The sequence below is a fragment of the Phacochoerus africanus genome, chromosome 16 (assembly GCF_016906955.1).
Source record: "Phacochoerus africanus isolate WHEZ1 chromosome 16, ROS_Pafr_v1, whole genome shotgun sequence".
NCBI lineage: Eukaryota > Metazoa > Chordata > Mammalia > Artiodactyla > Suidae > Phacochoerus > Phacochoerus africanus.
Genome location: NC_062559.1, coordinates 31,949,651 through 32,021,739, shown reverse-complemented (window position 1 = coordinate 32,021,739; position 72,089 = coordinate 31,949,651). Strand labels below are relative to the sequence as shown.

At 34.6% G+C, this 72,089-nt stretch overlaps 1 protein-coding gene across 1 annotated transcript; it reads right to left on the bottom strand.

The window, feature by feature from the left end:
* Positions 1-19,141: 19,141 nt before the first annotated feature.
* On the bottom strand, positions 19,142-57,902 carry PPP1R3A (protein phosphatase 1 regulatory subunit 3A). The gene is made up of 4 exons (XM_047763677.1): positions 57,084-57,902; positions 24,043-24,101; positions 23,822-23,946; positions 19,142-21,915 (listed from the first exon to the last, which is right to left on the bottom strand). The coding sequence occupies exons 1-4, from the start codon at positions 57,872-57,874 to the stop codon at positions 19,600-19,602; spliced, it is 3,291 nt and encodes a 1,096-aa protein (XP_047619633.1). The 5' UTR covers positions 57,875-57,902; the 3' UTR covers positions 19,142-19,599.
* Between the last annotated feature and the right edge of the window lie 14,187 nt (positions 57,903-72,089).

The window sequence follows — 72,089 nt, the reverse complement described above, 5'->3', positions numbered from 1 at the left end:
GGGAATGTTCTGGTAGTCTCTATCTGAAGCCATTAAATGAGATTAAAACTCCCTATCATGGTTGACAAGATGTTGCCTGATCTTAACTCAATTTTTTTATCCTATTACCCAACACACTCCATACCACCACACCAGCCTCCTTGTAGTTAGTTCCTCAACAAGAACAAGTTCTTTCCCTTCCTGGATCCTTTATGTACACTGTTCCCATTGCTCTTCCGTGGCTGCTCCTTCTGTTTCCAGGTCTCAGCTCGAATTTGGAACACTTCTTCTTGGATCCCTTTCTTGCATACTCTTTTAATTTAGACTCCATCCATTTCATCCTCTAACCTTCTATACTGTTTACTTCCTTAAGAGCACCTTACATCTTTATTATTTATTTGTTTACCTGTTATTACCAGTTCCCCCTCTAGACCATAAGTTCTGTGAATGCAGAGAATATGTCTGTTTTTGTTGACCATAGTACACCCCATTTCTATCTCATTGCCTGGCACATATTAGGTGTTTTTCAAATATTTATGGAAAAAATAAATAGACATTCAGTGCTTGGTTTCCTTGTGAACCCCTGGTGTATTTTTGATACTATATGTATTTTTGTTAATCTGTTTACTACTATATGAAAGAAGTCAAAGAAATACCAAGATATTGGATGTTCTGCTTTTGCTTTTTGTTGCGTGGCTAGGTGACACAGGAATTTTATAGTTGATTGTTAGCTTTTAAAGACAGTGTTTGACCATACCCCTCCATCATTATATTCTAAGAGTAACAAAAATCATCCTTCTTCTGCCTGTGACTTACATTTTACGTGGGGTAATTGGAAACATAAATCAAAAATAAACTCCAAAACACATACTTTAAAAAAGATGTCTTGGAGTTCCCATCATGGCTCAGTGGAAATAAATCTGACTGGTATCTATGAGGACACAGGTTCAATCCCTCACCTCACTTAGTGAGTTAAGGATCCATCTTTGCTGTGAGCTGTGGTGTAGGTTGCAGATGAGGCTTGGATCTGGCATTGCTGCAGCTGTGGCTGTGGCCAACAGCTGCATCACTGATTCAACCCCTAGCCTAGGAATCTCCATATGCTGTGGGTGTGGCTCTAAAAAAAAAAAGACAGAAAAAAAAACACCTTAAGTCTAAAAAAAGAAAAGAAAAGAATGTCTTTATCTTTTCTGAAAATAATATAAGAAATCAGATGAAAAAATATGTATTCTATAAAAATTCTTCATACCTTTCATAGGCTGCTGGGGAATTTCAGTGTTGATATTAGTACTCCAAATAATGACTCAGTTTATATATATGAAGTGGTTGAATCGACGTCTACTGTCTTTATTACCATCAGTTAGAGTATCAAACTACATTTGTTTAAATGGTTAATGTGACAGATTATTCTTTTAAAAAGCCCCCCTGCTTATTTCTGGCTAGTTTTCATACCTCTTCAGAATTCAGCCCATAATGACATATTAAGTAAGTATTCCCTACATGTTAAATGAGTGATCACTGAATGTATGCTATTAGGTTGAGAACTGAAGTTATGTAGTGGTTTTGTGACCTTTCCTAAATCTGACCTTCACCCTGTGCAGGAAGAGGTACTTTGGGGATGTTTTCCAGCTTTGCCACTTATTTCCACTTACCCATCTTTTTTCTGTAATGTGTGAATAATATTATTCACTTCATTGGCAATTCTTCAGACTGCATGTGTAGTACTTTGTATCACAAGCACACAGTTTATTGAATCTAATTATCAGGCAGGCCAATAAACCAGATGACCATGATCTCTTCCAAGTCCTTAATCCAGTAACAAAACAGCTCCTTAAAGGCCCTATCTGTACAAGTTTCTCTAGAAACTATGGTTATATGCAAAACATAAATGAGTTCAATAATAGCTAATAAAATCCAAAAATGTGCTTGATTTATTCCTAAGATTATAAAATCTCCAATGTCAACTAGAAAATAATAATAATAAGTCTCATGGGAAGTTACTGATAAATGTTATACTTTGGCATTATCTAGCTGCTTTCAGAAATGCAGTGGTATCTTTTGTCCAATTAGTGTACTTTTTTCTTTCATTTTACCTGTAGGGGTCACTGGTGTCACAGGACAGTCTTCCTCTCTGTTTAGGTTTTGATGGGTAATTACCTGCTGACAGGTAATACGTTATAGGAATAAGGTAATATATTCTTACAATTTACTATTCAGTAAGGAATTCATTAACATAAAGATTATGACCTAGAATATACCCTTGGGAAACTTTTATGTTGATATGCTTTTATTTGGAAGGTGAGTCACTATGTTTGCTAGTGAAAAATAGTTGACAGAAACTTCATTTTTAACTTACTTCTTATTACATATATCTGTGGGGTTCAGTCAAATGACAATGAACCAAGAAAGAAAAGAAGTGAGTCATTTATTTAAAATATATTAAATGGATATATCCTTGAATGTCATGAGATATGATTGTCATAAGAAAAATGAATTATGTAAACCTAGTTAATAGAACTAGAACATTTTATTGGATATGCTACTAAATTCTAAATTGTAGCCTTTGTTTCATTCAGATTGTTAATATATTAGAGGATACGAGAGATGCTTTCCATGAATTATTTAGTTGAGATGGTGACAGTAAACCTTTGCAATTCATAATCTAAAACATATTCAAATTTTGTATTTAAATAGGTAATTCTTATGTACATGGTATTTACCTAAGTATCAAATGTTGATTTTTAGATAACAAGATTCTAGTAGATGAAAATGGCCCTGTTAGACATGTTATTGATTATGTTTCTTCTCTTTGAGCAAATGTTAATATATGGAAGTTAGAGACAAATTGGACTAAATCCAATCTTCTTCCTTTTCTAGAACAACAACAAAAAATGAAGTCAGCCAGAGATACTTTAAATGTAGAAAGTCTCGATGCAACTCCCAACCAGGGAGATGTGTCATTCACAGGCAATTCTACCTCAGCTGTGTTGGTCAGAGAACAGTGCAAGGAATTCATTGTTGTTATGTTTGTTTTGTGTAGGGGGAAATAATAAATGTGATGAAAGAGTAAAGCATGTTTAGTAATTTTCCACTAAAGTTTTAACTGGCGATACAATCAATTCAAAGAGTTTATTTTTATGAACTTGATTTGATTTTTTTTTTCTTCAAAGCCCAAATCGGCAGTGAGACCATTCTAAATCTTTCAGAAAATTGCCTAATTCTATAATGGTTAGGGCTGGGCCCACTAGGTTTTTTGCAAAATTAAAATAGGATTTTAAGAGTTAATTTTTTAATTCCTTGGAAATTTCTTCATAACCTTTCTCTGTTTCACAATGAAAGGCAAACACTATCTTGAAGTGATGCAAGTGAATTAATTCTGAGAAAAAAATGTATTTGTACTAGAACTGCAAATGTTTGACAGAAATTGGAAAGTGGCTCTTAAAGAAATTCTTAGCAGGAGAGCCATAATTAGTTCTAAGATTTACTTCTAGTGGTTTCTCAGGCAAATAGGCCTTTGTTTGCTATAGCATCTTAAAGTATCTAGGGGACATTAGGGCTTCAAATATAAAGGGATATTGTGTTTTACTCTAGTCCAAAGAGCGATATGAAAATATGGTCACAATGTAAAAGTCACAACAAAAGTTCCCAAATAGAAGCCATTTAACTTGAGATCAGCTCTCCTTACTTGGAATAGATAATATATTTAGACTTTTCATAATCCTAAAAATAATCTTTGTATAATTGTTTCTTACTCTGTGGATTTTTAGAAAAATATCCTTTTCCACCCTTTCTTGTGGTGGGTCTTCTGGTTTGGGAGGTAAGATATAGAAATACACACAATAAAAATTAATATCAATTTTTTAATATACATAAGCAGTGATGGTAAAATAAATCATCCTTTTAATTTTACTTATAAAATTTGTTCTAAAAGCTGGATTTGGCAAATGTTTCAACTCACTCGTAAAGGATCACAATCAAAGTATAGAACTTCATATTGCTATTGATTCATTAAATAAGTAAAAATTATATGAGACTACAATGTATACTAATCAATATAAACTAATCTATTTTTCATGTATAAAAGTTCTCTCAGTGAACTTAAGAAGAAATGCAAATCATATAAAAATAATAATAATATAGTATTATGTACTAAATGTATTGAAATAGTAAATAAAAATAAGAATTTACTAAGAGAAGATATTCATATCTATAAGCTGCCACCATGAACAAAAATTACATGTGAGGTATTTAGATACAAAGTCAGGCACAGAAAGTCCATGACTTCTAGAATCTGATGATCACATACTTGTCAATTCAGCTCCCTTATTCTGTAGATGAGGAAATAGAGGATCAAAATAGTAAGCAACTTAGCCAGTACACACACAAAATTAATGACAGACTGCACTGTTAGAATATGAAGGTGGAATGAAACGATGGCAGCAAGGCTGAGCTGTTTTTTTATGTCTCTAGTAATAACCCTGCCCTCCCTTCCTCCACTCTGTGCCTATTACTAAAATGTGTTCCAAAAGTGCCTTTGAACTGTCACTGATTTGTTTAAAGACATCTTCAAGGCTCTGTGAAATACAAACTTAGACTGCTTTCCTGCCTTTCCTCTCCTTGCTCTTCCTTCCTTTATGCCAAGTAAATATAAGCCAATCTACTCTCCAAACACATTCTGAACATTTCTAAAACATCATGCCTTTGTGCACATGGTCCTTTCACCCTGTAAGCCTTCTCTCTTAAGTCTTCAACTGCAAGCATATCCATCCTATGTTCTGCTCAAAAATCACCTCTGGGCTTTTCATTAATTTCTTCCATTGAAATTAATTTCCCCCATACTTAGCCTATCATAACTCTGGGGTATATATCTATTGCTCCCCCAAAGCTGAAAGTTCTTTGAGAACTGAGACCTTCAATTTAGTATATTTGCATCATCTGCAATACATTGAATAGCTTACACATAGAAGAAGCATTGACAGAGCAGTTCATTAGTAATAACAATAAACATAATTAAATTAGTTAACACTTCTTAGGCACTTACCAAGTGGTGGCAGGTACTAACCTAAGTGCTGTAGATGAAGTCAGAATTTGAAACCAGACAACTGACCCCAGGATCTTTGTTTTTAGCAATGTGGGCTCTGGATTCAGCTACTCTGCAATGAATCCTGATTCTACCACTTAATATAGCTGAGTGATCTTTATGTGCCTCAGGGCCTTATCTATAAAATGAAAATATTAATAGTGTCTAACTCATAGGTTTTTAAATAGATTAAATTAGATAATTCATGTTAAATATTTAGAGTGGTGCCAAACACATAGCAGTGCTGATTAGGAGTTAGCTCTATTTATTATAGTTTGTTCCATGTATTTGTTGAGTTAGATTAATTCAACCCTCTTGGGTAAAACACTTCTTACTTTCTCACTTCCTGTCAAAATCCAATTCAAGCTTTAAGAACCTACCCATGAGCCAGATCCTCTGTGAATCATTCCCAATGCCACTAAGATTATTATTTTCACAGAGTTGTATACTTGTAATTTTATACAGCAGCTAACTCTAACATCTGTTACTTTAGGAAATAGTTATGTTCAGCTATAGTTGCAATAATGTGAGAAATAGAGTTAACTTTTTCTCATGATAAAAAAATGGTTGTCTAAACGTTTGTGTTTTGAATTCAATCTCTCTACTCACTTGTCTAAATTATTTTCGAAACTATTACTGTGGTAAGTAGGATACTTCGAAAGACCTGTGAGGAAATATACAAAACATAGTTCTTAGTCATAACTACAGCAGAATTCTAATTTATAAATTGGAAGGAAAAACATCTCTGAAATCCCCAGGTAGTGTTAACATATCAAAGATGAAGTGTTTACTCAATGTGCTAATAAAATCCCAATTTAATTCAACCTTTTCCTATACAGGAATTGTTTTGGTATCTGAGGAACCATACTCAATTTTCTTTTGATGAGGTAATCCATAAAGATATATTTTCCTATAATGAAAAGTAAATATATACCAGGCATTTTCCCTGAACAAGATGAAAAGGATTTTACAATTGTCAGAACTTGATAGCTTGTTAGGTCAGCCATACTCCATGATGATGTCGTTCCAGAGAGTGAAACAAATAACCAGCAGTGAGGTTGCAGTGAGGTATTTTGATGTTTCTGAAATTGGTCATGCCTTTTGAAACTAAAACATATCAGTAGTCTAAGTCAGTCATTGATTAATATGGTTTTTAGCACTGAAATGACCTTTTACCTATTTTCTCTAGTTATTTAATATTAGGAATTATGTCATATTTTAGTAAGACCATACTTTAGTGGGCCCATAGAAAATGCTAATCTGCCTTGACCCAGTCCTAAATTTCATGATATTGTGTGTATGTATGTATGTTTGTATATATATATATATGTGTGTGTGTGTGTGTGTGTGTATAAATATATATATAATGTCTGAGATCATCTTGACACGTAAAATACTCATAGTGGCAAAGAAAGAAAGAAGAAAGGGGAGAGTGGGATGTAAAATGAAAGTGGAAAAGATAGAGCCTAAAAATTCAAAAGCTGAGTTTCCTTTCAGGTTTCTTTTGCACAGGCCGCTTTCAATTTCCCTGCTACACGTTTGAGGAATATGAGAAAATAATGTCAATTACTTCAAATTCATGTACCAGGATTTCATGACAAAGGGGATTTGATTCTACCAATCATCTGGACATACACTTTTCAAGCCCTGGGAAATCCTTGGTTCACAATGAAACAGGTATTTTATCAAATGTGTAAGACCCTCTAGTAATAGATAATTTCCTTCCCTTTCAAACACAATGATTTTCAAATATAAGCTCTACATATTTTGAAATCCATAAAAGAGTATGTAGTGGTATGATTTATGGATACATCATAAATATTTGAGAAGTTAATTTCACACATAATCTCTGGTCTAATTCTAAATTCTTACTAATTTTAGGATACTCTTAGTCCCCATCAAAGAGAATAACAGACAACACACTCAACCACTATCTCTTACAGCTGTTAAAATTGGCATTAATCAATTAAGGCTTCTAAACAAAGCCTTTCTTTGGAGTAAACTGGGCTATAAGTAATCTTAAATACACAACACTAAAACACATATAATATCTTCCTTCTCCCTTTAACATGCTTTTTAGCTAATATGCAGGGCTGAATTTTTCTCCCTCCTAAGTCCCACTCCTGCCATTTCCTAAGACATGACACAAATAAGATTGGAATGACTAAAAACAACATTTGATAATGTGACTCAAGGCATGTTCACAGTTTGAAGCAATGGATTGTTCATGAACAAATGCAGACTAAAGCCTAAAATGTAAATTTAACAAGCTCTAGGCCTAAGGAGAATACAGACATATCCTCGCTGCTAAGAACTGAACAAAACAACCAACTTAGCAATTGACCGAATCATCAATATTTCTATTTATCCCTACAGTACAGAAGCCCCCAATTCTGGAGATGTTATTAGGTTCGGATGTGAGGGTCAAAAAGCCAGATGAAGACTAATGACAAACAGTGTTGAGATGGAGAAAGAAACTCTGAGAAAGAGAGAGACAATTAACTTATAAACAAAAATTCTAAAACACATGAAGAAAGCTATTCTTCTATACAAGAATTGACACATTCACTTCAAACTAATGGAATATTCCAATAAAGGCTTTAAATGTCAGAGTTCCCATTGTGGCTCAGTGGTGATGAACTTGACTAGTATCCATAAGAACACAAGTTCAATCCCTGGCCTTGCTCAGTGGGTTAAGGATCTGGCGTTGCTACAAGCTGCAGTGTAGGTTGGAGATGGGGCTCAGATCTGGCATTGCTGTGGCTGTGGCACAGGGCAGCAGCTATAGCTCTGATTCAACCCCTAGCCTGCGAACTTCCATATGCTGTGGGTGCAGCCCTAAAAAGACCAAAAAATAAATCAATAAATAAAAGATTTTAAATGTCTATATATAAGATATTTCAACTGATAAATGGATGATACCATTTTTTGAAAATGGCAAGGAATTTTTTAAAAATTGAAGTATAGTTTATTTACAGTATTGTGTTAGCTTTAGATGTTCATAATTTTTTTAAAGAAGAAAAAATTAAAAATGGCTAGGTATGAAAAAGAACAAATTCTGTATACTTAAATAAAGATCATGGTATTTGAAACTTGAGAAATAACCCCATATTAGCAAAGTAGAAGAGAGAATTAATGAATTGGAAGGATAATTCAAGAAATTTATGAAGAATTCAGAATAGAGAACAAAGAAAAATATAAAATAGAAATTCAAAATAACATGGTAAAAATAAGTCCAAATGTATTAGCTAATCAAAATACCATAACTGACTCAAATTCCTCTATTAAAAGACAGATTCCAAGTTGAGGTTTTTGTTTTGTTTTGTTTTTTTGTGTTTTGTTTTTTTTACTATATAGCTATAAATTCCTGGCAAGAAGATATGATAAAGTTATGGGAAAATCTGTGTTATGTGAATATCAACCATAAGAAAGCTATACAGTAGTATTATTACCCGATGGCATGTAATTTAAGGCAAAATATTAATAAGGATATCATGTATAATAATTAATGAAAATCCACTAAGAAATGATAATAACGATGAGCTTATTTGCAACTAAGAACCAGGCGTCTTAAGTCTTTAAAGCAAAACTGGGACAATTACAAGAATAAATGGATACTTTGATAATATTAGAAGAGATCTCAAATAGTGAGGGTCAAAGCAGACTGGATATTAGTTAGAATATGGTTTGGAACAACAAACTTATGAAGCATGACCCAATAAGCATATAAATAACTCTACACCCCCCAAAATGTTACATAGAATAATAATTACTTTGACAATGTAGTAGATCACAAAGTGTTATCACATTTCAAATAATTGGCAGCCAGCCGTCTTCTATGACAATAGTCTAATGTAATTTGCACCAATTATAAAAGATCATAATGAATAAATAAATGTCCTGTTAAATAACTCATGTGTTAAATTACAGTGGAAAATAGGAAATAAAAGGGAATAAAAATATTTTAGACATTTATATATATGTATATGTTTTTGAGATGTAAATAATTTTCTCGAAATCCAATGCAGTTAAAATATTTGGTTTATTTTATAATATTATACAAACCTCTAAATAGAAAGGATAAAAAGAATGTGATATATATTAACCTCAAGAAGATAAGAAAAAGCAATAGAAGTTAAATTAAAAATAGAAGTTAAATTAAAAATAATCTAGTGGTACTAATGATAGAATTCGGCAAGATGCATCTAAGAACATATAAAAATCAATAGTGTTCTTATATATTATTGGTATAATGACCAAAATGTCAAACTAATAACTAGTAGAAATAATGAGAGAGTTCAGCAAACTAGTTAAATGTGAAAATAACCTAGTGCTACACAGTATCAATAATTTCCCAAAAGAAAATATAATAAGAGGATCCGGCGTTGCCGTGAGCTGTGGTGTAGGTCGCAGATGCGGCTCGGATCCCTCGTTGCTGTGACTCCGGTGTAGGCGGTTGGCTACAGCTCCAATTTGACCCCTAGCCTGGGAACCTCCATATGCCCTGGGAGCAGCCCAAGAAAAGGCAAAAAGACAAAAAAAGAAAAAAAAGAAAAGAAAAAGAAAATATAATAAGAAAAATTTATCTCACAATAGTAACAAAATCCATAAGGTACCTAGGAGTATATCTAACCATAAATGTTCAGTGTATGTATGGAGAATATTATAAATTATAATCAAAGGAACAACAAATGAATAAGAAGTATACTAGTCTCATGGATGGAAAGACTCAATAATGTTAAATATCAATTCTCAAATTCGTGTACACATTCAGAACAATTCCATTAAAAAATCAAGTTTTTCATAAAACTTGATAAGCTGATCCTACAATTCATATGGAACAGCAAGGGGCCAAGAGTTATAGAGGTTTTTTTTTCATTTTTTAAAGTTTCATTGACATGTAGTTGATTTACAAGGTGGTGGTAATTTCTGCTGTGTAAGAGTTATGGAATTTTAAAAAAGAATGCATGGGAACTTGCTTCACCTGATATCAAGATCTACTGTAAATCTATGGAAATTAAGACCATGTTGATCTACAAAAGGAAAAATAGAGGCAGAAATTTATCCATAAATATATGAGAATTGGCACTTTAGAGCTACACATTACAAATCCCATATTCTCACTTACCCTTCAAGAACCTAGAAGTATTCCCTTTACAGGGAGTCCTCTATCACATTCCCACTATTGCCCTCTGCCACCAGTTACTGGGGTATAATGGATTGCATCTAGAACAAACATCTGAATAAATTTCCCTCTTCTAGGAGTTTGGAACTAAGATCCAAAAAACTAACCAGTTAATTTTTAGACATATATGATCAGGATGCAAGACTAACATTGGAGAGTTATATTTTAGGGACCATGTATCTTGAAGAGTAAGTTAAAAGAGAAAATCCACTGGCAAAAGCAGAAAAATGAAGTGATCGCAGAAAAAGGAAAAAAAAAAGAGAAAGATGGGAAAACAGGAAAGTCAGGAGTTATTCCATTTCTTGATTGCTTTCCATGTCCTGGCTTTTGTCCCTACTCATGCCTATTTTCACATCTAGTCTTAGAGTAGTGATCCTCTTTCCTTATATGTCTTTGTGTGTGTTTGTGTGTGTGTGTGTGTGTGTGTGTGTGTATGTGTTTTGTTTTGTTTTTCTTTAACTACTTTGAGGAGATTTGGTTATTTCCAATCAAAGAGCTTTGAGTCATGCATATTGAATATTATCAAATTTTCTCAACTATGTCTGATAATGTCTGATTTTATGAAATACTATGGGCTCTACACCATGATAGAACAGCTTTATAAAACATAAAATTGACCCCAGTGATATTTTAAAAATAAACCAAGAGATACATATAATAAAGACCAGTATTCAAAAACTGTTCCTCTATGCGTTGTGTAGGAGGCTGGATTGAAGTCAGTAAAGGCACAGTTTCAGGCTTTTTGGGCAACTAAGCTAATCTTTTGCCATTCATTCAGTATGAACATAGTTTATGTTCTTAAATGATAGTAGTTATTCTTTGGATAAAGTTCCAGTGCACATATCCCTTAAGCCAAGGTGAAGGAAATGCTGATCCATTGTGATCCAGTGTCAGCACAGTATGAAGGGAGGCGAAAAGGAAGTTCATTGCAGTGGCCAACACTAGATGGAATGACACTGGTTCTGCCTTAAAATATCTCTGTCTTTTATTGAATATCTTGAATCATTGGTTTATATGTTAATTTGGCTCATGCCATGATTGTTAAGTGCCAATAATGTGATCTAGTTTATTTCCAAAAAAAATTTTTGTTCCTCCTACGCATGATGGACAGCATGTTTACTCACTCATAATACATCTTCCAGCAACTTATACCATGTAATTTTGAGTAACATCCAGTGGCCTTTTTTGTTTGTAAAAGAAATGTTTACAAAGTTTCTTCTATCTTATTCCACTTTGGCTATGGAATTATGATGTCCTGAGCCCTCTGAATAGGTTATAGCCTGCAGTATCAGGTTCCACAATATTATGGTTATCCAGTGTCAATAATGTAAATGACTTCTTTCTGAAGGATTTTGACCAATGCATTCTTTTTAAAATGTCCCTGTTTAAAAAAAAAAAAATCATTGCCCTTTACAATTCAGATTCTAAATACTGAATCTACAAAATTGTCCTTCTTTACCTAGGATGACCAAGGACTGGTACATCTTAATTATATTCTACAACCCTAAGTACAAGAATTCTGCCTGTAGCTTAAAGTTGGGATTCTTCTTGGAAACTGCCCCCTTTTATTCTTGTAATGCAAAGCGACGTATACATACTGGCCAGGATATTTTCTTGGACTTTTAGGCTGACCTTATCATTTTCATCCCAAATGTGTTACTTTTGAAAGTGAGAGGAGGGCTATTAATAATTATACTGGGACATCAGGCATAAATAAACACTATGCCAGTCACATTAGGATATTTCCTCATTGTAGTTACTATGTTTGTAAAACACAATTGGTGTGGCTCTGGCGTAGGCCAGTGGCTACAGCTCCGATTCGACCCCTAGCCTGGGAACCTCCATATGCTGCGGAAGCGGCCCAAAGAAATAGCAAAAAGACAAAAAAAAAAAAAGAATAGATTTACAAGGAGATCCTGCTGAATAGCATTGAGAACTTTGTCTAGATACTCATGTTGAAACAGAAGAAAGGCTGGGGGAAAAATGTAATTGTAATGTATACATGTAAGGATAACCTGACCCCCTTGCTGTACAGTGGGAAAAAAAATACATATATATATATATATATATACATGCCATTGGGAAAAAAAAAAAACACAATTGGAATGAGGCATTTGGTAAGTTTTATTGTGATTTACTTGATTCCTAAAATTAGAGTGGTAAAAGGATAGCACGTTTCTGAAATATAAGAAGTAAAGTTCTTATAGGACCAAGCAGTCCTTACTTTGTGCCTAGGTCTCGCCTCTCTTATTGAACTGGTCACAAGATATTGCAGTTATTGGCTCATGTCTCTATCTCCTTTGCTATACTCAAGCTAGGCAAAATCTGGGACTAGTGTAATGCTTGTGGCCTGAGAGGATGGCAATGTGTATTTTTTGAGGTCATTTGCATAAATTGAAAATAACAGAATATTTTTAGGGACTTTATTTTTTTAGGACCATTAATAAAGATAGGATTATCTGTGTAAGAGATATGGTTATATTAATGTAATGTATTTATATACTAGTATAGGACCGTGCAGAATACTAATAATATAACTACAATTCATAAAATAACTTGATATATCTGGATTGAAGGAACAATATGGCACAATATTTAAGAGGATCAACTCTGGAGAAAGACTACTAGAGTCTGAATCTACACTAGCCTGTGACCTTGGAAAAACAAGCTTCTGTGTATCTGTTTCTATCTGTAAAATGGGGAAGTCATAGTACTTCTGTCATGAAGTCATAAAACAGAAATAAGTTATTTCACATAAGGGGCATAAACAGTGCCCAAATATTGTAAACACTCAAGAATTGGTTATTATGTTATTGTCATAATAATGAAAATATTATTATAACTACTCATATTATTATTAAAGATTGAATCTTACATGCATAGATCAACAAAGATAAATATGTAGATGTTATACTCAAAGATTCAGGCTACAGCTGGTTTCCTTACTTATTCATGTAATAAAAAAATCAACATGTTGCTCTTAGATGAAATTCTAATTTAAGGGTGGGAGTAAAATCAGGAAGGCCAAAAAATGCACATGGGAGAAGACAACTAACCTATATTGATGTCTGTATGCCTCATCCCAAATATTAGAGACTATGAAATAAATATGAAGGACATTTGTAATCTCTTCTTATTTTCCTTACCAAGTTTTAAAGAGTGGAAATGTATTTAAAATATTTCCAAAAAAAATATTTCCACTCATATCTATAAGGTAGGAAATAAATTATCTTTTCTTTAACCTTATTCTCCTTATATGCATAATGAAAAATGACAGTTGAATTTGCCAAAGATTATTGGGAATTGTCATTGGGAAAAATCACTTAATGTGTGGTAATAAAATATCAATATTATTTTTAGAATATTTGTATAAAGTTGATTTAAATGTCATATTTCCATAAATGCCTCACACTAAAAATTTTATAAACTGTACATTAAAGGCCACCTATATAGTATTATTAAAATAGGTTATGGATTGTTTAAAATGTTTACAAAGAGAATTTCTAACTTCACATAATGATTTTTAAGGATTCTCCCTCTGCTGTTTGCTATTATGTTTTATAGAGTGTGTCTTTAGGAAATTTTAAATGTTTCCTCTCAGAACCAAGTCAACCAATACATGATATTGATGAATTCTACAATAGAGTAGACATGTATCTGGCATTTCTTTAAATATTAAGAGACAAATTGCTAATGGTCTTAAGCTGTTATTATATGTCATGCTATATACATGCTATATATATTTCCAGGCTAGGTACTGCTTTCCTTTAGATTCTGTCCCTAAACAGTTATATCTTTGTGTTACAATTTTAGTTTCATATCTAAATATAATAGAATGAATGTCTTCAAAGACAGGATAAATCTTTTACATATCGTATATATATATAACTACATCTTGTGTTAGTAGACTGTTTGCTGCCATTACTCTCACTTATCAGATGTCAGAATACATGTATGTATATGTATAAATATGTATGTGGGTGCCTGTGTATATGTGCGTGTTTGAGTATATGTCACTAATCTCATATGCTAATCAGGCAAATATTTCCTTTTAAAAAATTCAGTTGCTATCGTTGCTAGTTGTTCTGTTTGCTTACTCTAAAAGTTGACATGCTGAACAGGTGTGAAACTGAAAGATCAGCCATTTTCAAAGGGCATGGCAGCAGTTGGGAATATTGAGTTTCTTACACTTTATACCTTGTGATGCTTGTTGATTTTTAAGCTACTAAACTTCCTTACCTGAAAATATGTCTTGTTCTATTAATTTTCACATTATCCAGTGAATTATGGTATGTATTATTATTCTTTTAATATATAATCTGTATATTATTTCCCATGAGATAGAATGAATGGGATTTTTCCTGTGCTAGGGAAAGTTAATAAATATAGAAAATTTATTTTTTAAGGGGAATGGAGAGGAAGGATTTTTTCTCTTTTTCCCACATCCCAGATCCACTGTATCATTCTGTCTTGTAGCTACATTCTTTTTGCCTTTTTCTCCATTGTCTTTGATATTTTATGAAAAAATTCTAGCATTGCTTTAAGTTTATGCATTCTAAAATCAGACCTCAGAATACTTTATCCATGTTTCAGGGAAAGGATAAGAGGAGATATCGCTGCAAATCAATTCTATCCACAGGTATTGACCGAGATTTCCTCCAAACTACACCTTATGAGTCGTGGGAGGAAAGAAGCCATGTTCCTGTCCTGAACAAGCGGACAGTTCAGTTAGGATAATTAGTCAAATACTCAGTGCATGCAAGACGATTAGTGTCATAAGAGATCTGAAAAATTGGAGAGATCTTACCAACTGAAATAGTAGGAGATTTCAAAAGGATGGGGACTAAAGCTGTACATAGAAAAATGTACCGAGTTGGATAGGAATAGAGAAGGGAAAGATAACTAAAAGTGACTTCTTAACAGAGGGACGTACCTGAGCAGTCATAGAACAGATGAGCATGACCTTTTCTAGGGAAATCATGACTTGCTTGACTGACAGAGGACTTGAAGCAAAGCAGTGGGAATGAAGGGGCCGTGGTTCAGATGGGGCAATAAGAAGGACGAAGCATTGATTCCAATCAAGATCAGTAGTTTAATTAGTCATTGAAATACGCTGCAGAATCAGATCTTGGCATCATCTCAGGCAAATAATGATTTCTCTGTAGTCCATTGTTGATTTACACATGGTATTCTTTATTATCATGAATATAAAGAGTTAAATATATTAGGAAAAACTTGGGGAATTCTTCCTTAAATTTTCACATAACCATTGTTTCATATTTGAAAACGAAGGTAATGTGTACGCACCTAACAGATATCAAAAAGACACAAAATAAAAATTCTGAAGTTTTTAAAGAGTTGTTTGTTTAATAAGTTTTTAACATGCTACAATAATGGCATTTCTTGTAAAACATGTTCAAAGCTGGGTTGAAAATCCAAGTGAAAATTTTATTAGCTATTTAAAGAGGTTTGGGTAAAACTATGAAAACATTGTGTTAATGACCAAATCTATTTTTAAAAGATGAAAAGGAACTTATGTAGCCATGAGCTTTATTATGATTTTTTTTTCTGAAAATTGAATAAAATTAAACAAATTAATCAAATAAATAAAAGTATCTTTTTAAGCTGTTGTCTTCATATAGGAGTACAATTGTGGAAATGCTGGAAGAATATTCCTTTTGTACCTTGTAACAGAATCAAATGATCCTAATTCTCAGTTCCACAGAATTGGAAGGACTTAAATAAAAGATAGGACTTAAATAACAAACCACAATCTTTATTGCATAGTTCACTTTCTATATTTACTCAGTGAAATTTTGAAAGGTCAGAGATCATGTTAACAAAAATAAGTAGGTGAACTGGCCCTGGGGATAACAGCTCTCCTACTTGTATCTTTACTAGTTTTCCTGCTAGTTTTTTTGTTTTGCTTTGTTTGCTTATTTTGCAAAAATTTAAATGTAAAAATTGAGCCTAATAAAGAAAACAACAGGTCTGGTGATATAAAATAATATTCATGACTGAAAAAACTTATGAAAGTATCATGAATGCTATTTGGGAAAATATTTTCTTTGATTCCCCAAATTTGATCTGGATATTTTTAAGTTTTCCATTTAACCAGTAGACTGGTTTAAGATGACAAATAAAAGAGGATCCTGTTTCTCTCATAAAAATAGTGACAGACTATATATATAAATAAATATATATATAAATATACATATGTATGTGTAAATATATGTTCCTAGGAAAAATTTACTATCAAAATATTGGGGCTTAGTAGGAAAACACAATTGCATTAAACTAATGTTCTTGAATGTTGAGAGGTGAATGTCATCTTGAATCATTTCCTCTTATATTGAAAAATCTATAACATATTGGCAGCTTGTACAGATGTGATTTTTTTTTGTCTTTTTGCCTTTTCTAGGGCCACACCCATGGCATATGGAGATTCCCTGGCTAGGAGTCTAATTGGAGCTATAGCCGCCGGCCTACGCCAGAGCCATAGCAATGCGGGATCTGTGACCTACACCACAGCTCCTGGCAACGCCGGATCCTTAACCCACTGAGCGAGGCCAGGGATTGAACCCACAACCTTATGGTTCCTAGTTGGATTTGTTACACTGAGCCACAGTGGGAACTCCAGATGTGATTTTTTTTTTTATGATAGTTGATTTTACTACCTACAGTTGCTTGACTTGCCAATTAATTTTTTAGAACTTTGTTTCTAAAAGTCAGGAGCCCAGTAAGATAAAAGGTGATGATTATTATTTCACATTTCTTAACCACTATGGAAGCAGATATGCAGTATTTTTTATTTATTATCATGCCACACCCTCTTTTGGCCCTTAACCAATATTTGAGGAGACACAATGAAGGTAGCTATGATGATCCTTGTCATGATGATTCACAGTCAAATCTTTATTAACCAGGTTCTTCCTGGGATTCACTTTGCTTATTCAATATAGCGATGTGAACAAAGCAGGCTGCAAACATCTACCTTTCCACCTAGCAGTTCATACATTCTTATGACTTTATTTCAAATTCTTCATAAGTAATGTTTGGAAAGTCAATTAATTACCAATTGTATCTTCTTTGCATGCAGAAAAGTGTACAATGAAGTCTTTTAAACCCATTGAAACTTCTATTATCACATTACAAATATGTATGAGAAGGTTTAATAAGTTAATGTTGCCAAAAAATCAAATAAAGGAGATAAAGAAGTTACATTCTTTTATGTATAAGGGAATAATTACAGTTCAGGCACCTGTGTTCATAAAAAATATAGTGTTCTTTGCATTAATAAGATATGGCATATTGACTGAAACTCTTAAAGGTAGAATGCAGAAACCAAGCCATTAGGAACTGAGGAAATGCTAACTATAACTTCATTGTGATCTAGACATGTCAACAAAATTATCAAGATAGAAATTTCAGAGATAATATTCTAGGTCCAGTCTACAGTATCCCACTTGTATTTAATGAAAATATGCTTTCTCAAACAATCAAATATTTGCCCCGAGTTCTACTTCAAGGTGTTTGTGTTTGTTCAACTAAAAAGTTAAAGTCAAGCATTCAGTTTCAGTGGGACTTGAGACAAGCATGCAATTAGGGGATTTGGAAACAGTTGTGTAACTACTGAAAATTAAAGAAATCATTTACTACCACTGGTAGTAAAGGAAATCATTTACTACCAGTTTAAATGCTTCATTCTCATTTTGTCTTCCCAGAAATGCATGTTTCTTGGAAGTGTGGGATGATAGGTGCAAACGTTACTCAATGAATTCACCTTTACAGATTAATAAACAGGTTACTTTTCACTCTGAAGATCAATGTTACATTCTCTATGAAAGTAATTCCTATAAAAAAGAAAGCCTTCAAATGACCTCCCTCAGTGTGACTCTCTTCCCAAGTCCTGGCCAAGTCGAAAGCATCATGCTATATATAATGCCTCCTCCCTGAGGACTAGCCATTCAGGGTATCAAAGGAAGTGCTCTGCCATAGAACAGAGCAGAAAGTTTTGCATATGTTAGTCATTCGACAAATCATTGTTCAAATCAATTGTATAAGAATGTTTGCATTGCCTTTATGTGACTAAAATAACTAGTTCCATTATTTCACATACGTAGCCATAGATAATAATAGCAACCAAAGTCACTGCTGTAACTGGGTATTCATTTCTCCCTTAGTAGATTCCATATTTGCCTATTTGTCTGCTTAAAAATTTGATTTATCATTTAGCAACCTGATAATTATATAGTAAATATCACTAATGATTAGTTGCTTGTTTTCTAAATGCACCTAAGGGAATAATTCATTGCTTTATAATGAGAAAAGTTAAAAAATTTAAAGACAAAAAAATACTGCCAAGTAGAATAGTTCATTTAGAAATCTTTTTTAATTATTGTTATAATTTAATGCTTTATGCTTTATAGGTACAAATTCATTCTGAAGTAATGTTTGTAGAACTTTCAACTTAAATTTCCAACTTTGAATAATAGTTGATGTTGAAATTATTCAGCTGTGTTATACAGTCTCCCTTTAAAAGAGAAAAGCAATGCTTAAAGACAAGCCATACACAAAATTTTGTATAACTGAAAGATCATCCCTTGATTGTTTCAGTCTTTTGCAAATTTGGTTTGCAAATGCCTTGACTTTGCAGGTATGCAGGAGTTAAAATGTGTATATGCGTATTAAGTGTTATTCAGGCAAAGGATGTGTTTCTTCAAACTACATCTATGCATCTCAATATGTATAGATATTGTTCTTAAAAATATGAAATAGAAATTGAAAGATTTGATTTATCAAAATGTGCTGATAAATGACACAGTGGTAAATGCAAATTTCATGGTCAGTATTAAAATACCAAAAAAGTCCTCTGCCATTGTCCACGTTTTATCTATTTTTAAAAACCGTAGATGGAAAAATACTCTCAGGGAAAAAAATGAAGCTTTACTGCAAAAGAAATGAATGCAAGAAATGGCACTTTAAATAGTGAAGCGACGTGAAGCATTGAAACTTCATAGCCTGCTAAGGAGCAACAGCTGTACCTAATTTCAACTTGACGTGCTTCAGATCTCATATTCATATAGGTATTTAATGATCCAAACATAATGGTCCTATATAGAATAATTACTTATATGAAGGAGCAAACTTCATACGCATTCCTTTTTAAATGATCCTTCAAGAGAAAAACTGCACTGGCTGTTTGAACAATGAATAGTCTCGTTCACCAATCCAAATGTTTGAGGCTAAATAGCTTATCTTTTAAGAGAGAATAATAATAGTGCTGAGGTTACTTCTTTTTGACAGACTCTTTTTGTCTTCCCCCTTCCCAGGATAGCCAGTGCAGTGAAAAAAGTTAGAATGCCCAGCCGATCATTAAGTCGTACTGATAGACAGTTACGAGAAATATCAGAAACAAAAGAAAATAAGGTATTTTAGAGTTGATGTATTTCGAAAGCAGAGATTCACTGCTTTGAGCCTGACTTTCCTGGGCAGGGAGACTACTAGAAGCAGAGCTCTCAGATTCCTTGTCACCTGAAGAGCACAATGATTGTCCAGAGTTTATTAATCCTTCATTTTCATGCCTTGCCTCTTCCTTGTTCTCCAAAGCTTCACTGGTTAAAATAGTCGGCCCTAAAGATGTCTCCACACTGCATTCTCCTTGTTGGGAAATCTGGCCTGTACATCTTTCTTTCCGACTACCTAATGTCACTATTCCTGAACTTTTGGAAACGTCTTCAGGTGTAGTCATAGGATGCGGGTGCTTGTCAATACCCTGGATTTCACTTGTTAGATTACAATTATATTCTGATTTAGAAGAAATTGATTGAGGAATTGTAGTAGTATTTTCATTCTCTGCAGCAGTTTCCCGTTCATGGGTTGGCACTGAATTTTTAGCGTGGTGATTGGAAATGTGAGAGCCATTCTGAGAAGCTCCATTAGTGCCTGAGTTTAAGGCAGAATGAATAACGGCATCTATATTCGTTTTCTTTGATAATTCTTGTACCTGCCCAGGATCTTTATTTTCTGTAAGTATTTTTTTGCCTATTGGTAACATTTCCAAATGTAAATCCAGTTTTGAATCTGCTTTTTGATTGTCTATAATGACCTGTGATGATTCTTCTACAGATGTTGTATTTCCAACATCACGTTTCTTCCTGTCATGTGTCTTCCCAGAATTGTATACAGATATGGTTTCTTCCTTCTCTGTTTCATCTATATGAACATTACAAATACCTAAACATGATTCCTTTTCAAAATCATTGTCATAGCTTACACCTACTGTATCTCGTTGACAAAGGTTATCATGTGAATCATTTCTCCCTTCATGTGGATCAAACGCTGTTTCCTTTACCTCGATGGGCCTGTCACTTCGTGCTGTCTCTTGAGGTAGCTTAGCAATTATTGCTTTTTCCCTAGCAGACATGCTTTCTAGAGTACTTTCTGATGTTGTCTTAATTATATAAGCTGTACCTGCTCCTACTTTCTCAGTAATACCATGATCAGCAAGAGAAGACAGTTCATAGCTCGCTGTTTCTTGGCAGGTAAACAGTTTTTCTGTAGGAGTAGCTTTCAGAATCCTTGTATTATCTCTTTTTTTCCACATGTCTTCACAATCTGCTTGTTCTTTGGTCTGCTCTGTTATATTTGTTCTATTCTCTCTTGCTTTCCCCTGACTTTCCAGAACATTCTGATTTTGTTTATGCTGTGTGTTCTTATTCTGATCTTCAGGTTTAATGCAATCTGATTGTTCTTCTTCAGCCTGGAAAAGATACTTCTTCCTCAAAACATTTCCATTTCTTGGTGAACAAGCTTGACCAAGAATTCCGCCTAAAGAAATCCCTTCTCTAGTAGAGAGATCACAGTCTGGGGTTGTTAACACAGCTTCTTCCCAGCTTAGATTTGTCCTTGGTGAATGAAATATATCTGCTCTGATTGCCTGGCCATGAATTGTGGTGTCTTTGCTTGGCAGAGCAGTTAGGTCTCTAGTGCTAGCTCCCATCCCTTCCACACTTATTTCAGAGTGGCCTGTCTTCCTTTCTTGGTCATGTAAGATTGATGGAAACTTTTTGCTTTGTTTTTCATTAACACCTAAATGTATTCTTTGCTCTTCCTCCTCATTCTTACCGCTGTCGTAATCTTTCTTGGAAGATCCTTTTTCTGTCGATTCTTCTGAATGGAATTCCGAACGGAAATCTCTTCTTAAACATTCCCAATCCTTCATTTCAATTTTTTTAGCTTCTTCTTCAAGTTTTTTATTACAGTTTTCTGCCATTATTTGATCTGAAAAAAGATGAGATATTTTCACTCTGCCTCTCCCTTGGGCTGGATTAGCATTATCATCCAGTACTTCTTTGCTACCAATATGTAACTGCACTAATTCATCACTACTAGTATTTCCCAGTGATGGCTTGATTTCTCCCATATCTGAAGTAGTTCCCTCTGAAGGTTGATGACTACCCTCATTTCCTGAGGGATATTTTTCATTGGGGTAAGAATCTCCTTTTAAGGATCTTTCTGCTGATGAACTTGAAGACAAAGGCCTTTTGAACAAGTCAGTGAATACTTCATCATGGATTTCCTTCTTCTCTAACCCCTCAGCTTTATTTGGAAAATTGACTATATTCTTTTCATCTCTGGAAGCAGTACTTCTTATTAAGTGTTGATTTATCTTAAGGGATAAAAACAAAGAATAATGACCAAATCATTTTAAATATATAAAACAAATTAGATAGGTTTCATTAGCTTGGATAGTAATTATCTGGTAGATTGCCTTGATTCATTTTGTTTGTCGATTTTTTACAAATTTTATACACCAGATGTTTTGGGGGTTTCTTGTAGGCTATGACTTGGCCATGAGATTAATAAGAAAAGGGGCCAAAATTAATCACTCTCCTTCCTAGCTTCCAAATATCACATTATATTATTCAACTACTCTTGCTTGTCATTGTACTTTCTCCTCACTTAGGATATACACATTGATAGCTCCATGCTAATCAATTAGAGAGCAGCTTCCTAGGTGCCCCTTGCTGCATTTACACTTGCTGTAGGTGCCCCTATTACAGTTTCTCTTATTAATATGTTTTCTGCAAAGCCTCTGCAAACTATTAATAGCAAAACGTCACTCAAAGAAAAGTGAGGGAGTTAATGTCTCTGCAAATTCTGTTTTAATGACCCTCTGCCAACTGGTACTCAAATGTATTTGAGCTCTTCAGTGATGCCAACTGTCAGGATTTAACAGTGAGATGCCTGTGTTTTTTTTTTTTTTCTCCTCATAACTGACATTTGCATGATCTCAATAATTATATGCAAATCTTACGTTTTCCCCTTCTTCTCACATAAGGCTCATGTTACTTGTCAACTGCACAGCTGTCTTGTAAGCCAATGCCTGTGGGTTCCACAGATTTGGTTGTATTTCCATCTATTATAGAGCTTCATTGTTTTATGCATTAACGTCAGCATAGAGCAAATTAGCATCTAAATTAGAGCTCCCTGTTCATTTATTGGACGTACAATCTCAGTAACTTCTAAACAAACTTTTATATATTTTCGCCTGCTCATTGTAATGAGGTATATTGGTGAAGTATGTGATTTTTCAAGGCCCTTTCATTATATTCTGTGGTTTGAAAAAAATGGCGGTGTTAACTTTCAGCTGGTGAGAATTCTCACAATGGGTGACAACTTTGTAGTTTCTTAAAGTTGGAGCAAAGTAAATTGCATACTTTAGTGATGCAGCTTCCATATCACTATAGAAAAGATGGAATGTGTGGGGAAAGAGATGAGTTCTATTTCTTTTCTGTTTCAGCACTGACACTTGAAGAAGCAAATGTCATTTTAATCTTAGATGATTATGAATCCATGTATCCTAATGATATGAACTCCAACCAAATACAGTAAGGGATAAATTGCATTATGTGACTCATTTACTCCTATTCCTTCCTTTGTGATAAAAATTCTATCTAAACCATCCCCCCAAAATTCCAAATAGATTGAATGTTCACCAAGTGTGAAATTTATGATAACAAATTTAATACTAAATTGTACAGTGTTGAATTTGTTTCCTGTTATGACACAGGCTATTTTCTCCTCATTTGGGAATTTAAAACTTGCCAATGATATAGAACGTAGAGATTCTCACAAAGATGGAAGTAAAAAAAAAAAAAAAGCTGCTAAAGGCAAGAATTAGACTTGTAGAGCCGGACAGAACCTTAACAATCATCTAGTTCAGCCCTCTCATTTCACAGACGAGTTTGTGATAAGTGTACACTTGTCACAAAGATTAGAAATGCATATCAGGATAGTGCTACCTCTTCTGTAATTCCTGCAAAATATTACTCAGAGCCTCTGGTAAAGAGATAAGAAATGAATGTCATTAATTTACTACTGCAGAGACCAGAAGCAACATACTGAAATCAAAGTGCCTTGTTGATCAAGCTTGAGATGCAAGAACAGAATAGGCTGTGCTTTTCACATTTGCAAATTATGTTAGTTGAAGCTATTGAAAGGCAGGCATTGCAGCATCTTTGAAGCATAAATGGATTCATCTTCTCTAACACTGTGGCAACCAGAACACTTACCATCAACTCTAATTCTTTTTCATTATGTTCATCATGTTCCCTGTTTACATCTTTTACATTTTGATTACCGGTTTCCAAGTCTTCCTTGTCCTCATCAGAGCAAACAATTGTTGGGATATAGGTATCTGAAAAGTTCAGATAATTGTGTCTAGGTAAGATCATTATAATCACAGGTTTTAACAAAAGAAATGGATTCAGTTTAAAAATTAAGGAAATATTACCTGTAATCTTTGAATTCTCAAAGTTATTCTCCTCTGAAGGTGCTGATGATTCTTCTTTACTGTTAAATTTAAAACAAAATCTTAAACATTTTTATGGGACTATAAATAGAGTATATTTATAGAGGAGGAAATTCAAATCAATTACAAGCCAAATATTACATAACCTTTCATATTTTTTGCATTATTTTGTATATTTTAATATTAAATTGATTTCTTAGAATGATGAAATAGTATATATTAGTTGTAGAAAAATGTAAAAATTATATACACAATGCCATTTTTATAAATAAGCTTATTTTGCTTATATTGAAACATATAACCAAAGTAAAAATATAGGTAAATGCAGAATATTCCATCATTCATGAATTTAATCTTTTCAGGTGAGAACATTTTTCTTTTGGTTTAAGTGATGAAGTTTTATGAATTGACAGTCCATTTGTGGTCATTGAAATTGCTCTTTAACATTCCAATGATTAATTTTTTGTGTTCCATTTTACTCAGTATTCTTTCAGTTGAACAGACATAATATTGATCTCCAGAAAAGGAGAAAAAAAACAAAACTTACTAGAAACTTTGAAAAGCAGCTAAATTTGTACTCAGTTTAAAACTTCATGTGTGTATTGCCAAAGGCCATTTTTACAATCAAGTCTTCAGATCACTCACGTAGAAGTTTATATTTTCTTTTTTAAAATAATTTGGGTTGCATTACCTTTTCTATCAAATTTTGTATACTTTTTGAGAAAGATAAATAACTTTTTCTTTCAAATGTGATTTGTTTGTGGGTATATTTGTGGAACCAAGAAATTAGATCTGTCCATGACATTCAGCAAGAAAAAAAAAATTTAATGAAAAGCCCACTTTTTTGTATAGCTATGTCACAAGTCAATCTACCAGAAGTGACTGGCCCAGTATCCACATTTTCTTGTACTGTCTCAACTGAATTTTCTCCTAGTGAATTTTTTCAATGACTTTTTCTGCAACAAAAGAAATCCAGAGTGTTGACAATGGGTAATAAACTTGTTCAGTAGAGCCTCGTCTTCATTTGCATGAAATGCTAATCTTGTTTCAACAAATCACAAAAAAGTTGCAAATTCTTCCATCCTTACTATATGAGGTGATTCAGTTTTGTGTACATTTATGATGCTTAACCTCAGTTTCACCAAAACTATTTTGTACCTTATAATAGAGCCAGAAATGAATAATATATTTTCATTAGAAAAATACAGTATTTCCACAATTGATACTGATTTAATCTATAAATCTGTATTGTTTAATGAGGCCAATAACTATACAGAGATTCATTTTTGTGGAATGCAACTGCAAACTAATGCGTTTTTCTTCTACATGTATATAAAATCTACAAACAAAAATTTATAAACCACTAATCAAATACTAAACAGATATAATCAAATCAATAATTCCTGCTTCATCTTTAGTCCCATAACAATTCTGAAAATCTCATTTGTGGAGGGATAATAATAACCTTTTAAAGCTTTTTTTTTTTTTTTTTGGTCTTTTTGCCTTTTTTTGAGCTGCTCCTGTGGTATGTGCAGGTTCCCAGGCTAGGGGTCTAATTGGAGCTGTACCCGCTGGCCTATACCAGAGCCACAGCAACTCGGGATCCAGGCCGCTTCTGTGACCCACACCACAGCTCACAGCAACACCAGATCCTTAACCCACTGAGCAAGGCCAGGGATCGAACCCTCAACCTCATGGTTCTTAGTCGGATTCGTTAACCACTGTACCACGACAGGAACTCCAAAAGCCTTTTACTTTTGCCTAAACAAAATGTTATCCATCATTTTTGTTATTCAATTCTCTAAAATGTTTTAATTTAAAAATGATTGCATCAAAAGGAAAGGAATCTGTTTTTAACTCACTTCAGATGTAAATAATTAGTGACCAAACTGTGTATGCTTTTATTAATATGTTACAAAAACATGTAAATACAGAAATATAGGGGAGAAATCTTAGGTTTGGGGATAAATACAAGAAAGAGAAGCTGAAATAGATGAAATTGAAATATTATATAAAATGTCTGTTTAAAAATCTAATAGAAGATGTGTAAGTCTCCTATAGGGAAAAGAATAAAAAATATATCAATAAATATTAAAGACCTAGAAATTATTGAGAGAGATACCATATTCATAGTTAGCAAGAAGATATATGAAAACATAAATATAGTCAGTCACCACTATTAGAAAACAGAGAAATGCAAATCAAGATCACAAGGAAATACTCTACCTATTTAATTGATAAAAATTGCTACCAACTGCATAAAATTGAACCAATCAAAATGCCTGTAAACAGAAATATATGTATAAAACTTGTCATTTCATAAGAGGAATATTATATAGCACTCAAAGTTAATAGCCACAGAGACATGCAACAACATGTATAAATTATAGCAACATAATGTTAAATGAACGGTCCAAAAACATTGCATCAGAAGATGTTCTTTTTATTGAGCTAAAAGTTGCTAAAATAATTTATGTGTTATATATCAAGGAACACATAAATTATAATAAAACATTATATAAACAAGAAAGCTTGATTTTTCAAGATTGTGGTTGCATCGGGTGGGCAAGTCAGAGGAAAAGAAATGGTGAGATGCTGAGTACCTTGAGTAGCAGTTTTTTAGGTGCTTATTATTTAAAATATCTAAATAGTTATATTCTAGTTCCAGATAATTTATTAAGAAAAATTGGTTTCTTTCTGGCCTAAATTACTGGATTCTACAGATAAAATCCCACTACCAAATTCAAAAGTATCTATTATATGACCAATTGCATTTAAAGGGTATAATTAAAACAACTTTAGAAATTTGAGGAAAAAAGCAAAGAACTTGATAATTGATGACAATTAAGACCCAGAACTGTATATAGTTGTGGTATAAATGAAATGTATTAATGAATGTTTTTAGTCTCCCCTTTCTATTCTCTCAGTCCTTGTTGAGCAAAGGAGTTTCTTACTGGTCTGTATTCCCATTGGTAACACAGTGCCTGACACATAATAGTGGCATAATAAATGCTGCCAAATAAATTCACACCTTCCTTTTTACTCTTCCCTTCTCCCTACTTCTTGTCAATATTATCATAACATTATTCTTCTTTTCTTTCCTCATTAAAATTTAGTTTTATAAAATGTTCAAATAAATTAAAGCATGCATATTTCTGTGTGTCTTATAATGTTTAAAATAACACTCCCTCCAAAGTTCAAAACAGTGCTTTTATTTATGGGTTTAAATAATTAATCAAAAAATTTAAAAGCTTCTAATACAAATTGAGAGTTAAAAAGTCAAAAATGTGCGTATTTTATGGAGGGGTGGTTCATTTCTAGTGCACTTTAAATCATATAATCTAGTCACTAGTATCATTTAATCATTCTTCTAATAGATATTTTGAATACTCACCATAAGCCATAAGTTCTAATAAACACTGGAAAATCAAAAATGAATAAGCATACAGTTTCTTACCTCAAGGAAGCTATAATGTAATGATGGAAACAGAAATATCAACAGGCAATTATTATAATATGACAAATAATAAAATAAATAATAGGATATAATTTCTCTTAGAGAAAAAAAGAATAGAAATGAGGAGGGCACTCAGAGAAATCAGGGAATTCTTCACAAAAGAAGTAACATTCTAAATTATATTTTAGGAAAAGTAGGAGTTTCTCAATTAGAGACGAATGGTAAGGTCATTCCAGGCAGAATGAATGTTGCATTGTTTGAAACTATTTTCTCCCTTTCTGTAAGTTGTCTTTTTTTTTTTTTTAATGGTTTCCTTTTCTGTGCAAAAGCTTATAAATTTGATTAGGTCCCACTGGTTTATTTTTGTTTTTATTTCTATTGCTTTGGGAGACTGGCCTAAGAAGATATTTGTACAGATGTCAGAGAATATTTTGCCTGCATTCTCTTCTGGGACTTTTATGGTGTCTTGTCTTATGTTTAAGTCTTTAAGTCATTTTGAGTTTATTTTTGTGCATGGTGTGATGGTGTGTTCTAGTTTCATTGATTTACATGTGGCTGTCCAGTTTTTCCAGGACCACTTACTGAAAAGACTTTCTCCCATTTTATCTTCTTGCCTCTTTTGTCAAAGATTAATTGACTCTAGGTGTCTGGGTTTATTTCTGGGTTCTCTATTCTGTTCCATTGTTCTGTATGGCTGTTTTTGTACCAGTACCACACTGTATTAATTACTGTAGCTTTTTAGTATTGTCTTAAGTCTTGGAGAGTTGTACCTCTTGCTTTGTTTTTGTTCCTCAGGATTGCTTCAGCAATTCTGGGTCTTTTATGGTTCTATATACATTTTTGGATTGTTCATTATAGTTCTGTGAAAAATATCATGGGTAATTTGATAGGGATTGCATTGAATCTGTAGATTACTTTGGGTAGTATGGCCATTTTAATGATACTAATTCTTCCAATCCAGGAGCATGGAATATCTTTCCATTTCTTTGAATCCTCTTTAGTTTCCTTGGTTAATGTTTTATAGTTCTTAGCATATAAATCTTTTACCACCTTGACCAGGTTTATTCCTAGATGTAATTTTTAGGGGGGCAATTTTAAAAGGTATTATACTTTTATATTCCTTTTCTAATATTTCATTGTTAGTATGCAGAAATGCAACCAATTTTTAAATGTTAATCCTGTATCCCACTACTTTGCTGAATTTGTTGATCAGTTCAAGTAGTTTTTGTGTGGAGTCCTTAAGGTTTTCTGTGTCTATAGTATCACATGATCTGCACAGAGTGACGATTTGACCTCTTCTCTTCCAATTTGGACACCTTTTATTTCTTTGTTTATCTAGTTGCTGTGCCTAGGACTTACAATACTATGCTGAATAAAAGTGGCTGACAAGGGCTTAATCTCCAAAATATACAAACAGTTCAAACAACTCAACAGCAAAAAAAAAAAAAAAAAACTTGAAAAATGGACAGAAGACCTGAATAGACATTTCTCTAAAGAAGACATACAGATGGTCAATAGGCACATTAAAAATATTCAATATCACTAATTAAAGAAATGCAAATCAAAACTATAATGAGGTACCATCTCACACTGGTCAGAATGACCATCAATAGTAATTCAACAAATAATGAGTGCTGGAGAGAGTGTGGAGAAAAGGGAAAACCCCCCCACACACACTGTTGGTATAAATGTAAATTGGTACAACCACTATGGAAAACAGTATGGAGGTTCCTCAGAAAACTAAAAATAGACCACCATATGATCCAGCAATTCCACTGCTGGGCATATATCTGGGCAAAACTTCCATTCAAAAAGATACATGCAACCCTATGTTCACTGCAGCACTATTCACAACAGCCAAGACATAGAAACAACCTAAATGTCCATCAACAAATGAATGGATTAAGAAGAAGTGGTACATATGCACAATGGCATACTACTCAGCCATAAAAACCAACAAAATGATGCCATTTGCAGCAACATGGACAGAACTAGAGATTCTCATACTAAGTAAAGTAAGTCAGAAAGGGAAAGAAAAATGCTATATGATATCACTTATATCTGGAGTCTAATATATGGCACAAGTGAACCTATCAACAGAAAAGAAAGAAACTCATGGACATGGAGAATAGACTTGTGGCTGCCAAGGGGTAGGGAATGGGGTGGACTGGGAGTTGGGGGTTAGCAGATGCAAACTATAGCATTTGAAGTGAATAAGCATTGAAATCCTGCTGTATGGCACAAGGAACTATATCTAATCACTTATGATGGAACATGATGGAGGATAGTGTGAGAAAAATATGTGTGTATATATATATATACGCATTTGTGTGTGTGTGTGTGTGTGTGTGTGTGTTTAACTGGATCAATTTGTTGTAAAGCAGAAATTGACAGAACATTGTAAATCAACTATAAAAAAAATTTAAAAAGAAAAGTGTCAAAGATATAAAGGCAAAGAAGCACAAAAGGAAGAGACCCTTCCAGAAACAATGAAATGCTCAGATTTGACTGTGTTTGGGGGAAAGAATACCAAAGAATAGAACTAGAATTAGTTGGAGCCAGCTTTAAAGGGCTTGGCATGCCAGGCAAAGGGGGACCGAATTCTTTTTGTACTTTTAAACCAGTGTTTTGTTGAGGGTGAGGTGGGGAGTGGAGCAGGTAAGAGGGAGAGAGATGTGGTCAGATTTACATTTTGGGACCAACCTCTGGAAGTATATTTAAGGATCTCAGAAGAGCCTGGATGGGATGAGCCATAGTGAAACAGGAAGATAAGTCGTGAGGCTTGATATCTCAGACACGAATGATGACAGTTAAAGGTGATGGCAATGAGGAAAGAGAAGAGGAATCAAATTTGACTTAAACTTTTATTTTCAGGGCTGCACCTTTGGCATATGGAAGTCCCAGCTAGGTGTCAAATCGGAGCTTCAGCTGCCAGCTACAGCCGCAGCCACAGCAAGGCAGGATCCTTAACCCACTGAGCGAGGCCAAGGACTAAACCTGAATACTCATGGATACTAGTCAGGGCTGAGCCTCAGTGTGAACGCCCTGAGTTAAACTTTGATGTAGCACCAATGTGATTTGTTGATCAATTCTCTGTATGTGGGTTTTTAAAAATGCCTTCTTTCTGCCTGATCTTTGTGTTCATGAGATTTAGAAATCTAATATTTTCCTCTCCAGGACCTAAGCAAGGGGGAGTTAAGTCCGGTATTAACTGAGACTCCTGTACTACTAGTCAGTAAGTTCTTAAATTGGTTTGCTAGTTGGTTTCTGATGTCTTGCAGGCTGGGTAACTGCTTCCCAGGTACCATGTAGACACAGTTTTTAGCCTCCTTCTCTCATCTCTGTACATGTGCCTAGAAAGTACACCAATAAGTTATGCCCATGTTCCTGGCTTCTATTCTAGTCAATTCCTAGTGAAAGAGAAAGAAAAATCTGGAATCAAATCTCAATCTTTACCACTGTGTACCAATTACTAAATCACTTGCTAGGCATTCAACCTCCAACAAGGTACTTAACCTATCTATGTCTCATTTTTCTCCAAAATGTTGCATAGTCCTTACACAGGGCAGTTATTTAGCATAATTCCCAATAGGCGAAAGTATTTAATAAATGTATTATTATCATCGCTAGTTATTACCATTATTATTAGTAATATGTAGTAATTTCCACACTGACGATTAGTTCTCCACTGCCACAGTACCTAATTCTCATGCTTCTCCTTTTACTGGGAATTATCTACAATTTTTAAAGTTTACTCCATTGTCTAATATCTTTAAATCATGATAAATTTTTTTCACACATTGCTTTTAAGAGTAAATTGACAGGAGTTCCCGTTGTGGCTCAGTGGAAATGAATCTGAGTAGCATCCATGAGGATGCACTTTTGATCCCTGGCCTTGCTCAGTGAGTTAAGGATCCAGCATTGCCATGAGCTGTGGCACAGGTTGCAGACGCAGCTCAGATCTGGCATTGCTGTGGCTGTGGCATAGGCCGGCAGTTACAACTCTGATTCAACCCCTAGCATGGGAACCTCCATATGCCGCAGGTGCAGCCCTAAAAAGACCAAAAAAAAAAAAAAAGAGTAAAATTGACAGCCTGTGATAGCATACTTGCTTAGTCTTTTAAAAATATGCCTTTATTATCAAAAGTTCACCCTCCAAAGAAAAATCACTAGCTCATCAGTGAAAGTAACTTTTGATTTGAAAGAATCCTCTCCAAATACAGTGTGCATAGGAATGCTAATTCACACTTTCTGTTATTACCCGATTGATTTATTCAGTGTCAGAGTTTAGGCACCTTCTTAATATTCTTGCAGTTTCTGGGTATGTGGCACTTCTGCTTTTGGAGTTATGGTTAATTTTAACGCTGTCAAATGTAGTAGTTTTAGTATAAGTAATAATATCATTTTTCCTGAGTTTCTGTAATGCTATTGTGCTCAAAGCTCAGATGTCTCTTAAAACATGAGTGAAACCTTTCTGAGACCTGTTCCACACAATCTAAGTCTGATGTGATGGAATTACCCAGCTAGACAGGGTAAATGTCAGGATTAGGTTGTAGGTAGCAGAAGTGTAACTCTGTTTCAAGAGGAATCAAAAAGTTGGCATAAAAAAGGATCATTTCCAAAGTGAGTCATGAATATTGTATTTGTGTCTGTTTCAAGAGGAATCAAAAAGTTGGCATAAAAAAGGATCATTTCCAAAGTGAGTCATGAATATTGTATTTGTGTCTCTTTAACACTGCTTTAAAGTATTCAGCACTGCCTAAAGAAACCAACATGGAATTCTTGGGCATCCCCTCTCACTTTCTGATAAACAGCTACAAGGTAAATATTGAACTCCTTAAGAAGGAAGTGAGTCTGCCCTCTTTGTTCAAAGCTTGTGAGATCATTTCCTCTACCCTCCTTACCTAAAGAAAGAAAGGAGTATAAATGGAGAGCTGTTAAGTTAGAAATAATGTGTACTTCATTTGAGATCTTTTTAAGCATAATATATTAATATTAGCATTGCTAAGTGAATACTTACAGAAATACTGAAATGGTTTTCCTGGAATAAATAATTACATATTACATACTGTTTATTTTCATAATTTTGTGGTAATGTTTCTCTAAAAACTGACTTTTTAGTATTCCAACATTTAAAAGCCACTTGTGAGTTGGAGTAAGGAGGAAAGCAGAATCTTGTACTTAATGAGAGATAACCAACTGCTGGGGCTTAATATCTATTCCCTCGGTGTTACAATATCGATAGCCTTCTTTTGATCCGGGCTAAGCTGAAAGCAGAGAAGTATTTCATCAGAAGAGAGACAATTACAGAGATAAATGTCTAATTGTGAACAGAAGTGTCTTGGGAAAAAAAAACTAAAGGTATAAACTTAAGAAGGAATTTAGGATGAAAAGATAAATTCAGCTCCTCGATGCTAATGCCAGAAAAGAAAACAAAATTAAGACAGTTTTTCATTAATAACAGGGACTGAAAAAAGCAAGAAATAACCTCAAAGAAAAAACATCAAAAAATGTTAAATGGCTTTGTATTTCCTTTAGATGCTGAATCTGGAGACTAATAGCGAATATGGTAAGGAGCATGGTTTTGTGGGCATCACATCCCTTATCTTCAAAGTGGAAGCTCTGAATTAGGTTAGGGATATCAAATACCATACTCTCATGCTGGCCTCCCTCTCTGGCACCCATGGCAAGCACTGATAACAGAACAATGGATTTCTTTGCTGAGACCAGATGGAGCCCCTTGCCCCTTCTCTACCCAGCCAGGCAGCCACCACCCATCAAACCCTCTATTGCTCAAAATGGAAACAATTTGCCTTTCTCGGTTTTGATATTAAATAACATCCTTCCAGTTTTAGAGTTCCATATTTATATAACTAATAGTATTCATGAATGTAATTTTGAAATGCTTTGTTTAGAAATTGCTTAAATTTTTTTCAAAAGATAGATCAGTACTAGTAGGATCAATAAAAATAACTGTTAAAATTGCAATAAAAAGATAAATTCTCAATTAAATCTCATGGTCAGCATTTTACATTTAATACCTACAGAAATCCTACTCACACAATCCGTGAGTTAGTTTTATATTATTTATAATGCAGATTATACAATAATTTTTCCCCACATTATTTTACTATATCCAGGTAAAATTTTTCAATAATAGAACATTACCAATATCTACAACTGATTGGGACAAACAGATGTATTGGATAATACATATGATATAATTTATTACTTTAAATATGTAATCATAAACCATGGCAAACCACAAGCCCCTTGAGTAAACTCTAGTGAACTGCTCAAGCATTTAAATAACTAAGAACATACCACCACATTAGTGACCAGATGGTTTTATTGAGTCACTTTCCTGTTTTCCATAAAGCTGACTTGCTATGTTCCTAAAAATCTTTGCTGTTTCTGTTAGTAAATTAGAACATTGCCTATTGCCTCAGTGCTTGATCTTGAAAATGTCCTGAAAACAGTTGTACCATGCCTTCTTGCAGGAAATTTCAAAAGCAAAGACGCAACTAAATATATAATCTTGTTGAAGTATTCTTTGGTAAGTTTTTTTTTTTTTCCACAGTTTCTTCATTTCCTATGTCTTTGTCTCCTGCCAAGGATTGCTATTTTCAAATCTCCTTTGTCATGTCAAAGTGGTAGGTGCTATTTTTTTCTTGCTCACCCCACCTGACAGGAATCTGGGAGAAAAAAACTATTTGGATTTAACACTGTGATTGAATCTGGTCATTGTGTGCAATTTTGTAGGGATGTGATCTCTTTAGAGTGTCTTCTAAATAAGTACTAAATTGTGAGGATCTAGTGCATAATTAGGTTGAATCTTGGAGGTTCAGGTGCGGATCAAAAATAAAGTGGTAGGTTGCTTTGGAAGATGTGCAATTACAAGCAGAATCCATGAATTTCAAGCAGAAGACTTATAGGTAAACCTGGCCCAGGGGACTTCTCTGCTACAATCTGCAAATTATATTCTATCGAGAGAGAAATGTAAGAGTTTTTAAGTGATGGATACTGGGCAAACTAAATATATATCTGAGAGATATCAGGACTTTATTGGCCTAAAGTTCTTATTTTACCTAAGATCTTAATGAAAGTAATTTTTACCTGTGGAGCAAGTGGGTGTCAAGAAACTAGTGATTGTCCAGCTGAGAGTCTTACTACTGCAGAAGTCTGACTTTCTTATTCGCCACAATTTCCTTGCAAAATAATTCCTAACAGCTTTATACCACAACTATCCTTAAAAAATTATCGGTGTACTGTAATGCCTATTTTTTTCCTAAGGATAGTAAGTCTCAGGCATTATATTCTTCATAATGATACTGATTTGTTTGTGGTTCTGTAAAAACTTATTATCATAGAGTCGTAACCGTGAGCCAAGTAATTGCAGTTAAGAAAATCTTGATTAAACATGTTTTCTCTGTGGAATCTATACGTAAGTATCACCTAAGATACTCAGTTTGTCAAATGCTGAGATTTGACACCCAAACTCTACAGAATTTGTGTTACATATTCTTCTGAAAACTGTTTTAAGAAAAAGTAATTTAAAATGTAAAATGGGGAGTTCCCGTCATGGCTCAGTGGTCAACGAATCCGACTAGGAACCATGAGGTTGCTGGTCCGATCCCTGGCCTTGCTCAGTGGGTTAAGTATCCGGCGTTGCCATGAGCTATGGCACAGGTTGCAGACGTGCTCTGATCCTGTGTTGCTGTGGCTCTGGTGTAGGCCAGTGGCTATAGCTCCAATTAGACCCCTAGCCTGGGAATGAATCTCCATGTGCCTTGGGAGCAGCCCTAGATAAAGCCAAAAAAAAAAAAAAAAGTAAAATGGTATTTCCAGTGTATGTGTGTGGAAAGGTTATGTATGGAAGGGTTAGGAGTGGGAATGAAAATGAAGGGGCACGAAACTTTCAGTCTTTGAAATCAAATCCCTCTGAAGTGACACTTTTCAGAAGGATCTCTTGCCCAAGTGAGAGAAGAATCTGACCACCTCACCTGAGCATCTGAGACCTCTGTTGTTCGCCAGGATAGTACAGTTTAAGCGTGATTTTCCTTTTTTTTGTTGTTGTTTGGTTTTGTTTGGGTTTTGTTTTTTTGTTTTTAATGGGGAATAAATTGTCAAACCTCTCCAACTCTTTCCCCAGCTTTTGTCCAATTCCTGTCTCTTGATAGAGAATTCCATGTATCAATACTCTTCCCATCTAGAGAATAAATCAGGTGAAATGATGTATAATAAAACTATTGGTAGCACGGTTCTTCAATATTTCATATAGGTGATCGTAGGTTTTATGTTTGTAACTAAAAAAGATATCTTAAATATAATAGCTAGGGTTAACAAAAGTCAAGGCATGCCAAATCAAGTTAGAAATGTTAAAATACTGCCTTTCTGTGACTGCTTTTAATTTAATATTAAATTTAAAAGTTAAGAAGTCCTCTTTTTAGATCCTGGGACCTTTTATTTGTAGCTCTGAAATTAATATATATCTAGTATTTTCTCTAAATTTAATTTTTAAAATTTCTATAGTTTTATATTGTCAGCTACTTTTTTATAGTTCTATAGTTTATATTATTAGCTACTGCTTTTTAGTTTTGTGTTTAGTAATCTCTATGATATGAAATCCATTGGAATTCATTTCCATTTTCAAGAAATTCAATTTCACTAACATTTTTAAACTAGCTATTCTACTTATGCTAATCACAGCATAAATTGATATATCAGGGAAAAGAGAAATATGGTAAATTGGGTTGGATGGTTTGTATTAAAATCCAAATGAGAAACCTATTATCAACCTGGATTTGTATTTAACTGCACTTGAAAAGTTTTCTAGGCAGACTCAGGAAGTCTTAAAGCATTATTTCTAAATTTAATGCTTTTGTGAATTTAAGTCACATGTTAAAATCATCTTAATGCACCTTTTTGTCAATTCTTCACAATAGTATTAACAAAAGGAAGGGAGGAGAGGATACATTTAAAAAGCAAATGAAAAAGAACTCAATGGAAGCCTATTAGGCGACCTGTTGATGAGCCTGTAAGAGAGGCATTAATATGCGGATCATTGACATGATAGGCCATAATGACTCCTCCAGGGACGCTCAGTCTATTGTGTCAGAGACTAGTTAGGGATTCATTAACGCGAAGACTCATGACTTCTTAATATGCAAATTATTAATGCAATGCACTGAGGCATACTCACAAGTGTCCACATCTCCTGTTACAGGTTTTCTTTGCCAGCCCTTCACCCACACCTTTGGTGAACTTGTATTTTCTTCCTTCTATCCTCTGTTGCAGATTTCTTCACAAAAGAGTCTATACTAGAGTGGAATCTACCACTTCCCGTTCAAAGACCTCCTCCTCTTCAGCTCACATTTCTTTAATTTAAGGCAGGTTTATATGTACAAATCGCTTGAACATTTTGACAAAATCATTCAAAATTCACCACAAAGTCTGACTTGGTATTTTTCTCCAATGTTAAATTGGTTTTTGGCTTAAGGCAGAGCAATAAGAACAAAACTCTTATTTTTAAAAAATGAGACTGAAGCACAAATAGTGTAACCATTTGAATAATTTGCACTGAATAATTTGCACCGAAGGTGGATGGGGAGTAGTGGAATAGAAAAAAGAAAAAGAGAGCAGAGAAAGGCTATAAAAGAGGACACAAGAAAGAAAAGTGTAATTTAACTAAGGAAGAACAGTAAGTGTTCATATCAATATAGCACATTAAATGAGAAAATGGCTTTAAACCACTCAGTGTCTGGCATACAGCAGGAAATCAATAAGTATTAGCTACTATTATTACATCGACATTTGGAACTTTGCAAAAAGATGAAGTTAATATTCACATCCCCTATTGAAACAATAAGAAAAATGTTATGGCATGAAAGTTGTTCAGTCCTTGAATTAACATATTGTGAAGAAAGGGATCAAACTTATATTCCTTATTCTTGCAACAGAATTGGCTACAGAACTCATGGAAAGGTACTCAAGTACCTTTTAAAGCTTATCCACATACCATGTATGAGAAATATATTATAACTTTTCATCTGGGACTTTATATGCTACTTATATTCATTTTCTGGCCATTTTATTGTAGCATCATCTAAAATATAATACAATCTCTTACTACTATTTCTCTACTGAATTTCAGGAGAAATTACCCTTACTTCTAAACTTATAAACCCTAAATTCTGCAGTGTGTCTATAGAAATCTATATATATTTATCATAAAATATTTTTATCCCCATAAAAATTAGTAATATAATTTTTAAGTGAACAACTTTGTATGATTTACATTCTACAAAATCCACATTTTAAGTGTTCAATTCAATGATTTTTAGTTTATTCAGTACAGTTACAGAGTTGTGCAACCATCACCAAAATCTAATTTTAGTAGATTGCTAGCACTCCCTTAATGAATATGCCCATTAGAGTTACTTTTTACTCCCAACCCAGGTCTATGCAACCAGTAATCTTTCTGTCTTAATATATTTACCTATTCTGGACATTTCTTATAAAGAGAATCATGCAGTTCTCTTTTGTGGCCTCTTTCATGGAGCAAAATGTTTTTGAGGTTTATCAATGTTGTGGGATGTATCAATACTTCATTTTTATTGTTAAATAGTATTCCATTGTAAAGATACATCCCACTTTGCTTCTGCATTCACCAGTTGATGGGTATTTGAGTTATTTCCAAGCCTTTTGGTGCTTGTGGACAGGGTTTCTATGAACTTTACTTGCAAGTGTTTGCATGGACATATGTTTTCATTTCCCCTAGGTAGACACCTAGAAATTTATGGTAATTATGGATTATGGCTGGATTTAAGGTAATTCTATAATTTTAATTTCTCCACATATTCATTGACACTTGTTATTTATCTGTCTTATTGATTATAGTCATTATAGTGGATGTGAAGGGATATTTCATTGTGGTTTTGATTTTCATTTTCATAGTAACTAATGATATTTAATACTTTTAATGTATTTATTGGTCATTAATATATCTTCTTTAGAGAAATATCTATTTAAATACTCTTAGCTCATTTTAAAATTGGTTGTCTTTTTATTATTGAGCTGTAATAGTTCTTCTGAATATAGGTCACTTATTAGGTATATGACTTATAAATGTTTTCTCCCATTCTGTGGGTTGTCTTTTCACTGTCTTAACTGTGTCTTTGGGGGTATAGAAGTTATTAGTTTGGATAATATCCAGGTAATATAATTTTAAGATTAGATTTAAGGTCTTTGCTACCTTGCAGAGATCCTATATAGAATCTATTTGCTTCAAACCCTTTAAATTGGAGGCAATGTTATTTATACCATAAATAATTTTTATTAGTGTAATTATCACATGCAACAAATTACATTTCATGTTCTTGCTCATGTTAATTTTAATACTAAATGCTAGAAAAGATCCACCAGTTATTGGTCTTAGCCAAGTTCTAGACTGGAGTACACTCATGTAGATTCAGAGATGATGCAGATGAACTCATAGATTCAAGAAAATAAGTCCAACTGATTTAAGAAGCTTGAAGTTCAAATACCATCTTACTCCTCTGGTGTCTTTCACTGGTAGAAATATAGTAGGCAGGAGGAGCTCATTGTGCCAAGATGACTCTCCAAGTTGAATACTTTGGATCCCTGATTAAACAGAGCAAAATTCATTGCCAGAAAATCCTAAAACAATAAAGTATGAAGGGCTCACTAAGACAAACTATGGTTAGAGATTAATAGAAGAGCAATATGGTGTTTGGGAAGGACAAGTTGAGAACCAGACATGAACTGAAAGGCAAAGAAGATGTGACTAAAGAATTTGGGCCATAAGCTAGGATTGCTGAAGGGGTCAAGTGCTAGAGCTGGATTCTGCATGGATGAAGGTATGTTGCCAAAGATGGGCATCTCTGGCACACCTTTAACAAGGGAGCATAAGTCTTCATAGTCAATATTCTGAAGAAGACCGCTATCAATTGGCTTTAAAAGGATTCAGTCCTTATACTGGACATCATGCTAGTCAGTGTACTACTGGACAAAATTTAATGTGTGTTCATTCAACAAACTGTCGATCTGTGTTAGGCATCATGTTAGAAGTTAAACCGCTAGCGTGAGCTGAGATTGAACCAACTCTGCCTTCACAGAGCTCACAGTTTAAAGAAGGATAAATGAAAACTGGCAGTTTAAAAATCTCAGGTATACCTTTCATGATTGGGGAAGCATGGAGTCCTACAGAAGAAAAAGCAGTTGACCCTTGAATAACATGTTTGAACTGGCAGGTCCACTTATTTGCAGATTTTATTTTTTTCAAAAGTAAACATTAAAGTACTACATGGTCTGCAGTTGGTTAAATCTGACAACGTGGAACCATGGATACAGATGAGCTGAGTATATGGGAGACTAACAAGTTATACTTAGATTGTCAGCTACACAGAGGGTCACCAACCCTAATCTCCCCATTTTTCAAAGGTTAACTGTAATAAGACCCATAACTCAAACTCAAGGAAAGCAGTGACAACTATGTATATACATGTGTTGTAAGGAGAGATCAGACTGGATCAGATCCTGTATGATTACAGATCATATTTAAAAGTTTGATTTTTCTAAATCATAAAATAAGTGCTTTTCAAAACAAAAACTAAATACTTTCTAAAAGTTTACTTCATTCTAAGTGGAAATTAACTTTACCATGCTATTTACTGTGTCTTTTCCCCTTCCCCAATTCATCATAAATGATGGGGTAAAAGTTCTTTAATAAATGCTTATTTATAAAGCTTATCTTTTGTATCTGCATTCCCATAGTCCTTAATGTTGCTATTGCTTAAAAATACCTCATGCCATATTTGCAAAGGTGTTATTTTATTTGCAAATTTTTCTTTGTTTTATTGTATTATTGTTTTTGTAGATACTGAGACTAAATTCTTTTCGAACTTTTTTTTTAAATTATAACTCAGAACACCTGTGTTTAGTCTTTTGTTTATATCACTCTCAACTCTGGTGCATATCAGAATCACTTCATGAGCTTTTGAAAAATACCAATGCCTGTGACTTGCCTCAAAGCAGTGAAATGAGAGTCTTATAGTAGGATCTGGGTATGGGTACTTTATTTTTCCATCCTGTAATCAGCCAAGTTTAAGAAATACTAGTTTACACAACTATTCTACACTGGCTTTTACTATATCAATATATGGTTAGTGCAAAAATAAATCCTTCAGTAAAAATACTATGCTGTTAAGATTTTCTGTGAGGTGGGAGAAGAGGATATACAGAATCAAACAGGTTAGCAGTAATGTAAATTTTTTTTTTTTCTTTTTGCCATTTCTTGGGCTACTCCCGCGGCATATGGAGGTTCCCAGGCTAGGGGTCGAATCGGAGCTGTATCCGCCAGCCTTCATCAGAGCCACAGCAACGCAGGATCCAAGCCACGTCTGCAACCTACACCACAGCCCACCGCAACGTGGGATCCTTAACCCGCTGAGCAAGGCCACGGATCGAACCCGCAACCTCATGGTTCTCAGTCGGATTCGTTAACCACTGCGCCACGACAGGAACTCCAGCAGTAATGTAAATTTTATAGGGATTGTACTTCTGTTACTGTTAGGGACATAAAACAATTAATTTTTACTCATCATGGGGATTACCAATCCATACATTAGTGAGTTTACTTAATTTATTTAATGACAGGAAATTTAGATGCTGTCTAGGGCAAGAAACAATCTTTTCTACTTTAAAAACTATATTTCTCATTGTAAAACTGATCATGTCTGTGAAGATTTAGACCTAGGTTAGTAAAATATTTTCCAATTGTACTATGTGGCAAATTGCCCAAACAATTTTTCTAAATGCAAGCCCCATAAAGTGTATTGCCAAGGACACTAGTTGGTTAGATCCCATAAAAGAGGCAATTAGTTTTGAGATGAAAATAATAGAGATGAGGTGATAGTTACTGAAAAAGGCAGAAAGTACAATTTATGGTTTAAATGTAAGTTCATGGATAATGCTAATAATTTAATGTATTTGGGGTTTATAATATGTAAAAGAATATTTCATATAAAATATTATATATACATATATTCTGGTCTTGTTTTTTCCACATTTTGTACGTAAACGAAGGCACTTGTAAGATTACATTTACTATTTTTCCAAATCATCATTTTACAATGGTGTGCATGATTTATATTTATATAGTGTTGATTTTATGAAAAATGTTTTATTATCACAGCTATCAATTTACATAAACCTAGGCAATATTTCTGATAGTAGTAGTTTGTTTTCAGGACATTTTTAAAATAAAAATAATGATAGGTACAATTATTTAGTGTTTTTTTTGTTTTTTTGTTTTTTGTTTTTTGTTTTCTTTTTGCTATTTCTTTGGGCCGCTCCCGCGGCATATGGAGGTTCCCAAGCTAGGGGTCGAATCGGAGCTGTAGCCACTGGCCTACGCCAGAGCCACAGCAACGCGGGATCCAAGCCGCATCTGCAACCTACACCACAGCTCACGGCAACGCCGGATGGTTAACCCACTGAGCAGGGGCAGGGACCGAACCCGCAACCTCATGGTTCCTAGTCGGATTCCTTAACCACTGCACCACGACGGGAACTCCTATTTAGTGCTTTTAAAGATAACTCAAATGTGGAATTTTTCCTTGATTAGATTAACTTAATACAACTCCCTCTTCACTAAGACAAAATTTGTGACTCAGTCTTTCATTGGAAAAGATAGACCTAAAGGATAGGATATAGGAATCTGGGTAGCCAGAGAAAGAACAAATGAACTCTCTAAGAGTTTGGTGTCAAAGATAACTGCTGAAGACATGTTTTCATCAGTGCCTTTGCTGCACTGCCCCTTTCTCTTAGGGACCTTGTGGGTAGTGACTGGTCCTGTGGGAAATAAGCCCAAGGGTGTGTAGGAAACCTAAGGAGTATGAGAACCTAATGCAAATAGAAGGAGAGGTCCATCACTTGAACTTGCTTAGCAGATCTGCCCTGGCTGTTTTGTTCAGCATGGGACTCTCTTCCCCTAGATTTCTTCATGACTCACTGACTTTCTTCAAGTCTCTGATCAATTGTCATCTTCTCAAGGAAGTACAGTCTTTGCTTCTCACTCTTATTATGCTGCTCCATTTTTTTATATTCTCAATTACTTAGATCATCTAACATAATTTACTTATTTTTATGTTTATTAATATTCCTTCCATTAGAATGTAAGCTACATGAAGACAGGGATTTTCATTTTTGTTTCCACTAATGAATCGTTAGTACTTAGAATAGTACCTGGCACTTAGACACTATTCTAAGACACTTAGAATAGTACCTAGTACTTAGAATACTAGTAAAAAAACAAATAAATAAACAAATAAAACAAAACAAATAAAACAAATAAAAAGTTTATTGAACATAGTTCATGTTCAGTAAATGTTCATTGAATGTACAAAAATTCTATATTAACTTCTTCTAGTTACTGATCTTTCTTTTTACTCTCTGCCAATGCATAATCTGAAAATCATAGGGCTTTGCGATTGATATTTTGATTTTTTTTCTTTCATGTGAATCAAGATCCATACCCTCTCAATTTTGAGGTTTTTGGTATTACAGAAAAAAACCTACTAGTATAATTTCCATGAATCCATTTAAGAGGGTAAAGATTGATATGCCTGGACTAGTATTTTTCACTAAGTTAAAAATAAACCTTAGATTTTGAAGGAAGAATTTAGATCAAAAACAATTATAAAAATGAATATACGCTAAGCATCACCAGAGTGGGAAAATAAATCACCCAAGAAATAAGATAGAAATATCTAAAAATTTGTGCCATAACATGTATCTGTTTACATTAAAGATGGCCTATAGCAGAATTCAATAATATTGATAATGACAAAAGGATAAAAATATATGTTTTAAATATTTCAACATACAGAAACAGTAAGTGAAAAACAGTTATGCATATAAAAAATCAATAGCCCTTATTATGGACAGCAACCTAGTTCATACTTTTCTCTCTAATTTACTCTGAATACACTTTCTGGATTAATATAACTAAAATATTACTTTGTCTTTGAGCATAGGAACTTAAGTTCAAGATCCTCAGCCTAGCAAGACTTTAGTTTTTTTCAACCTTCTTTGTCAAGATTGACTCCCACAATTGTTTCCATTCCAGGCAATCCAAGTCACTAACAAAACCTCCAATTTATGTTTTGACTGCTATGTCCAAAAGTATTTTTTACTCTATGTAAACAGTCTCCACCGACAGCGGAGTACAATCAGTTCTCTAATGCCCACTGTTCTGTATTTTCTGTGACCTCCTACAAGGAGGTACAAGTTGATAGCTAACTTCTCATGTATGTAAATATTATCCCTTAACTAGATTAACATTTGAAGAGAGAAGCTACCTGGAAGAGTCCTACATAAAATAAGGATCCCATAATTTCTTTATGTTTAGTGGGCTAGTTGAGACACTATGGTTGAGAGCCACTGGAATTAGAGACCTTAAATCACAAACACAACTTCTCATATATTTCCTGGACTTGATCAAATAAATACCCTTTGCCAAAGTTTTGACTTATGTGAAATGTGACTGGCCATTTTGGCTACAATGTATTGAAGTGATCTAATGGGAGATAATTTTACATCACTTAAGAAATAATAACAGATTTAAAATATACATTACTTAAGTTTATATAACTAGAAATTTATAGATAAAAGAACAAGCCAACCTGCTAAAGTAGTAAAATATCATAAAATAAAGTTTTCGGGCTGCAGTCCATGCATGAGATAGTCTCATCTAGTTTTGTAGAAAAGTTCTAGTAAATGTTATAGATCCTCAGATACAAAATTAAAAGAATGAAAGCAAATTGGTCCAAAATTACCATAAGTGGTCAAGGAATTTTCCAGGAGTTGAAGAATAACACATAAAAAATTACTTACTATCACACCAACATAATTTCAAGGGGCTTCCAAAAAATTAATTTTTTGGAGGTTACAAAAGTCATAGACAAGTATATTCTGTTGTATTAAGAAGAGTAACCCCTCTGACTGCTCAGTCAATAGCTAATAACTAGTTTTCCCAGAAATTGTTACAGTCTCACAAGTGCCATTTTCAGTAGGAATCCATCCACATTTGTGCACTGAGAGTAAACTGGACAACAAAAAATGTAAATGATAAAACTTTAATTTTCAGCTACTTTTATTAAAATACTTCTGAGAAAATAAAACATAACTATTTGCTAATGCCGTGCATTACCTACCCACTAATACACTTATACTTTGGGTGGAAATTTCAGGTTTTGTACAATAAAGTTCTTTAGGATATTAGGAAGATTATAGAAAAACTCCTAATGAAAACTATGACATGTTAGTTGAGAGTAGTGATATAAGAATTAATTGATATATCATTATAGATGGGGTATATTGTATTTTGCCATATAAAATATATAATCATTCGTTTATGCTAATTTTCTAAGAATATATGTTTCCCGATTATTATATCATAAAAAGAAAATTAATTGAAAAAATTTTAAAGTTTTATAATATAATGACAATAGTACTATTTCCATTTGAGTTTGTTAATATTTTCACGAAGCATTTTAAATGTAGTTTATGCAAAAATCAGCAATTACCTACAAACTAAGAAGTTACCATTGCTTATGGTTTTCAAAGGTAAAACTTTTACCTACGACTGGAATCAATATAACTGGATCCTCTTTTAGATAGTTTTAAAACATTTGTATACAAAAATATGGGAATTCTTCATATTCTTCCCATGACTTTTATTTAAAATTAAAGTAATGTTTTTCCCATTTTTGTCTGCCCCACGGCATACGGAATTCCAAGGCCAGAAATCAGATCTGAGCCAAGCTGCAGTTGTGGCCTAAGCTGCAGCTGCAGCAGCTCTGGATCCTTAACCCACTGTTCTGGGCCAGGGATTGAACCTGCATCCTGGCACTCCCAAGACGCCACTGATCCTATTGCATCAGAGAGGGCACTACAAAAGTAATTTTTTTTAAAAGAGCATTTGATCGAGTGTAGCAGATTCATCACACCTCCTTTTTGTAGATTTTAAAGTTAAACATTCACATGCATTGCATTGTTTCTCCTTAATTGTCTTTATTTTTATGATTTCACACAAGCAAAGACCAAGAATCTGCAATCTCAAAACAGAGAGGATGGTAGTTTAGATGTTTAAGTTTAGGTACACAAGAGAAATCAAGTAGTGGCAAAAGGCTCAGTCAAAGGAAGTCATTAAGGAAAAGAAAAGCAAACAGACAACAGCCAGACCCGGAAGCCACGGGTGTAAGAATCAGTGAGTACCAGGAGCAGCAGAAGTAGAACCAACATGAGTATCATCCCTAGTCCTGACCTTGGCCAAAAGAAAGAATGAGTGACTCAATACTGACCAGTGGATATGCAATATCTGCCTTTGCTCTTTTATTATTCAGGCTGTTGGGTTTTTTCTGGTCCCACTGGTCTGGATTGTGATAGCAAGGAAGCCAAAAGCTGACTCATGAACTTTCTTTTTTTTTAATGTGGGATGTGAAGATCACTTTGCATTACAGAATAGTAACATTATAGTGACTCAGTGAATCAGCTTTTTAGAAGACAGGAAGGAAGGAAAGACAATAATTAGAGTATCCTATAGGAGACTATATTTCTCAGCTTGATATTTCATTGACACCTGGTAAATAAAAGTTATCATCTAAATTTAGACTGACTACAAATGTTAATATTGTTAATATGTTCAATTCTACATTCATTTTTAAGACAATTTAGATAAAAATATGTGGTTACTGCAGAGACAAATTTTTCTTATCTGTTGCTTTAATAATATGTAGTGTGGTTTTTGCATCTCTATTCTTTATTTTTAAAATAATGTTTATGTCTAATAATGAACAATCATTACTTCTGTAGCAATGGAATAGAATATGAGGATAGAGTTAACAGGAGTTGGTAAAAGAAAACTCAGTTATTATGTTGACATTTCTTATTTGCATGACTAGAATGATGACTATGACTTTAAACAAAATATAGAATAAAGGAGGAGGGATTCAAATTTGAGGGAAAATGTAACTTTGGTTTGGGACATAATGGAATTAATTTGCCACCTGGATATCCAGATGGAGATGACCAGAAGGCACTTGATTTTTAAAGACTGTGAAAACAATAAAAGCATTCGTCATTGAAACTACAATAAGCATAATTCACTCTTTAATTATTCAGAATGGATACTTTTGGATTTTACCAGGCTTTGTGGTTATCATATTTAGTCAATATTTTTTCAGTGCTAAATCCCTTTGTTAGTCATAGTGGAGAATAATGCTTAGCCTAGCATTCCATTCCTGACCTCAAGGATCTTACAGTCCATTTGGGAAGATGGCACACACGTAAAAGTTTTTAAAGTGCAGGGGGAGGCCACTATTGGAAAGACCATCATTGGAAACATTCTGATTAAATCAGTATAGTGAGACATATGACAAAAGTCCTCTTCCTTCCAACTAAAAATATCTGATGAACAGTAAGTTTTGCTGAATATTTATTTCTTTGCATCAGATGCCAACATGGCAAACAGCAACCCTTTCATTTAAGGAAAGTTGTTTTATTTTGCATCGTAGGAGTACTATTCCATGAGCAAATATTGCCAGAATGCTGGTAATTTAAAAAAGCCATGAAAGGGCAAAAGCAGGTTCTAGAACATGGATAAATCAATAGTAAGAATAGGCCTATTGAACTGCACAAGTTTTATGAGTTTTGTAAAATGGCTTAAATATTCATATAGTTGCTATTATCTTAAAAACTTGGTTTGTAAAGGTTAGCTTTGAATGAGGTATTACTAATACAAAACTATACAATACTGGAAAAATATTAACTATCTGAAGAATGTCTATTACATGTATTACATATACACACACACATGCATGAGAGATCTTTAAACTTTTAAAACTTAAATGGAAAGCTCTTATATATATATGTGTGTGTGGGGGGGTATTTTTCCACACAAAAAAATCAATGCATCAAGGACAACTTAAACATAGGTGGGCTGTCTTACTTATAGTGCTCCCTGTGTTCAATTTACTAAATAAATTATCAGCTGGATTGGCTGCATCAGTCCTCTGCACGTATTCATTGCTTAGAACAATACCTTTTATTTTTAATTTTTTTTAATTTTCATCTGTCTATTTGTCGTTTGAGGGCCACACCCAGGGCATATGGAAGTTCCCAGGCTAGGGGTGGAATTTGAGCTGTAGCCACCGGCCTACGTCACAGCCACAGCAACACAGGATCTGAGCTACTTCTGGGACCTACACCACAGCTCACAGCAACGCCGGATCCTTAACCCTCTGAGTGAGACCAGGGATCAAACCTGCGTCCTCATGGATGCTAGTCAGATTCATTTCCACTGAGCCATGATGGGAACTCCCAGAATACCTTTTAGTTAAAATTGTATACACACACAGAATCAACAATTTTAACATATATTCAAATGAATTCTGCTTGTAGACACAGTATTAATCTTTTTACAAAGAGATACACTGAACGAGTTTATATTTCAGCCAGTCTATATTACATTTGATTTTCACAAATCTATTCAAAATTCTTTTTCTGAAGTTCCCTTCATGGTGCAGCGGAAACGAATCCGACTAGGAACCATGAGGTTGCGGGTTCAATCCCTGGCCTCGCTCAGTGGATTAAGGATCTGGTTTTGCTGTGAGCTGTGGTGTAGGTTGAAGACAAGGCTTGGATCTGGTGTTGCTGTGGCTCTGGCATAGGCCGGCAGCTAAAGACCCCCTAGCCTGGGAACCTCCATATGCCATGGGTTCAGCCCTAAAAAAAGACACAAAGACAAAAAAAAAAATTCTTTTCAATATATCACACAGTTATATTATTGAACAAAATTGTATTAAAAAATAGATTTCTATAAAATAGTGTAACCATTATTCAAAATTAGTTATTATTTGTCTAGGAGGGTTTCAACAATTTTAATACAACTATCTTTTAAGGTAGGATAGAGAAATAAACTGAATGATCTTTTAATTTTGTAATTTAGTAAAATAAAGTCTCCTTTCCATTTCTAGACTCTCATAGGAGTCCAGTACTCAGGACTCAAAGCTAAAGAGGGCAGAATTAGAAGAGCTTCTTAGCTAGCCACTTAATCCATTCAGCTGCCCCTGACACACTAGTTCTGGCAATGTATGGCCTTTGTAATAGTGATGTCTTTCACGGGTTGGTGGAGTTTTTTCTTCTCTGATTTTTGCATTGTAATACTACGAACTAGTTTATTAGTTGAATAATTAGGAACCTGGGGAGGAATCTAGAGTTAATAGGTTTGTTTGACATGAAAAATAGAAATCAGTCACAGAAACAGTGTAATTCTGTTTAAAGTATAAGGGTAGGAACTCTAACATTTAATTCAATCGAGAATCAGAGTAAACAAATGACAAGGTTAAAGACATAAAACGACATGAATGGCTACATGAAACACATAGAATTTCCTGATAGAATACTTTACTGAAGAATACCATCTTCCCAGGAGATGTTTGAGAACATCATAAGCATTTGGCTTGGGTAATTTTCAGAATAATTCTGCCTGAAAGCAAAGGGTAGAATTAGATGATCTCGCCTACAGTACAAATTCAGTGAAGACTGTTCAGAAATCAAGTGCTGTATTAGCACTGGCAATGATGATTTTTAACTTTATTTACACTAAACACAACAGTCTTAAACACTTACTCAAGATTACATGTGGAAGAACTTTTTTTTTTCTACTTATACCTGAGTGTGATTTTAAAATTCTGTGCAGTTTTTCATTGCCAAAAACTCAAGAAATTTAGGTTGTAACAATATAATATAAATTTATAAACATTAATTCTCAAAAGGGGATATCTTAGTAAAATGTTGAAATATTCATGTTCATTTCATATATGGCGCTTATGAAGCTGAAGGTTTCCTGAGCAATTCTGTGTAATTTGTAATTGTGTCAAGACATCCACAGTAATTTTTAAGAATGAAAATCAGCATGAGGTTTTTCTTATATATTTAGAGTCAATAGGTTTGTATCACGGTTTAATTCTGCAAAACAAACAGTACTGTCGGTATTAAAGGGGTATAAAATATTGTTTCACAATATTAGGAAAAGCATCTATAATTTGGCATCCTTTACAGATATGAATTTGAGAGATATTTTGATCTCTTTCACTATTGCAAATTTCAAAAGGGGTGAATGAAATTCACACCCACAATTCCACACAATACATCATTGTGTTACGATGTTAGAATCCCATTTCTAGTTGTGACTTGAATAGCACTGATGTACATCACAGACTATTTTCACAGTCACTAGATAGGAAGGATCAGTAAAATTTCCTAAGACGGGTTTGTTTAATGTACATTTGGTCTGTGTCACTAAACAATGCTATATATATAACAGTCCAATTTGGCAATCTATTTCTGTTTGTCATAAAATCTTTAAACAGCAGGATGGTATGATTAAGGTTTCAAAACCAATTATTATTTATATAATAGATAATAACACTACCATGCCAGTTACCCAAGTAAAGCTATTAGAGAGACAGATTAAAAACCTGAAAGGATTTGAGGGATATGACCAGAGGAGCTTTTTTTTAACATATATATATATAGATAGAGATAGATATATATACATATAGTGGTGAGTACAGAAAATGCTTTAAAACATAGGAATGACCAAAATTCAATGGTGCATAATATTATTTCTTAGAGGAAAAAATTGCATCAAATTCAATTTCATTTTTTATTCATACATATACAGAGGTGATAAAGTGAAACTATATATATCCAATTTAATTATTTAGCCCCAAAAAGCATATTAAGAACCACCTTAAAGAGTTCGTGTCGTGGCACAGTGGTTAACAAATCCGACTAGGAACCATGAGGTTGCGAGTTCGATTCCTGGCCTCGCTCAGTGGGTTAAGGATCCGGCATTGCCGTGAGCTGTGGTGTGAGTCACAGATGCGGCTCGCATCCCACATTGCTGTGGCTCTGGCTTAGGCCGGTGGCTACGGCTCCAATTCGACCCCTAGCCTGGGAATCTCCATATGCCTGGGAGCGGCTCAAGCAAAGGCAAAAAGACCAAAAAAAAAAAAAAAAAAGAACTACCTTAAGAAAAAACCATGTTGTTCATCATTAAAATACATACCTAGTATCCAGCTGATGTTCCAAAGTTTTTGTAACCCAGAAGTTGCTGGAATTTGGAAATAATTTTTCCTCATAGAAGCAATGCCATAAAATAGTAGTTTCTCTGGTTAATGCCCCAAAGCTTATTGAACCTATAATTTTGAAACTATGTTTTTGTACTAACTCAGGTCCAGGCAGCAGGAATGATATGGAGGGGAAAAAAATCCTCCATTAATCTTGAGCATATGACTAGCCATATACAGGATTTTAAAATGTGGAATTTATCACCAATGCCATTTTGAGTATCTACAAAGTGTCAGCAACTGGTATGATGTTTATATATGTTAACTGATGTATTTCTTATAGCAGCGCTGCCAAGTAGAAACTATTATCCCTATTTTATGCCTGAATAAAATGGATACAAAATGTAATTTATCCAAGTTCACATAGTTAGCAATTAGTTAGAATGAAAGCCCAAATCTGCCCTACTTTAGAGCCCGTGCTGTTTCCAATGTGCCATACTGTTCTTGGAATCCTCCTTCCCGCTGAAACGCACAGACCCACTCCAAACCCCACAATCCTCCTGCTTCTGTGGAGCCCTTACCACAACCCTGTACTCAAATCTGCCTCACACCCCAGAGTGCTCTCTGCTCTAAAATTATCCATTTCCCTTGTCCCCATCCAAACTTAACGTCCATTTGTGCAGCTGACCTTAATTTGATGTAAGACAGAGATAGTCTGACGTTCTAGAGTTGTCTGCAATTAAGGAGAGGTGTGTGTGTGTGTGTGTGTTATATAAATGTGTGCCTACACATAAAAGCTCACATGCATACGCACACACACACACACACACAGTCTATGATCTTTTAAGTGTGACAAGGTACCCGGCAGTCAGGCCCACTTCAGATGTCTGCCTCTGATGTCACCTTCTTTTATGCTATTCCTGTTGGGGGGTTGGGATAAAACCTTGAAACAGAGGCAAGAGTTATAGCAGAATTGGAAAAATGTGAAAAACTTAAATGTCCCACATCACAATCATTTTTTTCTTCCTGGAGCTGTATTGGCCCCCAGTTCTTGGGCCCTGCTCTATTTTATAGGCTGCAGATGGGCTTCAGGTGGGAAGGGAGGCTCATAGACATCCCAGAGGATCCAGGTGAGGCCTGACATTCATAATCATTCCCTTCAGCTAGGGTTTGAGAGAAACCCTGAGTGCTGAGACCCTCTTGTTCTTCTTCTCACAGAAAAGGTTCAAAACAACTCTAGGAAAGTCTAGGCTTATAGGGGTATGGATTCCCTCAAAGCCAGGAAGCCCTGAAGCCCTGGTAGTTCTCCAAGGAAACTCTAAGCTAGTTGGCTCCTTGCTGTCAACCAGCTGGCAGCTTCCAAACAGTCCTCTTGATGAGTCCTGTGCAGCTGTGTTTTATGTTTCCATATGGCCTTGCCAGAGGTCCCTCCTTTAAACAGACCTGGTTTCCACAATTAGTGTGGACTCAAAACAGGTTAGTTATGGAATGCATTAAACTCTGAAGGCCTCGTGGGGCTATTTACACCTCTTTGGACTATTTCCAAGATCCCAGATTATACTGTAAGTGTAAATTAAGGAAGTCTCATGATCCTATGGCTATGACTGGAACATGTAACTTAGCCATATCTCATGCCCCATTTTCCAATATGTTTTTGGCCTCATTTTAATGATTTTGCCACCCTGAAAGATAAACTCTCTGTAATCTTAAAGTCATGCGTTAGAAAGTATCTCTCTCCCATTTTTGAATGTGCCTGGTTCTATTCCTCAGCTACAAAAATTGAAGACTAATCAGTTTTTTTCCTTTGGCATTGAAATCTTGAAGGAATTTATTTGCATTCATCTGGCCAGGTTATAAATACCATCCAACACCCATATTATGCCATTTCATTACTTAAAATAATAAATTGGTTTCACTTAATAAAATATAAAACCAGATGAAGTCAGTCTGTATACCCAATGGTTGGGAACACACATTTAGCAGCTGTTGGAAGGAAAAAAATGATGCTGAAGAGGTCAGTCCCCTGGTCAGTACATAAGATCACTTATAGATCACAGATTCAAGAAAACTTAAAATGTAATGCTAAGTGGTTTTATTTTTTATTCATGGCCTCCCTTATATACCCAAAGAATTAGAGCTTGGTTTTGGTGTTCTCCGCCCCCCCACCCCCCCCCCCAACCCCGCTTCTGCTCTCAGCTGCTCTTAGACCTGTTCCCTTGGGGCCTCTCCTCTTCACGGGGTCATGTTTCCAGCCTTGCACCTAACAACGCAGTACCTGACACATAGGCCCTTAATAAATACTTGTGGAATGAGTTTTGAAACCTGAACAAGGAAGACTATGCTGTCAGGTGAAATAAACAAGTCCAAGAACCAAGAAATTAGTTAGCTGAACACAATTTCATAATAATGATGGCAATTATATTTGGATTTGATTACACTTTATATGTGCCCAACACTTTACTAGAGATTTTAAAAATATAATCTCATTTTACTGTAGTCATCACAACATTGGTTGTTATTACTGCTATTTTATAGATAAATAAACTGAGGTTTTGAGAAGGAAAGTAATATGTTCATGGCCACATAGTTATTAAGTGTATATTAACCGGGATTAACATGTATGCCTGTTCAATGCCATAATCAAAGGCTTCTTTAACTTTTTTGATCTAGTTCTCCATTTTTTCATCTATTAAACATGGGAATTTTAGTAGTCATTAAGATCTCTTCCAACCTTAAGATGTTTCGGCTATCAAGGAACACATATCTAAAGGAAATTTACAATTTGCTGAGTTTTCCTTGTTGATTAAAATTCTGCAAGAGACAAAGAAATGACTTTCCAAAGCTGAACATTTAGAAATGCTGAGAGGAAAGAAGAGAGGCACTCTGGGGCAGTCTGAACCTTTCTATGGTTTTTCAGATCCACCTAAATCTAGAGCTAGCTTTGTCTTTTATAGGCGTTAACAGTTAACTGATAACCTACTATGTACAAGATACAATGCCAAAACTTTACATGTATTATTTTATGGAAATCTCTTTGAGATGGCACCCCTTTTGTTAATTGTGAATAGTAATATAGTAATAAGTTTAACTTGCAGAAGGTCACACAGCTAGCTGCTTGGACTCAAACCCAAGTATGTTTAACCCTGAAGCCCCAAATTTTAACTTTGAATTTATACTGTTTCTGCATGCTATTTTTAACTTATTTATCTATGTACATTTAATGTTTTTTTATATCAATGTCCTTTAATTCTTTTGGTCACATATTTTGAAATAATGTCCATGGGATGTAGAACAGATCTGCTTAGTTTGTTTGCTAACACATATCCTAGTGTCACATATGTAGTGACACTTATCAAGTATCTCATGATGCATGCCTTTCAGTGCAATTAAATACTTTTGGATCACTCTCAGTCACATGCCTATGAGTTACAAGCTCGGTTTTCCTCTCCCTGTAAATATTTCTTTCTGTCTAAGGTAGATAGATTAATATGAATCAAAGAAAACAGACAACCACATCAATGCAGAGATTTGAAAACTCTGACCTGAAACGAAATTTCCATAGAGAAAAGATAATGCATAGGGTGATTGATGTAACAGAAATCCTACATCGCTAAATATGTTCCCACAGTTCTTTCTGTACTTATTAAAAGGGATTATTGACACTTTTAGAAAATAAAATCTCTAGGACTCTGGTAGCAAATTAACTTTGATATTAAGAGGAATTCAAGTTAATTGTTACTCTCTATATCAGGACTTATTTTCAGTTTAACTCTGATATATTACACACTGCTATTAATCTGCTTGCATGTATGACGTAAAAATTCACATGCATTTCTCTTGTGCATTTATCACCTCAAAGATGTGACCTCCAAATTAAGTTAAAGTGTGGAAATGCTCAAAACAGACCAAGTTAGTTTCTGTAACCTTTGAAGCAAGGGAGATATTTTAGAAGCTATGCATTTTTTGATCAAATAAGTATTAGTTCATTTTTGCTTTAACCAAGTACACATTTCGTAAAAGAACACTCATAAGGTTAGCTATTTTTCCCTAACCAACTTCTTCACAATGAAATCCAACTGCAATATTCATTTAGAAATTTGATAATGCTCTCTTGTGTGAGTTTTAGGAATATTTGAAACCCCATTGCATATAAATTATATCATGAAAAAGCTATATAAATATTCTATTATGGCACATGCTGTTCTAAGGATCTGTCAGGATTTCCTTTATACACTCCATTTTGAGTGGTATATAAATCAGATGTAAAAATTCATGTTGGACTGAGACTCAGCAAAAAAGGCCTCCTCCAGAGGCAAATGCTTTTTTTTTTCAAAATGTGGTTTGAATTATGTTGGTCATTTTTAAGTTATAGAAGTGCAGAAAATATATTTGTGGTTTTGAAGGAGAGAGATTTTTTCCATTTTTATAACTCATTAGGAAACTTTACAGGCCTTTGGACCATTTTGTGGTTTAGTTCTTCTCAAGTTTTTCCCCAAAGCAATATTAAAACTTGAATGGTGTCCGCTATGAATCCAGTGATTACGGGTCTGAATACAAATGTGTGTGTGTACAGATGCATATATGCAGTTATACATATCTTAGGCTAGGAGAAGTTTCAATAGTATCGTGACTGAGCTGGATTAGGCCTAGCTGTCATCCATTTTTGTCCTTGGTATCACATCATTTAGTCTATCAAAAGAATCCTCTATCTTTACCATAGATCAACATGTAATGCTTGTAATTTTAAAGCTGCATTTCTAACTTGCAGAAAAATCAAGAGTTAAACACTGCTTCTTTTACGAGGTCTTTGGCAGTAAGGCTGTGCCTTTTCTGGGTTTTGCTTTTCTCTAATATGTAGGGCAAGTTGCAGCATATTTATTAGATATTCAATGGTAATTAACCTATTTGTAGGCATTTAATATGTAAAGCATTTAATAAAGTATTTAGTATGTTTATGTATATAAATCAGTTTATGACATAGTACTGAACTTATTTTGTCTACATAATAACATGTTGCTAAGTAACTTCATAAACATGTAAACTATTACTTTAGCACATAGAGAATATGATTATATTATCTTAATAGCAGTAGTTAAAACCTGAGAAAGTTTTGTTCGGACTTAGAAAGAATAACTCACAAAATCAGATAAACCAATCTTTCAAATTATTTTAAAGGATAATGACAACAGAACTAGTTTATGTGATTGAATTGCTTCCCCTACATTATATTTAGTTCATTAATGCATTAGAATAACACATTTAGTGGTTCTTAGGTATCGCCTTATAATAGATCAACATAATAAGCCTAAGAGGTTAAACATTTCCCAGTCTAATTCTTTATGTTTTATTTAATTCCACTTAGAATCTCTGTGTCTTGACTCCTAATGCAGTTCCCTTTTCATCATATTTCACTATTTATGGTGCAGTTACTGCAATCTTTGCATCTAGTGACAGTTGGAATGGACCACTCAGAAGATAAATCAAGTATTTGCCTGCACCTGGTGGAGCAATGGGAATTTTTCCTTTGGGACACTCTGAGGAGCAGGAGAGCTCCATCTCCTCCTGGATGTTTTATCCACTAACCTACTGTCATGGAAATTAGTCAACACTATAATAGAGATAACTGAATACCCAGTTTTCTTTGTTTTTCGTATTAACAGGAGAGCAAGGTTACTAATGAGAGGTCATATCCCAAATCTCTAATCTATGAAGCTAATATCCTTATTTCTATTTGGGTCATTTTAAAAAAATTCTGCTCCATTTACTTTTATTAAATCATGCTACTTCTGTTTTCCATAATGTTATATTTGGTTACAATTATAAATTTTTATGTGTAATTCATGTACTACCACTCTTATACTTTTTTCTCTTAGCTTATTAAAGTCATAGCTCTTATGATTTAACTTAACATGTATCACTCCGAACACCTCTCTGTGTGACTCAGTCATTAAAATGTTCGTTACAACTTTCGGGGGAAGTCTATGAATTTCTGAGTACTAGGTACATATTGAAACAGTTTTATGTTAATTAGAGATATTCTGAAGTACAGCAAAAATATTTTAAAAACACTAAAAATAAATGTACTTTAAATGACAAACAGTTTTACATGTTACAAATCTAGATTTCATGGTTTGGATTTAAGCAATTTATAGCTCATTATGTAGGCAACATATAATTGCATCCCTCCCCCCGCCATCTGTTACCTTATACCCATATTTTTCTTACATTTGGAGAAGAGATAATACAGTACTATTATCTGAATAGCACTGACCTTGTTAAAGCCTAGCACTATTGTTTTATACATAACATGTATATTTTTAAACAGAATGGCTATTTCTTACAACCAGTGAAATAGTGGCATTAAAAAATTAAGATAAAAAATTAAGGAATGTAAGATATATCCTCACCTTGATTTTACCTTTAAGCAGCCTTTTATATGTCTATTAGGAACATCTTCCTGTGGTTTTACAGGCTCCATCTCTTGTTCTTTCTTTTGACAAACCAATATATAATTTGTGCCATTATTATTTGACCAAAATGTACCAACCGAAGTTTCATAACGTATACAAAACTCAACTTTACTGCCGTCTTTTTGATAAGGAGGAACCAGTGAAATCTTAAAGGAGAACTGGTCAGTGTCACCATCACATGAATTCGGGACATATTCTGCTAATATGTCATAATATGTCTGCCAGTCATCTAAAGACATTCTCACATATACTAACTTCTCAAAAGAAATATTCAAAACTCGAATAATACCCTTCATACTTGTAGATCCAGGAGGATACTCAGCTGATTCCAATATTGCCTTCTGTACTTGAAGTTGTTGCATAAGATCTTCTTTTGAAGAAGGCAAGTCAAACAGTGGAGTTAAAACATATTCTTCTGTGTGGAAAATGTCCTTTGTTAAATCAAAATCAGTTGAACTACTTGGTAATTCCCAGGAATCAAATTCTTTAACAGACACAAGATTGAATCCAAAGGTGTCGGCAAATGAAACTCTTCTCGCACCTGAAGGTGGTGGAGTGTCCAGGTAAATGTCTTCAGACGAATCAGAACCTCGTCTGCTAGGTTGAGGGGAGAAACCAGGTATGAAGTTAGCTTTAATCTCTTCATCTTCAGAAAGAGAATCAGATAAATTAGGAACTTCTAAAAAGTTATCTTTGCTGATATGACTAGGTTCTTCAGAAGGCTCCATTGGGCTCTCTGATATCAAATAAGAGAGAACTGTACAACTAGTAGAGGCTGATATTTGAGACACTGAGGCTTAAAATAAGTATAAGGTTACAGTTGACATTGCAAAAAGAAGTCAGCTCTATAAATAGGTCCGATGGCTTGTAAACTATGCTCCCTTGCCTCCAAAGGCCTTTAATATGATAGCATCCATGTTACTCTCACTGGCATGTTTCAGATTTAACTCTCAATTTTTAATGTTGCATGTTTATGTGTTCCAAAGAAACATTTTAAATCATTTTCTGCTGTGTTTGAAAATCTGAAACTATAGAATAAAAATGTTATTTTAACCATTTAAATAATTTAAATAACCAGTATTTAACCATTAAAAGTGAAAACGTGATGGAGTTCCCTGCCAGCCTAGCAGTTAAGGATTCAGCATTGTCACTGCTGTGGCTCGGGTTCAAAACCTGGCCTGGGAACTTCTGTATGCCATTGGCACAGCCAAAAAAGAAAAAAAGAAAAGAAAAGTAGCATCACAATACTAAATATATAGTTTCAGCTAAATCAATCTACTGGACCAGGCAAAGGAAGGCAGACAGTAGAGAATAAGAACATTTATAGAATGGGAAAAAATCTAGTGTCTAAACTAATGTTAGCTACCATTTATCATGGACTTATAACCTCTAAAGGGTTAAACAGAGGTGCTAGGAGTTCTTAGGAAAGAAACATGATTTAGATGGAGAAGGTATTACTTGAAATAAACCATGAAGGGTAAACAGGATATAGACATGCAGGGTTGGAGTGAGGTGGATTTTCCAGATAGAAGAAATAGCCTAAGCCAAGACCTAAAATGAACAATTAGTCAAATCTGTCATTTTAAACATTAGTAAGTTTCTTTTTAATTAAGCCATGGAAAAATACAGACAAGTAATGTGTTATTGACTTGAAAATGTAAGTGGGCAATGATAAGTCTGGTCCAGGGGTAAAATATGTATGTAGAATAAAACGTTCATCTTTGGCAAATTGCCATTTTACGCACACAAAGCAGACGTTAATACCATGACCTTTTGGAGTTCTGTGTTTCAAAGTGTGAGCAGCCTGTTTAGACTCTCATATTTTCTTATATTGCTGTAAAACCCACTTTGGGAGTGGCAGTTGGGAAAAACCTATAAAAAATTTAAACATACGTGTGCTTTGACCCAGAAATGCTCTAGCTACAAATTTACCCCGTCAGTAAGGGATAGGTATGCGAAGATAAATATAGATATATGTTCATAAGAGGATTGATTATTTTGAAAACTCTAAAAACTATCTAAATATCTATTAGCAGGGAAATGGACAAATATATAATAGAATGTTTTATCATATTAAAAAGGATAAAGTATCACTTTAAATGCTGATAGGGAGAGACAACCAAACTAACTGGCTAAGTGAAGAAAAGGAAGTATGCACAGATATGTGCATAGAAAATTCCTGGAAAGGTACAAAAGAAACTGTTAGTGGTGGTTATCTCTAACCACAGAGGTTGACGATTATAAGGGAAAAAGACTCACTCATTTCACTTTATGGTCTCTGTACTGTTTGAAATATTAGCCATGAGCAAGGTTTTCTTTCAATATATCTTCAACAAAAATTAATTGTGAGAAGTGATTGTTTTTTAAAAAAACTCAGTAACATAATTTCTTTAAAACTACAGATTTATAAATATATTATAACTTACTGAATAATTTCAATTGCATAAAATAGTGTATCAAGAAATTATTTTTCAAAACTAAAAATAAGTAGTGTCTCGGATAAAGAAATGAAATTATTTAGGCTTTACCACATAGAATGGATGATGACCACGTGGATTGTTCAAGAATGGAAAATAGCTGTGGAAATAACTCTCCTTTGTGAACATAATGACCACGAGCCAAGAATAGTCATATTCCAAGGTACCTAAAATATATTACTAGGTATTTAGGAAAAAATCATAACAAAAATACTTCATAAAATTTGTAAACAATCCATACAGTCATATAAATTATAGAATAATGAAAATTTGTAGATATAATAATGCATTAATGTAGTTTAACTATCCGGAGCTTGCTTATAAGCAGAGACATGGAGACAAAGATTCTTGGGTTTGGTCCCGTCATGGCACAGTGGTTAGTGAATCCGACTAGGAAGCATGAGCTTTCGGCTTAGATCCCTGGCCTCGCTCAGTGGGTTAAGGATCCACCGTTGCCATGAGCTGTGGTGTAGGTCACAGACGTGGCTCAGATCTGGCATTGCTGTGGCTCTGGTGTAGGCCGGTGGCTTCTGACACTTACTATCTTACTATCTGGGTATCCTTCAGAATGTTGCTCGAATTTTCTTACCCTGTTTTCCTGATGGTTAAAATGCAATGTTAACAATTAAATGAGATGTTCGTTAAATGTTTAGCACAAAACTTATGGTAGCAATCACTACTTTTATTTCTATATATGTTTGTGAAAGGTTGATCTCTAAGAGACATAAAGATAGATAGATAGATAGATAGATAGATAGATAGATAGATAGATAGATAGACAGACAGACAGACTATAGAGAATCCACATATATAATATTAAGTCATTAAGTAATGGGAGTTTCCTTTGTGGCTCAGCAGGTTAAGGACCTGACATTGTGTCTGTGAGTTTGACCCCTGGCCTCACTCAATGCGTTAAGGATCCAACATTGCCACAAGCTACTGCACAGGTTGTGGCTGTGGCTTGGATCTGGTGTTGCCATGCCGTGTAATGACTGTGGCTTAGGCTTGAGCTGCAGCTCTGGTTTGACCCCTGGCCTGGGAACTTCCATATGCTGCAAGTGTGGCCATAAACAGAAAGAAAAAAAGAGAGAGAAAACAATTAAGTAACGGTTTGTAATTTGTTTTATTTTTATCTTTTTCAAAAGCTATAGTAGATAACGTTCAGCTTTATAACAGCTTTACATTAGCAAATGGTCCTGTTATTTGAGCTAACTTCTCTTTCCACAGAGCACTACTCCCTTGATTTGTAGTAATCACTGCCTCTCTTTTGGAGTTTATAACCTTTGCGTAATTGTAAATGGTTGACATGTTCCCCCTTAGTCACCACTTAGCTCAAGCAGAGTGATTTCATCTTTTTAATCTCTTCTCACATGTCAATCCTCCAGCGCTTTTTATCATTTTGTTACTCCTCTATGAACTTCTTGAAGCTTGCCTATATTCTCTTGTTAATGAGCTGCCCCCAGATGAATGCAAAAGCACAGATCAAGTGTCTTTGGGGCATGTGAAGAAATCCTACCAGTGTCAGCCTTGTGACGGTGTTTCTCTTCAGTTAAAATTCACATCGCCTTGCTTTTTTCCCTGTCATAGATCAGACCAACATCTCATTTTTTTCATATTCACTACTGCCTCAATTTTAACATGACTTTTACCACACTATTCCTCAATTCTTTAGGCATGCTGCTTTTATCAGAGTTACTTTTTATTTAAATTTTTTAACCAAACTGCAACTCAAGTTTTCACATATTCCACTTCCTTTGTATTAATCAAAGATTCTCAAAGGTGCCGTTAACATCAAAGACTGTTTCAGTCAGGGTTTCTGTAAATAGGAAGTATATGTCATGCTCAAAATAGGGTAATTCCAGGAGGGCTTATTTACAAGGATTTATTTATTAAGTGTAAATGCAGAAAAGCCGCAAGAGCTAGTACAGTAAACTAGGGCCAATTGCGTCAGAGCTGTTACCATTCTTCAAGGGATGAGGAAAGGGGGCAGTCGTCAAACTTGAAAGCACAGAATGCCATAAAGTGTTGATTGGCTAAAGGGGATCAGTGATCTTTGGTCCAGGGACACAGCCAGCTGAAAATGACCTTGTCATTTTAAATATCCTTCCTGGGCTACCCATTGGCCAGAAGTTATGGGTTTTATTAAAAATTCATTCAGGTCAGTCTTTTGGACCAGAGAGCAGGGTGGAAACAGGCCAAAAAAAAAGGGCTGTGCGGATTTGGAAGAGCAGGCAGAAGATATAAGAGATTAAAAGTTTAATATTTATTGGAGTTCCATTGTGGCGCAGTGTGTTAGGATCCAGTGTTGTCACTTCAGCAGCTCTGGTCGTTGCTGTGACATGGGTTCGATCCCTGGCTCAGGAATTTCCATGTGCCATGGGCAGGGCCAAAAAATGTTTCGTATTATCTTTATGTGCTTACGTGCTGTATTTAAGAATATGTAGGTCTCTTCCTCTTTCTTCATACATATTCCATCTGAAAGCCAACTGAGTTTCTGTTACCTGATCTTTTATGATCACAGCAAAAAAAAAACAGTTCAAATGTCTAAGATCTGTAAGCTCTGATTCAGTGGAAATCACATAAAAATACTGAACGATGACTAAGAAAGAAATATTTTTGAGATTAAGTACAACATTGCATTTGTGTCCCTTGTTAGCGTAAGTTTTTTTCTGCATCCTAAACTCAAGAAACATTTTGTCAAAGAGAACTTTAAGAGTGATTCTTTTTTTTTTTTTTTCTTTTTTGGCTGCTCTGCAACATAAGGAGTTACCAGGCCAGGGATCAGATCCTAGCTATAGTTGCAACCTATGCCACAGCTGCAGCAACCCTGGATCTTTAAACCCACTGTGCCAGGCTGGGAACTGAATCTGCATTCCTGGCACTATAGAGATGCTGCCAATCCCATTGAGACACAGGAAGAACTTCGAACAGTGATTCTTTCTTTTCTTTTTCCCACTTTTTTGACTCTTCAGGCCCACCCGCAGCATATGGAAGCTCCCAGGCTAGGGATCAAATCGGAGCTATAGCTGTCAGCCTACACCACAGGCACAGCAACACTGGATCCAAGCCATGTCTTTGATCTACACCACAGCTCATGGCAATGCCAGATCCTTAACCACTGAGCAAAGCCAGTAATCATGGATACTAGTCAGGTTTGTTACCACTGAGCCATGATGGCAACTCCCCAAACAGTGATTCTTAATGAGAGCTACATAGTAAAAAATCACTGAGATGCTCAACCTACACAGGCTCAGATGCGAGCTCAGATTTATGGAGTGAGAGCTTCCAGTTTGATGATGCTCCACAGTGAATCTGGTAGGTAGACTGGTTACAATGCATGGTGTACTAGTCTGTTGTCATAGGTTCAAGGACTTTGGTTCTAGTTAGAAAGAGTTGTAGGTATCATCCCTCAGGTACCACAGACATTTTTTTCTTTTTGTTTTTGTTTGTGGCTTTTGTCTTTTTAGGGCTGCACCCGCAGCATTTGGAGGTTCCCAGGCTAGGGGCCTAATTGGAGCTGTAGCTGCCGGGCATAGCCACAGCCACAGCAATGCCAGATCCGAGCCATGTGTCCGACCTTCACCACAGCTCACGGCAAAACAGGATCCTTAACCCACTGAGCGAGGCCGGGGATCGAATCCACAACTCCATGGTTCCTAGTCAGATTCGTTTCAGCTACGCCACGATGGGAACTCCCACAGGCTTTTTTTTTTTTTTTTTAATACAAAGACTTTTACAAGAAATCACATAAAAATTTGGTTGAGTTATAGAGTAGCAGAACTTGAAGGCATTTAGAAATTGTCTAAGTGGTCCTTTCATTTTCAAATAAGAAAACTGAAATCCAGAACAATGAAGGACCCCATCATTTGGTAACAAATCTGGGACTTGAACTCAGCTCTCCTGCTTTCAGTCCAGTATTCTCCACATTATACCATCCATACACCAACTTTTAGTTTTAGAATTCACAATTAACAAATTAGTCATTCTTTGAAAAATAGTCATTAAAATTCATTTGTTCTAGATTTAGTTTACTTTTTTTAATAAATTCACTTTTGTGAACATTCTTTTTCCATCTGATGAAAGATCTCTGAAATTGCCCAAATAATTTTTCTTTGTAGCAGTATCTCTCAACATTTTTTAAGCTATGCCCCTTTGGTAAATATAATATCTTACACTGTTTTCTCACTCTCCCTCAGATACTTTGCAATACCCCTAGTTGGGAATTACTGGTCTCAGTTACAAAAATTAATTATATGATATCTTTAGAACTAATATTGGTACTTATTATTTTAAAGGACTATTAGTTAAAATGCACTGTTTCAAACACAGTTTGAGACCCATATTTGTTCATCAGATGCCAATAATTGGGGAAAAAAATCCTCTGAAATTGTTTACAACTACCAATAAGATAAGTCACATATAAGTCAGCCAAAATTGAAAACTGTGCCAGATGAAGATAAATTTTTAAAGGGGAGTGTCATTTATTCTATAGAGAGATGAATCATTCAGTATAGGTAATTGATCATGTTATAGCAGAAGAATTTGCCACCAAAAGCATTTTGATTCTTTAGCTTAATTTATAAAAGAAAAACTAGTAAAATACTCAACCATCGAGTGCTTATTTATATGGATTGTATAATGTGCTTTAAACTCCTTTGATCAAAATAAAAGCATAAGAATATAAAGTAGTTATAGAAATAAAGGGCTTTAAGGGCAGTTAGCAAGCAAGCTTCTTCAGGGCTGCCCCCTTCATTTTACATATAAGAAAATTGAAATCTAAGTGGTCAACTGGGTTCTTACCTTGGGTTGTGGATGACTTCAGCATTAGTTCTAGAAGGAAAACATATTGTAAACTTCTTAAAGACAGAAACCACCTAATAATATCTTAGTAAATTGTTAACTGACCATAAAAAACATTCTCATAGTCCATGTATTTTGATATTAAAAAGTACAGCTAAGCACACTGTACTAGGAGTCAGTAGACATGAATCCCAGAGTCACATTTATAACCAAGAACCTGTAGGATAGAAATCATGTACCTGCTTTGTATAAATATCAGGATATTTGTTTTTTTATGATTTTCTCAAAACTTGGGAATCTGCAAATAACTTGAGCCTTTTATTGTAAAAGTTGCCATTTACATGTTTAAAAAACATACATTGACTTCCTTCTCTGCCACACACTGTGCTAGATCCTAAGCTTACAAAGTTAGATTTAAAATATGGAATCTGGAGTTCCCTTCATGGCTCAGTGGTTAACGAATCCGACTAGGAACCATGAGGTTGCGTGTTTGATCCCTGGCCTTGCTCAGTGGGTTAAGGATCCAGCATTGCTATGAGCTGTGGTGTAGGTCACAGACTCGGCTCAGATCCTGCATTGCTGTGGCTGTGGTGTAGGCCAGTGGCTACAGCTCTGATTTGACCCCTAGCCTAGGAACCTCCATATGCCGTGGGTGCGGCCCTAAAAAAGACTAAAATAAAATAAAATAAAATAAAATAAAATAAAATAAAATTAAATAAGGAATCTTTTCTCAATAGCCTAGCATATAGGAGTGGTAGGCAACAGCAGGAACTCTCCATCATAATATAGGTCAATTTCTTGCCCTAATAGCCTTAGTCATTGATTAGAAGATCTTGAAAATAATCCTGGTATGCTTGCTTACAATATTCTTCTCTTTATTGTATGAGAATTATACTCGAGTTGGACTCGTTTCATAAATAGGTTTTTAAATTCTTTTGTCTGCAGCCAGGGTTGGTCCATCCCTTTTTTAGAAGATCAGACTCCACATCCTACAAAATACTGAGTCTTATGGCTGCTATTTACTTTGTTAATTTTATTGACTATTTATTTCAGAGACTCTAGTGTTAAAATGTTAACCAAAAATGCTCCACTCAATTTTCACCACACATTTTCACTGCAGGTGAGGACATCAGCTAAGAAATATTTAGGGGTCCACATCAGAGTTAAATATATATTGCTATGACATAGATAGCCCTACTCTGGGGTTGCTGCTTTACACAATTAAAAAAGCAAATTTAAGATTTTTTTTCCTAACTATATTAATGTGAATTGTCAGAAACTTATTTTAAATATTACTTTAATATTTGAAGTTATAAATTTCAGTAGTTAAATTTTAGATAATGTTTATCTGGATTCACTTTTGTACACATTTGTCATATTTTTCAGACACAAATATGTATTTCATTAAACATATTTAATGGTGGAAGTTCCATGTTCCATCTCCAACCTAGCACAGTGGGTTAAGGATCCGGCCTTGCTGTAGCTGCAGCATCAATGGTCACTTGGATCTGATCTCTGGCCTGGGAACTCTATATGTGATGCGGTAGCCAAAAAAAAAAAAAAAAAAGGAGAGAGAGAAAGAAAGATAATTATGGTGATTACAATTTACAAGGAAAATGATCACTTAAAATCCCATCATCTGGAGTTCCCGTCGTGGCTCAGTGGTTAACGAATCCAACTAGGAACCATGAGGTTGTGGGTTCGATCCCTGGCCTTGCTCAGTGGGTTAAGGATCTGGCGTTGCTGTGAGCTGTGGTGTAGGTTGCAGACACAGCTCAGATCCTGCATTGCTATGGCTCTGGCGTAGGCCAGTGGCTGCAACTCCATTTCGACCCCTAGCCTGGGAATCTCCATATGCCACAGGAGCAGCCCAAGAAATGGCAAAAAGACAAAAAAAAAAAAATCCCATCATGTAAATTATTTGTCATTTAGAGGTGTTAGCTAATGCTACAGTGGTAAAATATAAATTTTTCAAATCAGCATGTTGTACACATTAAACTTGCACAATGTTATGTATCAATTATATCTCACTAAATTTAAAAAAATCATCTAGTATAGTCATTGTGAATTTTTGATATATTTTTTCTTTGTGAAAGCTCCATGAGTATAAGTATCCATTTTGTATACCATTGTTATTCCCATATATCCCATATTACGTAAGATAGATGAATGGATGTGTGCATGAATGAATGGATGGATAGTGGATGGGTGGTAGGCAGAATGAATGACTTCAATATAAGCCACTATTGTTCTGGCATTCTATCAAGTATACCTTTTTATTCCTATTTCTGCACTTCTACAACGTAGTAATAATCAACATTTATAATATAAGTTCCTGAAGTAACTTCTAAAAAATAATTATTCCCATGTGGACTACGTGGCAGTTCTCCATCTGCCAAAATATTTTGTTAACCAGTATATTCTGTTCTTTGTTCAGGCCAGATATTTCCCATAGAATATAAATACCACTGCATGCTGTTGGTGACCTTTTACTATGTACACATCCAGATAAATACAGAAGAAAGAATTTCACAAGTTGTTTCAGATTCACTTTATAATACATTTTTTGGAGGCATATATACTCTTTGCCACTGAGTCAAGTAAGATTTTTTTTTTGCCTTCTTCTCTGCTCCATACTAGTCCTTCCTTATTGTTACTGAATTCAATAAATGGTTTAAGGGAATGAAACAACTACCATATGACCCAGGAATCCCACTCTTGGGCATATATCTGGACAAAATTTTCATTGAAAAAGATACACGCACCTCTATGTTCATTGCAGCACTATTCACAAAAGCCAAGACACGGAAACAACCCAAATGCCCATTGACAGATGAACAGATTAAGAAGATGTGATATATACACACAATGGAATACTACTCAGTCATTAAAAATAACAAAATAATGCCATTTGTGGCAACATGGATGGAACTAGAGACTTTCATACTATGTGAAATAAGTCAGAAGGAGAAAGGCAAATACCATATGATATCACTTATATCTAGAATCTAATATATGGCACAAATGAACCTTTCCACAGAAAATAAACTCATGGACTTGGAGAACAGACTTCTGATTTCCAAGGGGGAGGGGGAGGGAGTGGGATGGACTGGCAGTTTGGGTTTAATAGATGCAAACTATGCATTTGGAGTGGGTAAGCAATGAAGTCCTGCTGTATAGCACAAAGGACTATATCTAGTCACTTGTGATGGAACATGATGGAGGATAATCTGAGAAAGAGAATATATATACACACATATATATATATATGACTGGGTCACTTTTCTGTACAGTAGAAATTGACAGAACACTGTAAATCAATTATAATGAAAAAAATCATAAAAATAATAGAATATACATAAAAATAAAAATAAAATATATGTATACCTAAAACAAAAGGCAGAATGAAACAAAGGGACATGGAAGAAAATAAAACAATTTGGTAAAATTAAGTTTCTGGGATTTTACTATGAGATCATACATAAATAAGCATGCAGGTAACTATATTTTTTTCCAGTCAGCTTACAGGGTAGTAATATATTTGACTTCCTTGTTTATGTCTTATGTCAGTTTGTGTCTTATTCATTAACTGCAGATTTCTCTCAAAGTTTCAAAGATATGGATATGCTTTATGCAATGCTTGGCACAGTTTTGGGTGGCGACAAAAAACTTAATGCTTCTGCAACAACTTAAAGAATCTTAAATTAAATTTACCATGCAGGGTAGGATGCCTAGTCATGTTTAATATTATAACAAAGCCAGCAACACTGGCAGTATTACTTAATTGTTTCATCTATCTTATTATTTAAATTTACCGGGCCAGGGCCTGTGATATGTAGATACTGCAGGATATATGGATAAAAACAATGGGTCTGAAAATTCTCTAAAACTGCATGTTCAATTTATTCATGTCTAGATTTTACTGAGTTGACTACACAAAATTTTTATTTCAGATCCTATACCAAAAAAATGCAAGGCTTGTTTGACAATCAGGAGTAATTTATCCTGTGAATTAAAGGTAGAATATGTGCTAGTCTCTTCCTTTTGTGCATCTAAAGTCCAGCCCAAACTGAAGCGGTATCTATCCATTATAAAAATATCTTTGCTATGTAGTATGAAAAAAAATGATGATGTTGATATCAACACATACACACATTATGCATACCTAATCTGACTATTTAGGTGAGAAATAAATAGAACTTGCTTAATTTTTCATAAGGCACTCCTGGTACAGTGAATAGATGTAGCTAGCATCATTCTAAATTTTCCCATGGCAAATCATCTTTTACCAATAGAGCAGTCAACTGTCACAGGATTATTTGAGAATTTTCTTAGGAATATAAAAACATCTAGGCACAATCTAGACATATTCTTAACTCAGTAGTTTATTTTATGTATATATATATATATAAATCATATAACTAAAAGTTATCAAATGTATAAGGAAGTGAGAAATACGTATTAAGTGGAGTCAGTTTGATAGTTCAAATAATTTGCTCACTGATGAATCCACTTTGGCAAACTGATATAATCCACTTTGTAGTTTGTCTTTGTCCCTTGTAAGTTTGACATTATTTGGTCTTAAAGTTGAAAATCTCCTTGGAAATCATTTTGTCCAACATCCACCCTTTAAAAACTCCCTTTTAATATTTATTAATAGGAGTGCTCCTATCTTATTTGGTATAAATCCAGTGATAGCAGACTCACTGCTTCATGAGGCACTGCATTCCACTTGAAAAAAAATTAATAAAAATTCTTATTTTGTGCTATAGTCCAATTTACATTGGTTTTTGTGTCTTACTTTTATTCTTATCTTAGAAGCAGCTTTTGAGATCCTCGTAAGAACTTACCGCATTAACCAAAGTCTTCATGAAAATTTGTGTCACCTGAAGTACAACTTTTACTGCATTTATATTAAAACTTCACAGATCATTAGTGTATAGCTCATTGAATTTTTCCCAAGGTGATCTTGTCCCTTTAAGCAACTAGTTAGAAAAATAGGAGATTACCAACTCTAGCAAGAAATGTCTCATACCTGCGTGCAAGAGCTGCTTCTACAGGTAACCACTATCTTGACTTCTATCACCACTGATTAGTTTTTCTGTTTTGTTTTTTTTATAGCATAGTTTTTCTGGGCACAAACTGTTTGGTCTGGCTTCTTTTGCTTGATATACTATTTGAGAGATTCATTCATTTTCTTGGTTGTATACTCTTCTATTTTATGAATAGATCAAAATTTATTATTCCTCCTACTGTTGAAAGACGTTTGGTTTGTTAACATATGAACCTCTAAAGATAGGTATGCTATGAACGTTCTTGTGTATATCATTTGGTGCCCAGGTGTATGCATTCCTGTTGTGTATATGCCCGGGAGAGCATTTGCTGGATCATAAGATAGGTGTTTATTCACCTTTAAGAGCTACCAACAAGCAGTTTATCAAAGTGGTAGGACAGACATACACTCCCAAACTGCAAGGTATGAAAATTTGAGTCCTTGCAAGCACTTAGTACTGTCAGTAATTTTCTTTGTCACTATGGTAATTATAATATGGTATTTTAACTGTTTTATTTTTCCTGACATCTAATAGAGTTAAGCATCTTTTCTTTTTTTTTGAAAATTTAGGTGTCTGCTTTTGTGAACTACTGTTCAGTCAGACAGATAGATAGAAGTGGTTTTTTTTGTCATAAATACATGTGTATATGTCTATATGTGTATTATTTCTCTCATTATGTAACCTGTCTTCTCAATCTTAATGATGTCTTTTGATGAATGGAATTTAAGTACAGCTTATTTGCTAGTCCTTTAGGGAAATCCTTTCTGACTTACCTTGCATATTTAAATCTATAGTCCAAGAGTTCCTGCTGTGGTGCAGTGCGTGAGCAATCCAACTGCAGCAGCTCCAGTCACTTTGAGGGTACAGGTTTGATCTCCAGCCTGGCGCAGTGGGTTAAAGTATCCACTGCTGATCCAGCTGCAGCATAGGTTGCAACTGTGGCTTGGATTCAATCCCTGACCCTCTCTTTAGAGGTACATGTATTCCATATGCCATGGGTGTGGCCATTAAAATAACTAACTAACTAAATAAATCTACATTCCATCTGGAATTGATTTATGGGTACAATATGAGGTAAAGGAATCAAGGTTTTTTTTCTGTCTTTTTGTCTTTTTAGGGCTGCATCCATGACATATGGAGGTTCCCAGGCTAGGGGTCAAATAGGAGCTGCAGCTGCCAGCCTATACCACAGCCACAGCAACAAGACCCAAGCCACATCTGTGACCTATACTACAGCTCATGGCAACACCAGATCCTCAACCCACTGAGTGACACCAGGGATTGAATCCATGTCCTCATGGACACTAGTCAGGTGTTAACCACTGAACCATGACAGGAACTCCAAGATCTATTTTCGATGCATAAAAATACCCATCGTGTTCAGAATAACTTACTGAAAATCTTGTTCTTTCTCCCTATGCCATGGTGTCGCCTTTGTAATAAATTAGTGGCCATATGTGTGAGAGTCTGTTTCTGTACTCTGTACTCTAGATAATTGTTCTGTCATACTATTTTTGTGCTACTATCACATTTTAATTATTGTAGCTTCATAATGTCTTCATATTCTCTAAAATACATATAAGCTTATTCTTCAAAATTTTCTTGACCTTTTGTAACTAACTCCATTTAAATTTCAGAATCAGTTGTTAATTTCTACCAAAAATTCTGCTAGGAATCTATCTCAGACATTTTAGCTGTTTTTATTTATTTAATTTGCTAATCTTAAGACTAGTATTAATATTTTTTAATTATTTAATGAATGTTATTACATTTATAGGTGACAACAATAATCACAACCAAATTTTACAGCATTTCCATCCCAAATCCTCAATGCATCCCCCACCCCACAACCTGTCTCATTTGGAAACCATAAGTTTTTCGAAGTCTGTGAGTCACTATCTGTTCTGCAAAGAAGTCCATTGCATCCTTTTTTTAGATTCCACATGTAAGTGATAGCATTTGATGTTGGTGTCTCATTGCTGACTTCATTTAGCATGATAATTTCTAGATCCATCCATGTTGCTAGAAATGCCGTTATTTTTTTCCTTTTAATGGCTGGGTAATATTTCATTATGCATATGTACCACATCTTCTTGATCCACTCCTCTGTTGATGGACATTTAGGTTGTTTCCATGTCTTGGCTATTGCATAGTGCTTCAATGAACATTGGAGTACATGTGTCTTTTCGTGTCATGGTTTTCTCTGGATAGATGCCCAGAAGTGGGATTGCTGGATCAAACAGTAGTTCTATTTTTAGTTTTCTGAGAAATCGCCATACTGTTTTCCACAGTGGTTGTACCAATTTATATTCCCACCAACAGTGTAATAGGGTTGCTTTTTCTCCATACTCTCTTCAGCATTTATTGTTTATAGACTTTTTGATGATGGTCATTCTGGCTGGTATAGGGTAGCACCTCACAGTGGTTTTGATTTGCATTTCTCTAATAATGAGTGATGTTGAATATCTTTTCATGTGTTATTTGGCCATCTGTATGTCTTCTTTGGAGAACTGTCTGTTTAGATCTTCTGCCCATTTTTTGATGGGGTCGTTTCTTTTTTTGGTATTGAGCTATAGGAGGTGTTTATAAATTTTGGAAGTTAATCCCTTGTC

Bases quoted from the DNA above. Each gene is read 5' to 3' on its own strand.
- PPP1R3A (XM_047763677.1), bottom strand. From the start codon at position 57,874: ATGGAGCCTTCTGAAGAACCTAGTCATATCAGCAAAGATAACTTTTTA. The intron at 24,102-57,083 runs GTGAGGATATAT...TAAATTTAACAG, and splicing joins TGCTTAAAGGTAAAATCAAG to TAAAGAAGAATCATCAGCAC. The intron at 23,947-24,042 runs GTAATATTTCCT...TGAACTTTTCAG, and splicing joins TGAGAATTCAAAGATTACAG to ATACCTATATCCCAACAATT.